At 35.9% G+C, this 71,746-nt stretch overlaps 6 protein-coding genes across 6 annotated transcripts in view; 4 read left to right on the forward strand and 2 right to left on the reverse strand.

The window, feature by feature from the left end:
* Window positions 1-286, forward strand: part of LOC113727951 (cytochrome P450 704C1) — a 3,278-nt gene extending 2,992 nt beyond the window's left edge. The window contains exon 5 of the mRNA XM_027252376.2: window positions 1-286. This exon is cut by the window's left edge and continues 128 nt beyond it. Coding sequence (XP_027108177.2) covers window positions 1-70 — 70 coding nt within the window. The 3' untranslated portion in view covers window positions 71-286.
* A 2,745-nt stretch (window positions 287-3,031) lies between these two features.
* On the forward strand, window positions 3,032-6,878 carry LOC140035438 (cytochrome P450 704C1-like). The gene is made up of 6 exons (XM_072076446.1): window positions 3,032-3,474; window positions 4,206-4,421; window positions 4,494-4,784; window positions 4,913-5,233; window positions 5,896-6,099; window positions 6,399-6,878. The coding sequence occupies exons 1-6, from the start codon at window positions 3,160-3,162 to the stop codon at window positions 6,585-6,587; spliced, it is 1,536 nt and encodes a 511-aa protein (XP_071932547.1). The 5' UTR covers window positions 3,032-3,159; the 3' UTR covers window positions 6,588-6,878.
* Window positions 6,879-7,228: 350 nt separating this feature from the next.
* LOC113727954 (uncharacterized) lies at window positions 7,229-10,740 on the reverse strand. Its single transcript, XM_027252380.2, has 5 exons — window positions 10,491-10,740; window positions 10,333-10,400; window positions 9,115-9,344; window positions 7,786-7,915; window positions 7,229-7,698 (listed from the first exon to the last, which is right to left on the reverse strand). The coding sequence occupies exons 1-5, from the start codon at window positions 10,630-10,632 to the stop codon at window positions 7,561-7,563; spliced, it is 708 nt and encodes a 235-aa protein (XP_027108181.2). The 5' UTR covers window positions 10,633-10,740; the 3' UTR covers window positions 7,229-7,560.
* An 8,157-nt stretch (window positions 10,741-18,897) lies between these two features.
* LOC113733071 (BEACH domain-containing protein C2) lies at window positions 18,898-52,460 on the reverse strand. The gene is made up of 32 exons (XM_072076448.1): window positions 52,322-52,460; window positions 49,634-51,720; window positions 48,257-49,044; window positions 45,242-45,907; window positions 44,433-44,567; window positions 43,550-43,654; window positions 43,198-43,311; window positions 39,022-39,098; window positions 36,570-36,651; window positions 34,595-34,912; window positions 33,565-34,178; window positions 31,956-32,040; window positions 31,610-31,804; window positions 29,788-30,333; window positions 29,528-29,671; window positions 28,969-29,448; window positions 28,134-28,279; window positions 27,464-27,533; window positions 27,287-27,370; window positions 26,952-27,008; window positions 26,762-26,830; window positions 26,575-26,661; window positions 26,380-26,496; window positions 25,783-25,932; window positions 25,583-25,667; window positions 25,364-25,484; window positions 25,130-25,226; window positions 24,922-25,035; window positions 22,601-22,970; window positions 21,137-21,909; window positions 20,726-20,848; window positions 18,898-19,387 (listed from the first exon to the last, which is right to left on the reverse strand). Exons 2-32 carry the CDS (start codon window positions 51,657-51,659, stop codon window positions 19,313-19,315), a joined length of 8,913 nt encoding a protein of 2,970 aa, XP_071932549.1. The 5' UTR covers window positions 51,660-51,720; window positions 52,322-52,460; the 3' UTR covers window positions 18,898-19,312.
* A 5,188-nt stretch (window positions 52,461-57,648) lies between these two features.
* LOC140035439 (cytochrome P450 76T24-like) lies at window positions 57,649-59,852 on the forward strand. Its single transcript, XM_072076449.1, has 2 exons — window positions 57,649-58,611; window positions 59,182-59,852. The coding sequence occupies exons 1-2, from the start codon at window positions 57,715-57,717 to the stop codon at window positions 59,785-59,787; spliced, it is 1,503 nt and encodes a 500-aa protein (XP_071932550.1). The 5' UTR covers window positions 57,649-57,714; the 3' UTR covers window positions 59,788-59,852.
* Window positions 59,853-64,195: 4,343 nt separating this feature from the next.
* Window positions 64,196-67,683, forward strand: LOC113727958 (cytochrome P450 76T24-like). The gene is made up of 2 exons (XM_027252386.2): window positions 64,196-65,400; window positions 66,898-67,683. The coding sequence occupies exons 1-2, from the start codon at window positions 64,507-64,509 to the stop codon at window positions 67,501-67,503; spliced, it is 1,500 nt and encodes a 499-aa protein (XP_027108187.1). The 5' UTR covers window positions 64,196-64,506; the 3' UTR covers window positions 67,504-67,683.
* Window positions 67,684-71,746: the final 4,063 nt, after the last annotated feature.

A 71,746-nucleotide genomic window follows, 5' to 3' on the forward strand; every position in this document is an offset into this window, starting at 1 on the left:
GTTTACACTCCACATCAAAGGAGGCCTTCATATTCAAGCTATTACAAGAACTGGTCTGAGGAAAACATAATTGCAGGCACCTTATAGGCAAATGCTATGATTAAGTTGTACAGTTTGACAGTATTAATCATAGCGTACGTGAGGCAATGAAGCACTTATGTAACTTCCTACAATATATAAGACTTGATTGTGTGGTCTTAGACAAAAGTTGATTGTTATTTCAGCAATCTCAAGTTGAATAACGGAACACAAGTTATACCAAAGAGCTCAAGGCAAGTTCTATTGAGTCATTGAGTGCTTTTGTTGTGCATGGCCCTGAATCTGAAACGGCATGAATTGTTAAGAGTTGAAATCTTAATTAGCCATAGAAGTTAGCGAAAAATGCTGTAGGAACCAGGGGCAATGTGTATAATGCAGTTGGATGATGGCGTGCAATGGATTGCTTCGTATGAAAAGCACTTTCATCGTGCAACTATCTTCTGGCCTTTATTCTTGATATTGTCTTCTGTATTGACTACTTATCCTCAACACATATGCTACCTATTGGTATTAAGCCCGCCCTAGTCGAACGGTTCAATCGGTCTTTATTCTTGATATTGGCTTCAATATTGACTTCTTATCCTCAACACGTATGCTACCTATTGGTAATAAATACGGCCTAGTCCAATGATTCAATCGATCGAGTAAATTTCAATCAGTAGACTTGTTGACTTATCAGCAGATGGTTCGAACATGAGATCTTACGTATAGGAATAAAATACAATCACCACTAGACAAATAGTCCATTTGTTGATTGTTTAGTCATTATATTATATATTAAACTTTATTCTTATTTTATTTTTTCAAAACAAAATTTATTTGGAATCTTTTAATAAAATTTTATTATTCCTCAAAGTCTATAAGTTATGAACTGAATCTAAAAAATAACATATTATACAAATCATTTTAAAGGCAAATATTGTTCTCAATAACCTTTTGTATTTAAAATTTGTAAATAAACTAGATAATTACATTTTGATAAAATTTTATACTTGAAGTTTGGCGGATTTCTAATTAAATTTAGGGTTTATTGATTCTTATAAGAATTAATTGTTCTATAATAAATTAGACTAACTAAACATTTACTATGGATATCCTTATATTATATAAGAATGAGTTTTATTCAAAGGGTGTTTGAATTTCAACCGCATGGATAGGGGTTTTTTGGAAATATAAAATGTTGTGTAATTTTTTTAAAACTTTTGGTACAATTGAGGGCAACATGTGTTTGAATATATTTACTGAAATGCCCTCATTTTGGTACGTTTAAAGTTTTGATTTATGGAGATATTTGGATATTTCTAGAATATGAAATTATATTGCAATAGTTTTTGCATCGAGTACAACTCATATAAACTCATATGTCGGTGTAATTATTGAAATAGTGCTATAAACACATTTAATTGAAGTGTGAATTTTGTTGTGCAATTAACACAAATACATGTTGCTATAACCAACAGTTAGAGGATATTTTTTTTGTTTGAAATAATTTATGTCTACTCTTAAGCGATTTTCAACTGACATCTGTAAGGGTCTTTTGAAAATGGTAAAATTGTAAAAACATTGATAAAGTAAGGTGTACAAGTGTGTGCTGCAATTATAATGCACTATTATTAGTTCTATCATATTTGATGACTATTTTTTTTTTTCAGAATGTACTATTATTTGTTCAATAAAAAATTCTCTTTAATCACATATACCAAACACTCACACGATATGCGGGCACTTCTTGTAGTTTGTTATAGTTTCAAGTATATCAAAACTTATGAGACATAATATTTAAGTATATTTAATGACCTATCAGTTGCACATTAATCCATTGATTCACTTTCTTCGTTAAGTTACTCCCCGGACCGGGCTTAATAAGGACGCGGGACTGGAGCGGTTGTTTCCGGAAGGTGTAACACCATTTGTACATGGTGTAACATCATCTGTACAAGGTGTAACAATAGAACAACAGCGAATAACATTAGAACAACATTTTTGTGGGTCCCACACGGCGTGAAAATCGAGTTACAAGACGTGATCTGAGCCGCACAAATTTTTGAGGCCTCATCCAGGCCGTGAACTGCTTGGGACGGTTGTCAGGCCCCTCGTCCGCTTAATAATGGGTTTAATATGGCGCTGCCCTACAGAAACCCCCGTCGGAATAGAACAAAAGATCGGGTAAAAAAAAAAAAAAGAACAAAAGAAGCTAAAGAAAATTAATTCGGGGCCTTCGGGCAGCTCCTATTCTTTCCATTTTCATTTTTTATTTTTCTTACAAAATCTCATTTTCTCATGGCTCTTTCTTTTTAATTTTCAACTCTCTCTCTCTTTCTCTATCCTCTTTTTTTTTGTCACTCCCTTTTTAATCAAACCTCTTTATTTTTAATTTATTGATGTTTTCTTCCATCTTTTAATTTGGTTTTTGTCCATTAAATTGAAAAAAGTTAAAAAAGAATTATTTTTTAACCCAAATTATTTAATGCTACAACCACTCACTTTTATCTCATTTTTTGTTTCTTATCAAGTTTACATTTCTATTTTCGATTTTCTTGACTTCCTTCGAACTCTAAACTTTCTTTTTTAAATTGCAATCTCTAAAACGTAAATTAAAATTTAAGTTCACAATATCTAAATTCTCATAGACGTGAATTTTGTATAATTTCAAAATATTGTGATATTTTTGGATTGGATTTAGACATAATTGAAATCGAGATGGAATTTATTTGTTTTAACTTATAATTTAAAAAATTTATTTTTAAAAAATCCAAGTTATTAAAAAATAGTAAACCTTTCATCATATAAAGTATTAAATTAATCCATTACATGTCTTATTTTATACATATATATATTTATATAAATAATTTTTTAAAAAATTCATTGAATCGACGTTGAACCGGTCCGACCGATTGAATCTCGACCCTTTCACTTCACCGGTTCAATTAACGGTCCGATTTTTTAAAACATTGGTTTAAAATGATTTTTGATACATTTCACCTCCCACCAAGCTCGGTCTTACAATTTGCAAGGTGTGCAAGTGTGTTACTCTTTGGCACCAAAACCCGCAAAACCAATAGCCGTACATTTTGCAGAACAGACGTTGCAGCTTCGCCATTAGTCAGTAACTCAACATCTATGGATTCTCGCTGTTGTTGTCCTGCTTCTGTGGCTGTCGCTTTTCTGTTTCTTGCGACTATTGCTTTTGCTGTTCGTATAATCACTAGCAAAATTCCAGAAAAGCTTGAGAAGAAGAAGAGGAGGCACCATCCAATTGGTGGCACCATGCTCAACCAGCTGATTAATTTCAATAGGTTGCACCATTATATGACTGAGTTGGCTACAAAGTACAAGACTTACAGATTGATCAGCCCTTTTCGTAATGAAGTTTATACTTCTGATCCAGCTAATGTTGAGTATATCCTCAAAACAAACTTCGAAAATTATGGCAAGGTATGTAGCGATAATTCTTGAAACATTCTGCTTAAGCATTCAATTTTACATGTTTTTCTTGATTAGTTTCGGTGCAGTATTCTTGATTAAATAAAAATTGAATATTTATAAGTTATGTGAGGTTTAGGGTTTTGAGATAACATTGGCACAGATTCTTCGAAAATGGATTGTCAAATAAGGGCATGACTAGGTAGAATAGCTAGTTTCAGCATTTTCCTTCTCCTCTAAATATGTCCTTGCCCAAGAATGAATTCCGAGTTCCCTGTGGACATGAACATCCAAACCTTGGCAAGAATTTATTAGGCCTCTGGCCTAACCGTGAATAGAGAAGGAGGAAGAAAATTTGAGGAAGCAACTGGCGCTAATATTCCGTAACATGTATGCTCCTTTTTACCTTATATTCTGCCTTTAAAGGTGGCATCTTTGAGACCAGAATAGGATCTATTTTGGTTTTCCTTTCTCTCAAAGAATATGATTATCTGTACCAATGGTGGACCTGAACTACGTCACTTAAAGGCTGGTTATCTTATGTACCTTCTGCTGGGGCCATAGGTAGACCCTTGTGCTTCTTATGCTTCTCACTTGTAGTGCGTTTTGCATCCCTTCATATTGGATGCAGATTGTATTTTCTGTTACTAAAAAAAAATTTAAGTCTCATTATATTCTTTCCAACCTTACTTGTATGATAATATTGAAGGGAACTAAAATTTGAAGTGTTTCAAAAAATACAGGGACTGTACAATTATACCATATTGAAGGACCTATTAGGAGATGGCATATTTACAGTTGATGGTGACAAATGGCGGGAACAAAGAAAGATATCAAGCTTTGAATTCTCCACAAGGGTATTGAGGGATTTTAGCAGTGTCATCTTCAGAAGAAATGTGGCAAAGCTAGCAAACATAATCCGTGAAGCTACAAATTCTAATCAAACATTTGACATTCAAGTAAGTGCACCACAAAACTAAACCAGATAAATTTATTTGACTGTACCTTACAACTTGTATTGATTTATGCAGGATCTCTTCATGAAAGCAACATTAGATTCTATATTCAGAGTTGCATTTGGGGTTGAGCTGGACAGCATGTGTGGTTCCAATGAAGAAGGCAAAAAGTTTAGCAATGCATTTGATGATGCAAGTGCTATGAGTCTTAGACGATATGTTGATATCTTTTGGAAGATCAAAAAAGCGCTTAATATTGGAACAGAGGCCAAGTTGAAGGAAAAAATCAGAGTGGTTGATGATTTTGTGTATAAGTTGATTCGTAGTAAGACTGAGCAAATGCACGAATCATCGGATGATTGTTCTGTAAGTATATGGTTCAATGCCTCTGGGGTGTGTTTGTGTGTGGTTTTCCCCCCCCCCCCCCCCCCCCCCCCCCCTTTTTGTTGGGGTAAAGTTTCCACTTTGTAATGTTATTCTATTTCTTGTGACAGTGGAAAAAGGAGGACATTTTGTCAAGATTCTTGCAAGTCAGTGAAACAGATTCAAAGTACTTGAGAGATATAATACTAAATTTCATAATAGCAGGCAAAGACACGACAGCAGCCACTCTCTCCTGGTTTATTTATATGCTTTGCAGGCACCCAGATATACAGGAGAAGGTTGCACAAGAAATAAAAGAAGAAACTAATGGTCGTAAGACGACAGATATTGCAGAATACACTTCCGAATTGAGTGAAGAAGCCCTAGAAAAGATGCACTATCTTCATGGAGCATTGACTGAGACTTTAAGATTGTATCCTGCAGTTCCAGTGGTAATCAATACTTTTCCATATGAAACAGAAGCCACTCTATACTTGCTGACATGTTTATATTTGATGAGTTGTTGACTTCCACACCTACGTATTGCTTTCTCAACCTGAGAAAAAAAAAAGACCAAAAGATAACTTTATCTTCTACATTTTCCTGGTCATTCTGGTGCCATCTGATTTGGAAGTAGGTTCTCCAGTAAATAATTTTTCAATTTATTGAAATTTCTCTTACAACATGTCCTCCAAGTATTACACTGTCCTTTCCTTTATGTTCTATAGGAAACATGTTCCGGTGATTCATTTGACTGGGACTGGATCTCTTTAAAGTTCATCCCTTATTCTAAGATATAGGCATGCCTTGATATTCTACAATTTGGCTTTTTCTGGATTAAATGATATGTAACATCTGGTTTCTGTACGTAAAACCTCACTCAGCAAGAACAAAGTGGTTCCTAAGTTTTATGACCTCTAGTTCAAGGACCAAGTCCTTGTGGTGTTAAAGTGGTTTCCTATAACATGCTGGTTTCTTTTTCATTAGATATCTCGCATCATCCTAGCTCTTAATATTGTTACTATTCCCCCATATTCTTTTGTTACAGATGGCAATTCAGTCCATAGTTTGAAAGATTTACCAAGTTAGGAACTTTCATCTGTTTTCATGATAGGATGCAAAAATATGCTCGTCAGATGACATACTGCCGGATGGTTTCTCTGTGAAGAAAGGAGACATGGTGGCTTTCCAACCATATGCAATGGGGAGAATGAAATTCATATGGGGTGATGATGCTAAAGAATTTAGACCAGAGAGATGGCTTGACGTGAATGGTTGCTTCCGCCCAGAGAGCCCATTTAAATTTACAGCCTTCCAGGTTAGCCTTGCAGCATGGAACAAATTCTCCTACTGTACATAATGTTTTAAAAGCAGTTATATTTAGGACATTAAGTTCATTTTTGTTTTCTCACAGCCACTGCTTGCAAACATGTATGCTAAAGTTCATTCATGGATTACACGTCTTCTGTAACATATTCCATTTTGTAGACATCAAATTGGAGCTTCCAGAACATTCAGATGTGAAAACCATTGGCTAGTCATTTTGAACATGAAGTAACAAGTAACAAGCTTATAGTTTACATAGAAAAACTGAAGCAGTTATCTGATCATGAACAGGCGGGCCCACGAATTTGTCTGGGAAAGGAATTTGCTTATAGGCAAATGAAGATCTTTGCTGCTGTTCTATTGCGATTCTTCGTCTTTAAACTGGGTGATGAGAGGAAGGCTGTGAACTATAGGACAATGATTAACCTTCACATTGATGGGGGACTACATGTTCGTGCCTTCCACAGATTAGGCTGCTAGGACAGATACTTCAGATCGTTAATATTGGAATCGACAAACTCCACTGATATGGCTTCTAGGACCACTATGTGTGTGTGTGTGTGTGTATGTGTGTCAGATTGTCAATCTTCCGATTGACAAAAACTCCACGTTTGTGCATCAGAACTATGAAAGCTTGCAAAAGATCTGTTCCCTTTAGATCGCAGGCTTTGCACTACCTGGATGAAAGGAAAAGCTTGAAAGTGGAAATAATTTCAAGTAGTTTGCAAAATAGGGACAAACGTTTTATTGCTATAAGATCCGTTTATACTCCATGACTTGCAAGAAACATAACACATCTGCTACATCGCAACAGATGGAAATATTGGGGATGGGTGTGAAGTATGGTTCGTTCTGGATTTCATGTAGCAGTTAATTCATTCCTGTGCCAATTGTGAACATTGCTGTATCCCGGATGTTAGTAGTTCATCATTCTGTAATCTGCTCCTTGAAAAACTAATGTTCCTGAAGACCTCAAAGACTCACAGGTTTAAAGCCTGAAATTTTGAACTTACCAAGAAAGCCTAACAAAATCTTGTGGTCTCTGTTGCTTTGCCATATTCACTAGATTACAAGAAAAGGACGGTTCTTCTTAAGCTTAGAACTAATAAATCAAAACAAGGTTACTTAACTCACTCGTATTTATCCTATAAAAGGTTCAAGACAAAATTCAGTAGAAGTGAAGCATTTTCCTAGCAAAAGAACGCACAGCAAAGAAACAAGCTCACAACTTGTGTGGTATGGCCACTGTACTTGACATGAACGGTTAGGGACCAGACAATGCGTCCCACAAAAAGCCAAACTCGGAAATGTCTACTGAAAGGGTACCATCCATCTAATCTGGTAAAGGTGGCCCTAACATGTAAAACATATTTCATCCTTTCACGGGAGGTACAGATAGTTCATACGTGTTTGCTTGCACAGAGAATAAGAGAACTAATAGGTATGCATTGAACTATGAAACTTCTGACAAAATTGCAGTAGCTGGAAGCTGAACCCCGGGCCTTGATGTCCATCCTTTGCGTCTCCTGTAGGCCTCAACTGCCCGTATACGCAGTCTTTCTTGTGATGCATCCTGAGTGGTCTTGAATACCTGAACTTACACACATTAGGACTAAATATACCTCGTTGGTGTTACTATGATGTATTAGACTAAGCTAATGTCCTTGGCTCACAGTACCTTAGGAACTGCAACAAGCTTTGGGGGACCTTTGACAACCTCTCCAAATTTTACTTCATCCTGAGCTGGGAAGCCCACATTCTCCTCTTCCCTGATCTTCTTGCGTTTCTTTTTTCTTTCTTCCAAGCGCCTGAAGAAATCAAGACCTTGATTAACTTAGAAGGTAAAAGTTAGGCTTTCATACATATATATACTCTTCTGTATCATAATATAATACTAATGGATCCTTGGGCTAGGAAAATGTGTCAAAAGTAGCAAATATTGCCAAAATCCTAAAGAAAATGTGGCACCAAATTCGATTCAACCATCCTCCCCCACCAGACCCCTTCTCTCTTTAAATCTAGCCTCCAAACTGTTCTATAACACCACCATCCTCACCTGCCATATGTAATCCAACTGCAGGCAAGTTTGTGTTAATGGAAATTTGTTTGTGATTCTCTCTTCTTCTTCTTCTTGTATTTCCTTTTTTTCGCTCCTAAAGAAAATGTAGCACCAAATTCGATTCAATCATCCTCCCCCACCAGAACCTCTCTCTTTTTAAATCTAGCGATCTAGCGCCCCAACCATTCCACAACACCACCATCCTCACCCACCATATGCAATCCAACTACAGGTAAGTTAGTGTTTGTGGTAATTTGTTTATGATTCTCTCTTCTTCTTCTTCTTCTATTTTTTTTTGGTAACAAATGTTTCTCCACGTGCCTGTGCCTGTGCCTGTGCCTGTGTCTTTTATTCAAACTGTGTGCATGTGTTAGGACTTTAAAGGAGGAAGGAGTAAACATATAATCCAATTCCTTTTCTACCTTTGTTTAAGGATTATATCACATTAACTATAATATCGGGGGAAGTACGGACCAATTAACAGCCTGCCTTGTATCTTTGTAATTGTTAGGCAAAAGCGGTGACACTGTTTGTTGGAAAAGGGTTATTGTCATTGATTTCTCAACAAAATGGTTTTTTCTTCATAAATTCTGGAATTCCAGAAGCCAATTTGTGCTATCAACAAACCTGAGTGATTGTAAACTAACTGTAAAAACTAATATAACTGAACCCTCTACCCAAACTAGACAGTAATGGCAATAAAGCATGCCAAACCAAACCGGTTACCATCTACTCATTACCAGGAAAGTCATATAACCATAAATTATTCGATTCTTTTAAGTGATAAAAAACCACTAAAAGAAAAGAAACGTAGATAATAAAAAGATCCTTCACATGCGGATATCTTTCATATATCATGGAGAAAAGAAAAAGAATAAGATGAACTGCATTAGATTTTGTTGGCACCAAGTACAGACAGTGGTGGAGAAAGAATATACAGATACTTACTGTTTCTTGCGCTCCTTCCTTTTGGATCCAGTAACACCCAAGTCCCCTGATGCTTCAAATCGAAGGTCATTGACTTGCTTCCTTTTCCTCCTTTTCTTTTTCTTTTCATTCACATGACTCTGAACAGCCTCATCGTCAACATTGGGATGTTTTACCATTGAAATCCCATCTTTTTTATCTTTTCTGATCCCAGTAATTTTAGATCCAACTTTATCCTCTGAATCAAGTCTCTGTTAAAATCCACCCATAAAAGTAGAACTCATAATTTAAATTAAGAAACATAAAAAAATCTCCTAGTCATCCGGCACGCATGGAAAATTAATATCTCAAGGCGGTAAACATCAGAGTTTCCACAAAGTAACAAGAATATGTGAATCTTTGGGCGGAGGACACCAGATACAAAAGCCAAATTTACTCATCATTTTACATCTTGAAACATGGAAATGGAGAAAACACACATCCAAAGGTGAAGGTTTACCACTCAAATCATGGAAGTACAACACTGAGAAAAAAATTCTCTTCACACAATTTTGCAAGAGTCACACGTAAATATATATCCTGCTATTCTCCCACTTGATTATCTAAAGTTTGAACAAATATAAAAATCTAAACAAATTCAGCTCATATGCCATCACACTTTTAGGTGCTTTCACAAAGCATCCATTCCTCTTGTTTAGCAGTTACTCAGTTAAAGAAACGGTAGTGCTTGCCCAATGACATACGACAAACAAATTAAACCCTGCTTTGGTAGTGGTTCTTAGCCCGGCTAGTTTGCTCAAAGACACAATGCATAAATGCAATTTGACTCAAAGTGGAAAAGATCACAGAGATTCAAATTATCCTGAGAAACCAGTTATCAGAATACAAAACATTAGTTTTTTCTATTCCTTTTCATTGAGTAAACCTGCACCTGACTAACACAGACATATCCACACACACATATACACAGTTTCACATAACTGAGGATACCTTGACAATCCAAACAAGTTACACGAATTATCATCAAAATCAAAATCAAGTGGCAGCTGATTTCGGGGCCAAAACAAAACTTAAATACCCCACGCAAGGAACTCGTCTTCTCAATTTGAGAAATAATACATCCTACTCCCATATACACAGGCAAAGGGCAAAAAGGAAAAGAGAAAAAAAAAAAGAGAAGAAACTACCATAGATTCCATATTATCATGATAAACCACCTCAAATTCAAAAGATACATACCAGCTCTGTATCTCTGCTATTAACTCCTTTATTCTTCTGTGCACCACTAATTGCTGCCTTTCTACTTTCTAGAAAACAAAGAAAAATATTAAAAGAACAAAATTCTACAATACAAATTTCAGCACACAAGCAAACATTGAAGATAGAAGAATAGTTACCAGCAAAAGACATGATTTTGCGTAGTTTGGCGGGAAGAGCGTCGAGGGAGGAGCGATCAGGTGCGGGTGGAAGTCCAGTTTGGCCGGCTCCATGAGCTGCTCTGTAATTCTTTTCTCTTCTTCTCCTCCCCTTTCCACCCATCTCTGAATAAAGCAAATGCCTAAAACCCTAGAGGTCCCTTCGTCTTCTTCACTGGTCACTAACAAATTTTTTCAATATTTTTCATCGATTTGATACATCGCTTCTCAATGGTTATTTCTTTTTAAGTCCGACGGCTTTACTCTGCTCTTTTTTTTAATTAGTTTTTCATAGAAAAATATGACGTAGGATCTATGAAACAAAAAATAATTAAAAAATATATTTACGAAAAATATAAAGAATTTTCCTTATAAAAAAACTAATCTAAAATTTTTTTTTCTTGAAGTCCTAAACATGTGACATTTTTTTAACAAATGAAATCCGTTTGAATTAGCTGTTTTTTATGGCATTTTTTGAAAAATTTTGTTGTAGCAGAATTTTTATAGTATAATTTGGAATATTTTTAAAAAATATTTTGGGATATTTAAGAGTAGAAGAGTTTTTAGAATACATTTTGAAATATTTTTTAAATATAAAACAATTTAAATTACTTTTGAGAGTACCTTTTAGAATATTTTTTTAAAACTTTAATAATATTTGAAAAATTAGTTTCTAAAAAAGTTAGCAATCTAAACAGAGCCAGAGTTTGTTTGGGTAGCATATTATTTGGGGTAATTTTTTCAAACAAAATATTATAACAATTTTTTGGTGCGATGTATGTAAAATAAATATGTGATTGAAAACTGTATTTATGTTATAAGAAAATAAATTTGAGCAAATAATCCACTATTCAAACCTTTTTTTCGTTAAAAAAAGAATACATTGAAGATAAATATTATATATAATGACAGTGCATATAGTAGTGGACATGAACTTTGAATATGTCTAATATATTTAAAAAATTAATGCTCAAATTAAAATTAAAATTAAAATGGCACACATTCATTATACAAATTTAATTTTTTTTTAATAGGGGAGTTGTGTGATCTAAAAAATGGTGAGAGAAATGGAGATTAAAACCTTGAAAGAACACTGTTCAATTAATTAATTAATACTGCGGAGTTGTAGAAAAGTTCTGCAATATTTCAAATACCCATTTCCAAATGGCTGATGATGCAAATTCCAACACGATCCTTTAATTCTTTTTCCTCACCCCCAAAACAATGGGTAAGAAATAAGTGCAATATATTTTAAGTTACTTTTCATATTCTTTTTTAGATTCTGTCAAAGTCGTATTTGTATTATCTTGTTTGGATTGTGATTTTTTATAGAAAAATTTTTACATTTTTCGTAAACACATTTTTCATTTATCCTTTTATCTCATATACATTAAATTGTTACAGTACATTTTTTATATAAAAACTTCTTAAGAAAGCAATCCAAACGAAAATTCTGTGATCTCATTTTAACTAAAAGTTTAGTTTAAGTTCATAGTATTTCATTGACCTTTTTTCTTTTCTTTTTTTTTGTTTTTCTTTCTATAAGTCTAGTTTCGGATGTTTTTGTCCCTAAATGATAAAACAAGGATAAGAAAAGCAAAAAAAACACCAAGTAAACCACCTTGTAAAGTTAAGCACACTGCACACATAAACATAGGCCTTAATCCCTGTTTTGATTGGCCATTATTTGCAAAAAATAAAATAAAATAAAATTATTTGCTTGTTTCACAAGTATCATTTTCGATCCTATTTTTTATTTTACATGCACTACATAACCAAAAAAGAATAAAAATTACGGTAATCATTTAAAAAATTCAAAATAATCTCGTATCCAAATACAAGCTAATTATTAGAGCTCCTTTCTCTATCTTGGAGAGTGTACATTGATTTCTCTCTTTCATAAGAGTTCTAAAAATTCAAACACAAAATTCAAAAACACAAAAGGCCCAAGCTCTAAACTTCAGTGAAGATATATTCAATGCTCTGAGGAGATTAAATCAAGGAAGGTAATGGGAATTAAAAGCTATTGTGGTAGTTTATTGATCATTCAGTAAAAGGACGAAGCTCTGTACTTAGTCATATGCTGATGACAGGTAAATTTGAAGCTAAAATTCTGCACCTCTGTTTGTTTCTTTAGTATGATAGTTAGGTAGCTGTAGTGTTCTGTTTCCTTTAGTGTTGTACATTGTGCTCTGTCTCTTGTTGTTTCTTTGTTTTTAGCAGCATAGTGTCAGTTTCTTCCTGATTTTCTACTCTAATACTCTTATAGTTAGCTAGTCACCATTTAGAGGAAGTGTGGTATACTGTGTTAAACTTTTGTAGACACTATGGAGAATGAACTAGTAGGAAGAATACAAAAATTTGTTCTTTCGAGCAGAGAGTTGGGGAAGGACAGATTTGGATTTGGATTTAGGAGACACTGGCTCGGGAATAAAGGATAGTCAAGCCAGTTTAGTGGGAAGAATAATGAGGAAAAAAATAGTTAACTATGTGGGTGTCAAAATTTTTGTTACTATAGCCTGGGACTACTCTAGGGAGATAAAGATAGTGGAACTAGGGCCTAATTTGTTCCAGTTCAGTATGCCAAAGGAAGAAGACATAGTTAGAATCTTAAATGGAGGACTATGGATCATAGATAGTCAAATTCTGGTGTTGAAAGAATGGGAAGAGGGAACAGAAGAAGACAATTCAGCATTTAACATAGCTCCACTATGGGTACAAGTTTGGAACCTGCCAATTCACTGGGTATCTAGAAAGGTTGGAACAAAATTTGGGACTGTGTTCAATAAGGTAAAAGAGGTTATCATCTCATAAAGTGGAGGAAAAAAAGGAAGGCACATTAAGCTGTTGATAATGGAAGACATATCACAACCCTTAATGAGGGGATCGATAGTGAAACTCAATGGTGTGATGAAATGGATTAGGTTCAAGTATGAATGGTGTCCAGATTTTTGCTATAAGTTAATGTGATGTTGTTGGATACAGTGAAAGAAACTGCAAAACAGTAATGACAGTTGAGAGAGGGCAACAAGAGAATCAGTATGGCTCTTGGATAAGAGTTAGAGGAGGGAGAGTGTCACCTCAAAAGTCCTATACAACAAGCATGTATAACAAAGTCAAGGTACTTTAGGGTTTCAAGGATGGAAAATTAGTGCCTTAAGGGTCCTCGGAGGAAGAGAGAGGTAGATAATGAAAACTCTGATAGATGATGCTAGTGCAATAGAGAAAAAGGCAATTATTGTAACAAATGTTAAAGAGAGGATTGGAAAGGAGTGGGAGAAAGGATAGTTGAAGCAGTTATTGGTGGGGAATGAAAAGGCTCCTATAGATAACCCCACTCAGAGAACTAGTCAGAATGATGTTAGTAGTGATCAATACTCTAGAAGGAGTCTCATATAGGAAGGAATGTATGAATTGAAAATTAGAAACAATGTTACAGAAAGAGAAGACAATGAAGGAAAGTAGGAAAATAAGCAAAATCATGGGAGGCAAAGTGGTCAGAATAGGAATAGGAAGGGAATGGGAAGGGTCAAAAGGAAGAGGAAGGTAAAAAACAGAATGAGGAGAGGGACCAAATAATGATCGATGAGGGAGCCTCTGGAAGAATAAGGATGGCTGCAATGAGAAAAGAAAGGAGAATGAGCAAACAGATTAAATCACCAGCAAAAAAAAAAAAAAAAACAGTCATTGAAGGAATTGAATGGGAAGTACAACAAACAGAAAGTGCAAGAGAAAAGAAAATTCAACTTAAGGGATAAAGATATGATGGAGGTAGAAGTAGAGGATTAAGATCAGAAAAGAATAAAGTTAATGACAATAAGACAGAAGAGGTCAACAGGGAAGAAGGGGTGAAGGCCAGTCCAATCTGGTCTTCAACACCAATATAAGAACACTAGTGTGGAATTGTCAAGGTGGAGGAAGTCACTTGACAATTTCCCAACTGAAGGAGGTTAACAACCCTCTCTCCCCCAACATAATCTTTTTGAGTGAAACAAAAAAAAAGACTGCTTTCACAAAAAAGGTGAAAAGAAGAATGAAGTTTGATGAGTGCTTTGTTGTGGATGCTGTTGGGAAATTAGGTAGTATGGTATTAATATGGAACAATGATGTCAAAATATTGAAGATAAATCAGTCAGCTCTAACCATTGAAGCACATGTGGTCGATACAGAAACACAACTGGATTAGTGGTTTATAGGAATCTATGCAAGTTGTCAAGGCCAAATTTAAAGGAACCAATTGAGAGCCACTAATAAGAGAAAAGTATTATGGGGAAGTAGATGATTATAACAGGTGATTTTAATGACATTACATCTAATGAAGAGAAATATGGAGGTAAGGCAAGAGAGGATTGGAGCTTTGGGAATTTTAGAAGTTTCATTGATGAGAATAAACTCATAGACATAGGATTTGAAGATAATCCCTCGATCTGGTGTAATAACTGGAAAAATAAGGGACACGTGAGGCAAAGATTAGATAGAACTCTATGTAGTTTAAACTAGTTCCAGTCCTTTGACAGAGTTAAATGTTACCATGTGAAAAACAATGGTTCAAATCACAGCATGCTGATGATTGACAATAGCCCTCAGAATAGGAGATCTTTCTTTGACAAGAGATGGATGCAACATGAAGATATATACCAAGTCATTAGAAATGCATAAGACGTTATGGTGGATGGATCAAAGATATTCAGGATAACCAAGAAAATTACAAACTACACAATAGCTTTCTTAAAATGGAACAACAATTTCCAAAATAACTCAAGGAAGAAGATCAATGTAATCAAGCATCAAATAGAGAACCTGGAAAAAACAAATACGGTAGACAAGAAAAAATAAATAAAGGAACTGAAATCCCAACTGAAGAAAGCTTTTTAGAAGAAGAATTGTACCAAAGCTAAAAAATAAGATGCAATTGGCTTAAGGAGGGGCATAAAAATACACAATACTTTCATGCTTACGTCAAAGGGAAAAGGAAAAGGAACATAATTCAGAATCTGCAAAGAGAGGACGGTTCTTGGACAAAAGAGGAAGAGGAGGTAGGAAGTGAGGTAGCAAACTATTATGACCAACTCTTTGACAATCCTAGAGCAGAATGTCTAGATGAAGTTTTGGATGGTATACCACACACCATTTCCAACCAAATGAATGAGTGTCAACTAGGAGAGTAGATGAAGAGGAAATCAGGATAACAGTTTTTTCTATGAATCCTAACAAATCTCCAGGTACAGATGGGATAAGTCCTTTATATTTTCAAAAATTTTGGTACCTCACTGTAATCCCAAGGAGGATATAATCCCAGCTATCCAAACTTTCTTCCATACTGGACTGATACTCAAATCTTTGAACCACACTGTAATCTCCCTAATCCCCAAAGGGGACAATCCCGCCAATTTGAAGCTCTATAGACCAATAAGTCTCTGTAGAGCCCTATACAAAATTATCTTTAAAATTCTCTCCAACAGACTCAAAAAAGTCCTGAATGAATGTATCAGTAGAAACCAAGCTGTTTTTGTCTTTGGTAGACAGATTTTAGACAATGTTATTATCTCCCATGAATTTTTTGAACTATTTAAAGAATAAAAGACAAGGGGAACATGAGTTTTTTGCTTTGAAATTAGATATGTCAAAAGCATATAACAGAGTGGAGTAGAAGTTCTGGGAAGAGATTATGAGAAGAATGACATTTTGTGAAATGTGGATCAAATGGATAATGAGTTGTGTTTCAAGAGTTAGTTACTCTTTCTATATCAATGGAGATCTCAAAGGCTAAGTAACACCTAAGAGAGGAATCAGACAAGGATATCCTTTATTTTCCTATTTGTTTTTACTGTGTTCTGAAGGCTTCACTAACCTATTGAGAAAAGCATAAAAGGAAAAGAGAATAACCGGGATGAGGATATGTAGACAAGGGCGATCAATGACTTATCTATTTTTTGCAGACAACACCCTAATATTTAGCAAAGTAGACAAAAAGGAAGCAGAAAAGCTGAAGCAGATTTTGAAAGTGTGTGAAAAAAACTAAGAGCAAGTGATTATCATGGAAAAACCCTCAGTGTTCTTTAGCAGAAATGCACCACAAGAAGCACAGGAAAGAATAAGTTCACAACTTGGAAATGTTTAAATAGTGACTCAAGGGAAATATCTGAAATTACCAATAGTCATTACAAGGACAAAACAGCAAGTCTTTGGCATCATAAAAGACAACTATGAGAAAAGGATGAAACAGTGAAAGAATAAACTTCTCAGCATTACTGGGAAAGAAGTTCTACTTAAAGTAGTGGCCATGGCACTGCCTACTTATACAATATCCTGCTTCAAGTTACTAATAGGGCTATGTAAAGAACTAAGTATCATGATGTCCAATTTCTAGTGGGGAGAGGAGAATGGGAGGAAAAAGATCCACTGGTGTTCTTAGAAGATAATGACACAACAAAAGGAAAGAGAGGGGGACTAGGATTTAGGGACCTGCAAAGTTTCAATAGAGCAATACTGGAAAAACAAGTTTAGAGGATGGCCACAAACCCTAATTCTCTACTATCTAAGGTACTAAAGGCCAAATACTAGCCCTATGAGTCAATCTTCATATGCAAAATCAAGCAGAACTCTTCTTAGATCTGGAAGAGTTTGATGGAAGTTACGGACACAGTAGAAAATGGAACCTTTAGAAAAATTAAAAATGGCAAGAGGACAAAAATATGGGAGGACAAGTGGATACCAAGTAATACTCAAGGAGCACCAACATCAGCTAAGCCACAGGATTGCACTATCAATAATGTGGAACAGCTGATCCAAGGTTACAGATGGAAAATGCCCCTTGTATTTAAGCTTTTCAACGATGAGGAAGCCGAGGGAATCCTGAGGATATCCATTAGTTTGGCTGACAAAGAAGTTAGTCTCTTCTAAATACACAATGGGAATGGAGAATACACAGTAACCTCAATTTACAATAAACTTAATAGAAATGATCATATGCAGCAAAGAGAAGGCCAGAAGGAAGGGTCAAGTCTGAGGGATGATAAACAATGGAAAGTCTTGTTGAAGATCAACATTAAACACAAGATAAAGTTGTTCTTGTGGAAATGTTTGAACATAGCATTACTAGTGAATGAGGTCATATTCAATAGAATCAAAATAGGATCACCCGTATGCAGATGCTGTGGAGAGGACATAGAAACTATTGAACACCTATTTTTTCAGTGCAGGACTACTAAAGAGATATGGCATTTAGCTCCATTGAATTGAGACGGGCTTGAAGATCAAAGAGGAGACTTTAAGAAATGGGAGAGTTCTCTAACAAAAGCCAGGTGTAGAGTCGAAGGCATGAAACATGTAACCATAACAGCTAATATTCTATGACAGACTTGAAAAGTTAGGAATGACAGGACTTTTGACCACATAAAAAAACAACCATTTAAAATTGTCCAAAAGGCACATTATGAATGGTTCGAATATAAGGAAGCTAAGGATCAAGAGAAAATGATGAGCATGCTGGAAACACTAAGAGCAGAAGAAAAGTAGCAAGATAGGAAGGGAGGGTTTGGTCTCATTCATCTAAGTATAGCAGCAAAACAGAAGACAGGAAGCCGGGAGACGGGAATTGGAATAGTGGCAGAAGGTGATAACACACAGGTGCTAGCTCAATGGGCCCTCAAGGAAGCTAGGGCAGGTAACAACCTCACGAATCAAGCAGTGGCCATTAAGCTAGCATTATGCAAGGCAAGAGAGCAGAAATGGGAGAAGATCAAGGTGAAGGTTAGACATAAGCAATTGCTGAAGATGATACAGACCAGCAACTCCAAAGACATGGCATTATACTCTTATTTAGATGACATCGGAAATTTATGCTCCATGTTTGCAGAATGCTCATTTATTTTGTCCATTAATCAAATTGAGGATAGAGCTGGATATGTTTTGATGAGGAGTAGTTTCATCCTCAGTGCCAAGGCGCACTTGTATAGCTGACTTGGACATTTGCTTAACAATTGTAGAGTTTACCTAATATTAATAATATTACTTATCGTTTCTAGGGAAAAAAAAATACAAGCTAATATTATCAAGTGATCAAAAGGCATAGCCGCATTATGAGAGTTAATTTTGGGCAGCCATCCCAATGAAGCATTATGCAAGTGTTTATGCAAGAGGAGCTTCAAAGTTTGACGCAGCTTGGACCAGAACAAGCAATACAAGCAGTGAAATGGCAAATCTTAGCAAATTTGCTGCAGCTTTAACTTTATTTCAATATGCGTAGGCAAAAAGTAGCTCGAGTCAATTACATAATCAAATCGTTTACTGGAATCTACAGTGATCAAATCGTTTACTGGAATCTACAGCTAAAGTAACTTTCTACGGATTTCAGCGATTAGATCTGGTCCCTATTGAGCAGTCAAGATAAACTCAACAATAACTTTCATATACTTGAATACCAAAGAGGAAACGAAAAAAAAGGTAGATCAAAAAATAAATGTAATATACACATCTCAAGGGCTGCCTTCTCGTGCCTCAATTTAACAGAACTTCCAACTCAAAAAAATCTCCTCAACAGCCCTGTGGTACATCTAGTATCATGTCACACCCTGTTGTAGCTGTACTTATCCCACCTCTTAAACGTATATGATACACTCACAAAGACCACTGATGAATGCACAATGCTGGATCAGTTTCTGTCAGATGCATGGCCAAGTTAAGCCGTTGAACGGGACATTGTACAACGTAAAGCAAACTTTTCCCTGGTGTCCGGATAAATCCAGCAGTGCATAAAATCCATCTCATTCAAAATTTAATCAATGTACAAGATCTCAAAACTTTCATTTTATAAGAGGGCTGAGCCCATCACCTTCCCAACCCAGCTTGAGCATATGATCCACAACCTTCAAGCTTAACTGCATGGCGGGGAGAAAAAAAAAAGTTTAAACTAAGTAATCAAATGCACAACTGTATCTACAATGCCAAAACTACATCAGTTTCAACATCTAGCTGATAGTGTTATTTAAGTACTCAGGCACAGCCACGGAGGACAGTTGTCTGATGTTTACTTGTACAAAGAAAATGTAGAAAGATTTCTATACTATGACTAAAAGATCTTTTTTCCTCTCAGTGTTTGATGAATATGACTTCATGATCATCTCTAGTTTGTGTTTTTGTTTATGTATGTTCCAGTCATCTCTAATGTGTGTGTGTGAGTGTTCTGCTTTTGTTGGCATAACCTCTAGTGTGTGTTATTCAACTGTAAATTAGAAACCATAATTATACTTTCATGTTCAATAAAGGATGAATAAACCACATGATTAAAACTAACAACAAAATCGAAGGATTTGGTAGATCAACCCGCAAATACCAGAGGGTTGACTACAAACAGGTAGACCTGAGTTACTTATTAGAGGGTTGTGACCTGCACGCCCAATTGGGCTACAAAGTCTTTTAACTTTTCCAGTCAAAACTTGCGAGAAATCCAAACACGAGAACTATTATGACTTATTACAGTCAAGTACATTTTTCCCTGTGAGAATCAGTATTCATGACATTAAAGTTGAACCAAAAGAAATTCCATTGGGCATTTGATCAATGACCAGCAGGTTCCAATGGAAAACACAATCAGGTAGCAAAGAGAACAAAAAGATAAGTTTTGCTTGATGACAGCTTTCAAACTCATCATCTCACAAGGAGCAGAGCCTAGTTGAGAATTCACTGAATGCATTCATAAGCTCAATGAAAGTTAGCTATCAGTGAGACAATTATAATGGAAAGTACTAAAATCACGAAATGGAAAATACTAGCTAGTCTCATAGGACATGACCCAAACAAGTAAGCTGTTGACTGAGTTTGAAATCTTCTTTTCTCCATCAGCATAGGGATTTGCTACCGAGAAAGAACATTTCAGCCTTCCTAAACTGAGTGCCGAAGTTTAAGGTGGCATGTAATTAACAAATCTAATGAATTGAAAAGTAGGAATGCGTAAATTCCTTTCTTTTACCAACCCAGAAAAAAACAACCACATAAGATTCCAGGTCCGATAATTTTGTGCACAGAAAGTTTAAAAGCAAAATTTCATACTTCACATGGTTAGCAAGAGTAGATATGGTGTTTCTGCACAGATCAGAAAGGTAGGTTCAACAATCCAATTTGCTCAAATGAAATAATGCATGAACAAAATTCAGTCTAAAAACGAAGAGAAAGAATAACTAGCACAAAGAGAATATGAAGAATTCTTGTATGCTTACAGCGGGGTCAGTGAAAATTATCAACTGTTTATCAGCTGTGGACACAATAAGATATGTGTTTTCCTTGTTCAAAGCCATAGCCATAATGTCTTGCCCTTCTCCCAGTTTCATGTTGTGGAATACCTGCAAACAATATGAAAATGCTATGCTAGTACCAATAATGCAAGTTCTGAGTCTAGGAAAAGGTGCTTTTAACGTAAAGCATTGTAACATGGCATGTCCCCTAAAAAGTAGACGAAGATGTGCTATTGTCTGAGTACAGATTATGATTTGCTTCATAAATTTCAGTATATGCTTGCACTTGCAATCCACGACTCGAGGAAAATAAATGAATGGATGATACATCTACATTTTCTCACATGAAACTAAAAGATGGAGCAGTAATCGTGTTCATAATAGATATACTCTTACCTTTAACGAATGTAGATCGAAGAAGCAAATTGAAGGTAGTGGAATACTCAATCTGTTTTCTTCATTTGATCCAATATCAAAACTTTCACTTCCGGCTCTACTCTTCAAATTTGTGCTGCTGTCATAAACTCCATCACTATCCAGTGAAGGATTTAGACCAACCAAAGCAAAATGCCCATCGACAGAAACCTCCATGCAACTAATGCTCGAGGCAGAAGGAAGTTGCGATCTGGCAATAAAAGTTCCATTAAGAGAAAAGGTGCTTAGTGCATTAAGTTGTTTACTCCAAGCCAAAATTATCCCATCAGAAGAAAGACAGATTGCATGAGCCTCCACACCACGAAGCCTTCGGATCAAACGTCCTTTTTTAATCGAGTGAAGCAGCATATCCGACGATTTGGAGCATGAAGCAACAATTCCAAGATCAGAACTGACAGCACAGCACAATATTTCCCCAAGGTGGCCTCGCAGAACATGTATAGGACCCTCAATACGATGCCTCCTTTTTTCAGCTAAGGTGTTTGTAGTACTGCTGCTAGTGGAAGTTGGTGTGCTTGACGGAGTGGATGGCTCAACTGTGCCACCTGAGCGAGAAGTGGATGCACGATGCAGTCTCCAAAGGAGAACTGTTGCATCTCGAGATCCTGTCACCAGATAGCTGCTATCAGGAGACAAAGCCACGCAAGTTACAGGAGCACAATGTCCTCGAGCTATTTCCAAGGTTTTTGCTCCATCCACTGATATCAGCCTGACACTGTTATCCACATGGCCACCTAAACAAATTTCCAAAAAAATTGGAAGTTATCAAGTAAGCTACATAAAACAGAATAAAATCAATCGCTAGAAGCCAAGAAGAGTGGTTGAAACTGTATCCTGGAAGATCTATAAGTTGTGTAGAGAAAGAAGGGCCCTTGAAAGTTCTCCAAACTGCCCAATTAGAACCACTGTCCAAGCACGCTAAATAACACTAGTCCAGCTTTTCTTGTAGATCATGGTCAGACAGCATTAATAAAGCCCATAGCATGTGATCCAAGAAAAAATGCACCGGAATATCAGTACTATGGTGATGACTATTACAAGAAATGAGATATTATTTAAATCCAATAAGTAACACAACAAGCTCGTGACTGCATTTTGTAGATTCTGCATAAATCAAGAATTTCTGTGTCCCTTTCTCCCTCGGCACGATTACAATGCATTGAGAACTTCTATGAAATTCATTAAGGAAGTTCTGCTTAAATATTTTATTTTAGATTTAGTACTCCCTGAAAAGCCAAGTAAACATTTACAGTTTAAAAACTGAAAATCAGATCTGAAGAAAATGGTGAATAGAACTATTACTATATGACTACAGGATATATCATATTTGATGATATTTTATGTAATTGCCAACAGCACATTATCTTTTATACTAAAAAAGAAATTACTTCCCAAAATCACAATAATATACATCAATGTGCTTACCAGTGACAATCTCTTTGTCGCATGTGATGGCAACTATAGCTGAGCTACTAATACCAGAAGTTGAATAAGCCAGTGACTGGGGAAAATGCCAATCCTCAGGCCCAGAGCCAGTTGGCCCTTTAAACATGCGCATAAATGTTCCTCCAGCAGAACTAGCATTAGGCTTCCCATGTTGAAAAAGAAAAGGTGTCCCCTGACCATCAGGGGTATTTGGCTGCCATTTATGCTCCGCTATATGGGCAGCAGGGGCATGTAGATCAACAGTGATAACAGAATCTGAAGATGCTAACATGGCAGCAGCAGGAATATTGCAGCGTTCTGGATGAGGAACTGCATAAGGTTTAACTTCTTTGGGATTCCGGAAGATTGTCTGCTAGGAGGGAATCAACTGAATCATTAGCAAATCAAAACTTCCAAAAAGGGCATGGTGGTAAACACAGAGCAGCAGCCTAGTTATGGAAAAAGTGGTGACCTGTGACAAATACAAGATCACAAGGCATAATTCTCTAGGCCTCTTGAAAACTATTTTAGAACATCAATTCTTTAAAAGCTTTGGATAAAGTTTTAAATTAGACCACATAACACCCAATACTAAATAAGTAAGCCACTAGTCGAACAAAAAGGATGACAGCTACTCTTAAAGATTGGCAGCTGTGCAGGTCCTCTGGTCGTTTATTTTTTTTTTTTCCAATTTAGAGTAAAATAAATTGACATTTCCTAAACTCAGTTTGGTTCAGAAACTTCCCATACAGCTTTTGAAACTGCTTTGCTCTCCTCTCAAGTTTCATACCACTCTACTTTAACATCACAGAGTCAATGCACCACTATCCTTTTGTTCACTGAGATGAATACCTTTCCTGATGTTAAAATTTTCCTTATAAAAACAAAAGAGAGGGTCACAATAGATCATAGATCATCAATGATGTGACTTTTACATGCATAAATTATAAAAAACTTTCAGAAGTTCGGGAATTTGTTCTTGGTTATGTGCAAATCATTTCCACACATAATATCGGAAATCTTTTAGTTTTAAATAGCTCAAGGTCCACCTGATTATCAGAAAACTCTGTGGAGTAATTCACATTTACTCCTTATTTTATCGTATCTCAGTTTCTAGCAATTCCTAATACTTGAATGCACGCTCTTCATAGGAATGCATTGGTAGCTTCACATGCAATGAGCAAAAGATGCTTAAATTCTTTTAGCAACAGAGATGTTTAGACAGTATCATTGAACCTGTAGCTCTCACAACCAGATTAGCAATCAATGCATTTACCTAGAAGATATAGAGTTATTTCAAATCTTCAATACAAAAAGAACACTAAAGTCGTGGCTGTTGCAGGCAAAACAAATCCTCTGGGGTTTTTGGAGAACATAGATTGCTCTTAGCATTTCGCAACTAGTCTTGTACACCTATCAGGTATATTCAAATTTCAACTCTTTAATCTTATCAAATCCACAGGAAAACCAGCAGTTCACTCAATCTCCTTAATTGAAATCAAAATGAGATTATTAAGGGCTTGTTTGATAACTCTACTTAAATGCTGAAAATTAATTCATTCAGAACTTATTGAAATCAATCTCCCTAATTGAAATCAAAATGAGATTATTATGGGCATGTTTGATAAGTCTACTTAAATGCTGAAAATTAGTTCATTCAGAACTTATTGAATTCAGCATGTCTGATAACAGAAATGCCTTACCACTTAATGTATCAAGCACTGCTTAATTTCTTTACAAATTTTAAGTGAAAAATTTTCACTGAATTTTCTGAATTGACTACACATACTATAGCTCTCATACATATAACACATTTTCATACATGCTCTCACACAAAATACCCATTCTCATTCTGTTCACACATGCATGCAAATATACACTCTCCCATACAAATATGCACGCTTAATCACCAACTCTAAACTGTTTCATTATTTTCTCTCTCTCAAACACACACATTTTTCTTTCTCTCTAAATACACAAACAAAGGTAATTTTTAAAAGATAAAAACATAATATTTTTGCGACATTTCAATTCAGCACTACAATTCAGTTAGTTATTAAACAGAAATAACTTAATCAATTCAGCAACTTAATACTCTCAGCACTTAATTTTCAGACTTCAGAACTCAGATTTCAGACTCCAGTCTTATCAAACAGTAGTCTTCCATTATATAAAGATGGGAACCATCTAATAAAGTGGTTTATCAAGAATCTTGCAGCTGAATTGGAATAATCTTAATAATTAAAGTTTGTGCTGCCTAGATAGAAATAAGGGGAAAGAAAAAACTTTATTTTTGTTTGCAATGTGGTCCCTTAGATTACCTGTAAGTGAAGAACATCAGCTAGTGGAAACCTCTTCATGTGAGGGATAGTTAGAAGTTGTGATGGAGTTTGCCCAAAGTATGCAATCTGATCTTGTGTAGCACGTTGTTGTACCTGTTGAAGAAATATGGCAACATTAGGAACTTGCTTCACAGAATGAACCACCAAAACTTAAAATAATAAGTTAATGATGTCAGCATTGACTTACAGGGTCCAATATCTTGTCAATGTCCACAGTTCCCTCATAGGTGATGTAGAAGAATACATTGTTAGCCTGTATAGCTTCTTTTCCCCGTTGCTTATACCTGAATGGTGAAAAGTTTGTCCGAAGACCACATTGAGTATTATAATCCAGACATTGTTGCTTCCATTGATTGCAAGACAGTACATTTAAGGAGAAACAGAATAGGAAGATGAGCTTTCACAAATAAAGTAAACTTGCCCAAATATGAGATCAATCCATTCATGCAAGTGCGCTGAAACATGCTCACTCTCAAGAGCCATTCGGTGCTTTTGAATGAAGTCAACTGGATTTTTAGCCCAAGGAGGAAGCCTGACTGAGTCTGACAAAGAAAAGTAGTGAGAAAGGGATGGGGAAGTATATTGTTAATCATTCTGTCAGTCGTCCTACCATTACATCATAATGGAAAAGAAAATTTACCAAGCTTTTCTCCTAACTGTGTTGTGCCAAAGTCAATGGAGTTCTCATTAGTCAACACTTCAGGGAGGTAAAACAGCTCAGGAACCTGAAAGATGATATCCCGGTAATGTCTCAACTAAGCAAAACCAAACATGTGCCAGACAAGGACACATCATGGCCAAAGAAAAGCAAATAAATTACTCCACCCATAGATTCTTTACCAATTCCTTGACGTCACTCATGTCCTCGAGAACTCCGTTCCATGTTGCAACAATATCAGAAAACATTCTGTCTGCATGATCAAATTTCCCACCTTGTAGTTGAATAGAGAGGGTAGTGAAAGGCTCAAGTCGAACAAGATAATACAATACCTGTTAAAAGAGCCTCAAAAAACATATTAGACAACAACCATCATAAGCTCCAAAATCTGAGTGCCCATGTCAGTGAAAATGTAGAAATTTTGAAAAATATATAACAGTACAAAAAGGCAGAGACCATTTAGAAGTCAAAAGCTTAGTGGATAAAGAAAGCATAGGTATGAAAATTGCAGGTGGATCAAGCAATTCTTATGCAAGCATGCCACTTTTGAAGTCAGAGTCAGAAAGTGTGTTAAGCGTATCATGTTTGGCATTATATATGTGAAATTATGAAAAACAAACTGTAAAATTATTTAAGCAATCTGACTGGAGCCTAGGTCTGGCTCAAGGAATAATATATTTTTCATTAGTTTATTTTGCCAATTAAAAATGGCTTATTTAATCCACAATCAGCAGTTATAACCAAGTTACAACCGAATAACGAATAACAAGGAAGCCTACCGTCCCAGCACTTGAATAATGTGAACCATAGTGAAATTTTGGTATCACCGGATCATCAAAACTGGAGTACCTCTCTTGGAACTTCATTAAACGATCAGCATTTAATGCACCAATGGGCTGCAAGGATAGAAAATTATCAAATTTTGGTGGAAAGGCAACACTTTAAGTTGGAGCAAAAGTTGGAAAGCACTTCACCTTAGAAAGGTCACGATAAGAAGAAGGATTCGAGAGATCCAATGTGCTTGAACTGTAATCTGAAAGAATCCAAGGGAAAACTGGATACTGCACGATGGAGCATAACTTAGTAATTGAAATGAGATGACTTCTTTAGACAAACGTCAGAAAGCAAAATTTTCACCAATGGAAGAAGGAAGGATTTTACCTGTGTGATATCATTATAGCTGCGCCCAGCCAATGTGTTAAGCTGCATGAGATATTCAAAATTGCTGATCTGCAAAGGATACACCAATTAGCAGGTTCTCTGACAATTTAACAGGAAAAAAGAAAAAGAGACACGGTTTGTAGAGCCTAGTCAGATGAAGTGTTATTCAAGGGTCATTCTTCTGACAGACCTCCCACCTAGCCCAGCGTTCCATAAGTTGGGTTCTCTGCAGAAGTTGTTCAGGTCTCTGCAAAAGAAGAGGATTGTCTTAGTCCCTACCGTAAACAAGAATCAGGTGTTCTTTTATCGGCTAGTGCATGTGTCAACCGGCATGTATAGACATGTTTAAGAGTGCTCAAGCCCACATAACACAATCATGCCATAGCACAGGAAGAGCATATGTTGCATTGCCCAATGGGCAGGTTAGCGGCTGCAGAATCATCAGTACAACCAGGAATTTTTAGCTTGTCATCATACAAGAGGTGAGAAATAAATAAATAGATAAATACTGCAAGACAAGATAACCTGAGTTGCCAGGTAAATATTGTTCAAATGAGGCGGACGAGCTTGAACAATAGCTCGATAGGCATTTCGTCTTCCATCTGTGCTCTGAAACAAATGAACCAATTTAGAGACCAATTAGCTGGAAACAGTCTGTAAGGGGTTCAAGTATTGAAGCAAACATGTTCTCAAAAGTAGTACCCCAAAGTCAAAGAAGAAGTTTGAACGATCAACCATAAATATCTCCAATGCACTTCTTCTCAAGAGATATCTGAATAGGAGTAAGATCACAAGTGAGATCTCTACATTGTAAATGGTGCTTATATCCACTTTCTAAACAAATTTTGCAAGAGAGAAATAAAAGAAATAAGGAAATCGAAAACATGATAAAAAGAGTGTCACCATCAAATTGTGAGAGAGAGAGAGAGAGAACAAGGAAGAAGATGATAATGAACCACTTATTTGATAAGAACAATGGGGAAAGAAAAATGCATCAAAGTGTAACTACTTTAACAAGATAAAGCTACGTGTGTGTGTGTGTGTGAGAGAGAGAGAGAGAGAACAGGAGGAGGAAATGAATACAAGATAGCAAAATACTAATTAGAGATGAAAGAAAATAGCTATGTGAACAGTGTCATCGAGGAATGGCATCCCAACAAATTATGATATGCACCACACATATCAGAAAAGACATAAAAGAGAAAGAAAAAGAGCACAACACGTTAAAATCATTTTAGATGCTCTACTAGAAATCTGCGACTAATATATTGCGATATTGACAGGGCTAGAGGAAAGCAATAGAGGCAAATGGCCATGGTCCAGCTGCAGCATATATAGGGTAAAACATGAAATAAAATTATAGACATCTTACCTTCTACTATATATTTGATGAAGAGAAGATATTAACCAGCTTCGATCCTTTTCTTCAATTTTTGTTTCATTTCTGCAGTCCAACCCATCCCCAGAAGTATTACTCTCACTGCTATCAACAATAAAATTGATTCTTCTTGTTGTTATCTGAAAAAGAGCATGAATTCATCAATTAGCACAATTAATATGAGATAATCCTCATATGCATGCATCCAAACCCTGAAATCCAACCTCAAAGTGCTCCATCCTAGAGTAATGTGCATAGGTTGACTATACCATGCATTACAATTCTTTACCTTCTCTAAGCATCGTAATTGCCTATGTAATAGGCCTAAAATAACATACCCACAAATGGTATGTCTTATGAATTTGAGAAATATCGATGGAATTTTTTACATCAAGGTTGGACAGATCAGAATAAAGATAAAATATATTGTATTTCTTGGTCTGTCATACAAGTGTAACATAGATATGGCAGATCAAATGGAGAAAAGGAATCCATTAACAGTAGTATCATTTAGGAAAAATCACTTCCCTTGTCTTGTCCTACATTGCTCAAAAATTCTGCTTAGTACATTGTCCTAAATACCAAAAGTGAAGTGAAATGGGATGACCATATAGGAACCTTTTAAGATTCCAAGAGATATATTTCTAGGCATCAAAACATTACTATCTTTAGCTCTACATGTGCAAATCTAAATATATATTCTCTAATTACCTCAACCATATACACCAAGCTCACATACACATTGTAGCAAACTATGATGTGAGTAGAAACAACATACATTCCTAGTTGCCATATGCTGCTATTAAAGATAAAGATATGTTGAACTTACTTGAAAAGTCCCTCTTAGTATTTTTAGTGGCCGAACCATTGATGAAGGAAGTTCAAGGACAATTCTTTCATCATGTTCACTTGGAACATAACCTGGGGCAACTACAGCTGGATTTTGTGCCAAATCTTGGTTGTTTGTAACAGGGGCATCTCTTGACTCCATAGATGTCCTCAGGGGCTGGTCTGCAGTTTCAGTTATCCTTGACTGAATGTCACCATTCAGGTTTGTGTCTGTTGACTGACCCCCAGGATTGGCACTGTCCTCTTGGTCATCATCTGCATTCAATACCTCAATTGAGATAGCCTCTGCAGCCAACATAGAGGCCTTAGATGGAGTTACAACACTATCTTTATCTTGCTTCAGCTCTGACGGTTCTTCATAATTTGCAGCAGCACCAAAATGATCCGATCCATGGTAATTTCTTCTCAAGTATCTCCTCATCCTTGAAGAACTTTCCGTAAAATCCAGCTTCCAGAAGATCTGAAAGTCAATAGTATTAGTTACATATCTGAGGTAAAAATTGAATCAGATGAATGAAACTTTAAGTCCAGTCACATACACGTTGCGGATTGCACAAACGATTACCAAAAGGCCCAAAGAGGCATTCCATCTCTATCAAATAGTGAATCAATTTCCGCCATTCCCGAATTCCAGTGCATAGACGATGGCGAGAAATTACCTCAACTTGCATGCGTCTATCAACCTGAAAAACACAAGAAGAAATAGTAAACACATATACATTTCTTTCGTTAAAGAAAGCCGACAAAAAAAAAGAAAAAAAGAAAAAGGAAGCAGCAGGTAAAGGTACACAATTTAAACCTCCAATCTTTGCATGTTTCTAGCTAATGCTAAACTTCCAACAAGGACAGCAATAAATTTATATGATAGGGCATTAAAATCTTTGCCATAAACTGCTTTTGTATCAACTGACTGCAAGCATTCCATCCAGGCAGTCCCCATGGCATCAGAAACATTCCATCGCTTTACACGCCCCATATCACTCTTATTCCGACGCTGTGCAGAGGTAGCCATTGCCACAGCACTGAGACCTCTTCCAGAACCAATTTTTGCATTGCGTTCAAGATCTCTTGCAGCAGCCAATGCAGCGGCCTTTGCTGCAGCCTTGTCCTTTGGTGCGGCAGGCGATTTACTAGGTGCCTCCAGAGGCTTCTGAAAGCTCGAAAAAGTATGAAGCCTAGTTGTTTTACGCTCGAGCAATGACGAATCACGCCTGAGATGACTAGTTGTTGCAGATACAGTTGTTTCCCCACCAGCAGCTCCAGCAGCAATCATCGCCAAACCCATAGCAGCAGGTGGTGATGCAAAAGCAGCAGCCCAGCTAGGAGAGATCATGGCAAGAGCAGCCTAGATAATATGAAGGTGTTACGATTGTTGGAATCACAGATAAGTAAATAATCATATAACAAATTACTAGGAAAGATAAAGTCTATGACAAAGAAGAATTGCATATTACATGATTATGCATTAGCAAAGAATTTAAGATATCTCCTTTTATGTCGGGAAAGAGAAGACTAAATTCAAAGATACTAACTACTAATATGTTCAAAGCAACTACCAGAATTCTTGATTAAATGAGATAGATAGAAAGATAGATAGATAGATAGACAGAAAGAGAGAGAGCACATCTTTTGCTGAACAAAACAGAAGCAGCTGTCATTGGCAACAATTATTGGGGTGAAAATTATTCAACATTGTTGAAAATATACTGAACTACATTGTCTTCCTACTTTTCTGGGCCAAGGAGAGGAGGAAGGGAAGACTGAAGTGACAAATTTGTGGTTGTTAGGAGGAAGGCTTTGCCAACCAACAAGATGTCCCTTTGTGGTAACAAACTACAAAAAGCATGTCTTTCAGAAAAGGAAGCAGATGGATGAAACTTGGTTCAGAAACCGAAAAATGATTCAAAAAAGCTTTTCTTCCAACTTGCTATGTGTCCATTGAAATATGACTGACTTCCCAGTAACTCTTCTATGTGTTGTAAATAACCATGATAAGTGACAAAAGTGCAAAACAACCAACTCCCTCCAGCCATCGCCTCTTATTTATTTAGTTATTTATTTTATATAATTTTCTGCTGGGAAGATAACTTCTACACAATATTTATGAAAAGGATCAATTACTCCTGATATGGACACATTCTCCTTCGCTGTACATTTTGCAAAGCTGATTATGGAACATGATTGTAAAGAAAAATCAGAACCAGCTAAAGCTACTATTGGGTAGATTCAGATTATAGCTTTTGTGGCTATAAAAATCTAACACCCAAATGCAAAAGTCAAAGAAAATATTTAAAAAAAACTATTTTTCCATAATCAGAATCTAAAATCAAGTTAAATAATCACATGAGAACAGCAGGAATAATAACTTGCAGCCTATAAAACTCCAAAGTAGGAAATGTTATAGCATTTCAACAAATATAGCAGCCACCATAATGTAAAATGGATTAGAAATTGTTACTACCAGAAGCCTACTGAATTGATTTCAACTGTAAAAGAAGAGGAAGCGCTCTTCAAGGGCAGAGGGTAAAAAATGTTATGATGCAATTAGGTCTAGACCCAAATTACGTCAAAATAGAATTTTCCAATTGAAATTAGGATATAGCAGAGGTTAGTTCAGCTACCTCGATAGGCAAAGCATCTGCAGCCAATGCACGGTCTTCTAGAACAAGAGGATTCAAACCATCAGCAGTAGCAAGTTCATAAATTCCGGCCAAAAGGGGTCGCCACCTCCTTAAAAGAGCAACAAATGGTGGCAATATTGTCTCCAGATACTGCTTACGCAGAGGAATTCTATCCCTGCTGACAGCATGCCACACCTGCAATAGACATGCAATTTTCACCAAAAAACAACAAAGTGAACCAAATGCTTGTGTTCTCATAAAGAAGCAATGACAGTTGAACCCACGCACCCCAAGATGACATCAAGTCAATTCAAACAAAAGCAGCTAACTATATTGCAGGGCTGACCTCAGAATACAGAATACATGCTGCAACCAACACTCTCTGCCTCTTGGACTCAGAAACTGGCATGTTGAGGACAGGTGAGAGCACACTGTACATATTGAGTGACAATCAGTTTGACACCATAGATTTGGTGAAAAGAAAAAATTGGCAAGTCACAGGCAAGAAAGCTGAACAAAATGTCCTGCTAATAACTAAATCATCAAATTCATGTCATTAAATAAACAGTAATTAAATAAATAATTAAAACAAATCAAAAAGCCTAATTAAGCAATTGAACACAATGCTGCACAAGTTTCCCAGTACAGTGTTCAGATTTAAAGCTTCCAACTAAGCAACCACTCCCATACTTCTGTCACAATCAAGTTTAAAGGACAATTTATAAAAAGTCTATGAGTTGAAGGTGTTACGCATCTTATTACGTCCTTTATCACAGCCAAGTTAGTGAAAATATACAGTCACCAGATTCTGTAACCGAAATTGGAGGCAATAGTGCAACACCAAAATTTGGCTAGCAGGAGACCTTTTACTTATGTTTCCTCAAATATCAAAGAATACAAATGCTTCAAGAAGCCTTTTATTTCCCCAGTGTACACATTTTGGGACTAATGGTCTACATTCTGAAGGAAGGATAAGAAAGGAATAAAAAGATTAAGAGATGCAAGTCACTCATATGATTCCTCACACAGACTCCCCCACTCCCCCCTCCCCCCCCCCCCAAAAAAAAAAAACAACAGCAGCAGCAACAAGAAGAAAAGGTCTACATTGCCATAGTGATTTGAGATATGAAAGACATGGAGCCAGTGGGAGTTGGAAAGTGGAAAAAGACGGTTCGAAGGTTATACTCTAAAGCCAATCCCATTCCATACTGTGGCACCAGCAGGAAGATTATAGAGCACAGAGAAGTTGAAAGATTCCTGCTTTCTACAAGGGTTACTAAATTCATTGGTCAAAATTTGATGCAAACAAAAGACAGCCCCATTTGCAATTTGTATACTTCTAAAAACTGAACTAAACAAGAAAAACAAAATTCAATTCCGACAAGTCATAGAATGCTGAGACAAAACGTACAGGTGGATTCACTCGTAGACAAGAAAAAAAAGAAATGATGCTGAAAACTTGCAGAATATGATCTTCCACCTTTTCCCCTTAATCTATTAATTACTTTTCAAGCTACCTCATGATCTCCAGTAATACTCATCATTTAGTTACATTAGACTGATGGTGGTGGATTGTACGGTCCAGACTGTAGATGGAATTATGTGTAAAAGGAAGTGCTTTTAGCTTCAGCAACAAGTGTGCATATTGATTTACATATCTAATAATGCAACTTTCAGCCTACAGATTAAAAAGCCTGACACTGAAATTTGCAAGTTAAAGGTTTCAAGGCTACTGTGACTGGTACATGAAGGGCAGGTGAAAATAAGCCAGAAGTAGCAGAAAGCCATTGATCACCAAGAAATAGGAAAAGCAAACATTTTAGAAAGACTGTAGCTACAAATTTTCACAAAGTAAAGGAAACATGATTAACAAATAATAAGTACATACCAACATCAACTAGAAACAAGAACGGAAAGAACTGGTAGAATAAAAACAGGACCAGCATAGCAAATACCTCCACAACAATGAGGATCGCGGTTTTCTTGATGACATTCGAGCATTGACGTCAAAAGATGCAATATTACTTGTTTGTCGACGTGAAACTTCTGATGAGCCATCCTCCACATCTACGAGCATGCTGTCCTTACCATCATCATCTTCCCTCAACGAAACAAGCACCATTCGAAGCATGCACAAGAAGGGTTGATCACTGTCTAGTAACTGGTAAAGCAGAGCCATGCCCCCCATTCCAGTACCAGAACCTCCTCCAATACCTAGGCCTCCACCAAGTCCAGACTCATCTAATAACAAAGCTTGAAGCATGAAAACAGACTTTTTTATCAGAGGCAGTTCAATCCAATTGCCATTTGCATCTTTCTCCAGCGCTGATTTCCAAGCTTCCCTGCCACTGCCACCACCACCAAAGGCTGATGCATTGGAAGGTTGGCCAACGCCATACCACAATCTACTCCTGTACTTCCATCCTTCAGTTAAATCCATGACACAGCTTCCATAGGACACAAAAGCACAGGCAACTGATTCATAAGGTTCAGCAGCTGCAGCAGCAGTAAGTCGTTCCATAACAGCTGCAGAAAGTTGTCCGTTGGCATCAGCCATAGAAGCAAGAACCTAAGTTGAAAGGAAGAAAAAATGCATTTAACTTTTGAAAAGAAAAAAAAATGTTCGGCAAATCACTGGAACAAATGCTAAACTAGAAATTTGAGTCTCAAGCTATAAAGGCCACTCAATAATGGATAATTTTCTGTGTAAACCTGTAGTGCAGCATATAATGTCTGACCCATAAAAGATTAGCAAGACAATCACTAGAGGACAGCAATATTCATAACGGCATATGAAATAAACTCATCCTATCATTTGTGCTCACGAGGAACAAGTCTCAGAATTTAAAACAGAAAACCACTATGTTGCAGCTTTAAAGTTTGACAGCAGGCAAAAGCACCCCAAAAAAAAAAAAAAAAAACCACATAGTTTCTCTAAACACATAGTAAGCATTAAGCATGAATAGCCACATAGCTCATACATACATCTAAAGGCAGTCCTGCAGAATCACCAGATGATGATTTACGTTCAGCCAGAGTTTCTAGAGGTTCTCCAACTATAGTTGAAGAGTGACCCACAGGCAAAACAGTTGAGAGAGGAGAAGGAGAGACAGCAGGGAAGCGTGAAGTCGTATAGATTTTGCTTTGCAAACGCAAATGATCTTCAACAAGCATTAAGATCACAATAGCATTCTCCACCAAAGCCACTGAAACTTGCGCAGCATTTTCAGCTTCCAACTTTGCTAACTTGGGTGCTAGCCCCTCAGCTGCCACACCAGCAGAAGCCGCAGCAATAACTTGAGTCTGCTACAAATGAAAAGCTTAGAACATGCTCAAGTACCTCAACTTCACTACTAAGTCTCTGAAGTTAAGAAAGCAAGTTGGCAGCAAGACAATACTAAAAAGACATGCCAGCAAAATTTACACTATCTGCTATGCCTAATAGGCTAAACAATGAAATAGGATAAGACAAAAAAAAGATAGAAAAATGGCATAAAGGTAACAAAGGTGAAAATATCATGATCTAACATATTTGAAACAGAAAAAGACAAAGGAAAAATGAAGAGAAATGAACAAATATCACACAATCATTGTGTGCCACACCTGCCTCCTACCCCACAGGAGAGAGAGAGACTTTCAAATCATGACACTAATAAGAAAAATGAAAAGTTTCAATAAATTACATCTCAAATGGTAATTAAAATTAAAAACTGTCCATTTGCAACTATATTCACCAATCATTTTCTTCATCTCCAATTAATGTATGTGTTAAAATTATCTCTAATTATTATATTCTTATGTGTGATAATTAAAGCTAACTATATTTTATATGCATATTGGTTTAGAAAAAAAAATCACAATTAATAAGAAGGCAAAAGGTTGTAATCAGTTACAGAGAAAACAAAAGGTTAAATTGATGATTAAATTCACTATATTATGTCATATTGACTAAGAAAACTACCAAAAAAATTGTCGATAATTATAACAAATATAACAGAAAAGGTTTATTACTACTGAAATTGATAAAAATTTGTTGTATCCAAATCATAGTGTTTTAGTATGTATTTTGCTCAGGTTTTGTTGTATACACTCGTTTGACAGAACATAGAAAATTTCCTCTTCTTATTGTCACAATCCAAGTAAAATATGCAACAACTTAGTTTAGATATGATAATCTTCCATCTTTAGAGTTCCATAAACTTTTAATTGCTTTGTGTATAATAAATGTTTTCTACAACTAGCAATTGCTTAATTTTGTTTATTATATGGTTTCTTAGTCAATATTATACCAACAACTTAATTTAAATATGATAATCTTCCATCTTCAGAGTTTTTATAACTGAAGAATGCACAATTAACTATTAATTGCTTTGTACAATTACCAATTGCTTAATTTTGTTCATTATATAGTTCCTTAGTTTATATTATGCCAATAATCAAAGTTTTGCACAAAAATTTAATATATTAAAGGTTTGATATTTTAGAAAAAATATATTCACGAGCAAGGCACGTGAGTCATTACTAGCGAATCAAAGTTCAGTAATGTTGGTGAATGGATGAGTAAATAGAAGCCTAACTATAGATCTACATGAGTAAACATGTCCCGCATGCATTACCTGCTTCCTAGGATAACCAATTGTTCTACTGATGGATGAGAATAAATATGCCATAGCTTACAGTAATATTTAACGCAGAGAAGCTCACTGGATCAACACATTGCTTACTCTGAATTAGAACTTATGCATGTACAATCATTAGTTGGGCTTCTATTTTCATGCAAAAAATAATAAGGAAAGTTACTTTAACTTGAAAAAAATCAACTTAAAAGGGCCTAATAAAAAAATCAATCCCTTGATAAATGAACCACAGGATAATATCCAACAACAAAATAAAACAAGGCAGTATGAGGAGAAAGTTTGACATTTAAGTGGAGGAACTGGAGTTCAACATATGAGGTTACCTGAACCTGAAGTTCTCTGGCAGCAAAGTCTAGTAAGTCACTCAACAGCCTTCTTTTGAACATAGGCAATGATTCCTCACGTCTGTGGCAGGAAAAATAGCATTGAAATTGATGTTTTAGTAACAATGCAAGTATTCATGTTGCTCTTAAACTAAAAGAAAGCTGTTATAATTTCAGGTATAATTTCAGGTAAAGAAAATTATAGTGAATGAAGTTAGATGCTGTCTCACACTGTAAGCATGACTGTATCAACAGAAAGCAACCTCACTAGTCACATTAAAGTTCATAGTCACCTAAATAGCTTATATAATCAGTAGTCAACAGCTTACATAAGCATAAATGTTAGGCTTCAATGTCCATGGAAGATTATTACCTACTATAGATGCCAATCTCACAGTGTTTAGTTTCACATGTTAAAACCCCACAAACTGTTAATTCACATGTATAAAATCAGACCGAAAATAAAAATCCGATAAGAAAAAGAAAATAGGGTTTTACTCAGTCCATTATATCCCAATATATCCCAATAACCCCTCTATAATGGCAAAAGTTGACTACATAACAAGAAACCTAATTTGCTATCATATGTGTAAAAGAAGCAATTACAATCAGAGAAGCACCAAAAGATTAACAATAATGAAGCATATGATGTGGCTAATTGAAGTAAAATTACACCATACCAGGAAAGAAGGTACTAAAGTATTCGGTATATTACAGAAGAAAAGGTACAACCAATTAAGTCCAACAAATATCATCTAAAATAATGAATTTGCACCAAATTAAGCGTACAAGTGTTGACATACAACAGATTATTTCAAAAAGTCCTTTCTTTATGCTTCAACTTAGTTAAGATATACAAAACCTCACCAATTAGTCCTTCATTCCTATTTAATCCTTCTGGAAAATTATAAGTCCTATCAAACATTTTAGGACCATTAAGCCCTAGTTGATAAGCACATCTAAATGATTCTGAAGTAGTTGTTCCTTAACTCCTTTTTTCCATTTTAACCTTTGAAATTCAAAGCTTCAAATGATAAAATGTGGCAATCCCATTTTTAGTTTCTTTCGATATCTATCATATATGAAAAGTAAGGAAGTTCTTATCTCGAAAATGTGCATGCTAGTACAAGCAATATTTCTGATAAAGCAGCAGAAATGATACAAGCAATATTTCATGGGACATGTAGTGATCTTTCTCCTGAGAAGGTGAACATCTCAAAAGCACCCCAATTCTCTGCCTCATCCCTTTTACAAATTTACCTGTCCATTTGGCTACTAATTAATGTCTTACTGTTCCCACTTTTCCTGGCCTAAATCAAACACCAAATTCCTATTAGCCCTAAAACCAGGAGTGCTTCTAAGCAACTCATAAACCCTTCTCCACTTTTAGTTCAATGCTTGTGTTTTCTAGCCAATTTCATAAGCAAACCCACACCTAGTTTTCCATAGCTAGTTCACTCATTTGGTATAAACATGGTCTAGAAAACAGTATACCAACATCCACAAATAGCTTCATATAAGAAATCCCTAAAACTAACAAAGTCAAACTATACATCTCTCAGTTGTTCAGAAGAAACAGGCAACCTTAGGTCCCCCACAAAGGCAATTTAAACCACTCACAATTTTTTTCTTTGTTTGTTTATGAAGGGCAGATGCCAGCATAGAATGAGTACTCTGAAGCAGCCTATAATCTGCCAAACAACATCCATCCAAACTTCAACACAACTGGGGTAGACTCGCTAAATCCAAAAGAAGTATGTAGAACAAAAACCAGTTCAATAACCTAAAAGGGTACTCTACACCTTTAAAACCCCTTCTGTGTCCTTTCCCACCCTAAAGAATTCTTCAAAAGTATCATTCAAAGCCGAAGTTTCTTTCCTCTTCTTAAATAACCTGACTTGATCATAGCATCACAAGGTAAAAGCACAAAACTTTTTGGAGTTTCAGGATTCTAATTACTCAGGACAGAGTGCCATAGCACTTAAATGCAACATGATGTTCACATGATGCAACACCAACCCCAAGAAGCTATGAATTGCATTAACATGGGATAACCACAGCCCTCAAAGGTGTTTACAGTCGTTATTAGTTCAACAATAATATCACCCACACATGATTGAAGGCTTCAAATTACCAAGTACATATAAACAAGAAGGACATGCACTTGGAGACATGCAAGCAACAGAATGACTAATTTCATTAGCTCATACAACCAAAAGGAAGCCACAGTTTACTATTAGAGGACACAAGAATATAGGAACGCCACTAAGATTACTAATGTTCTTTCCAAGACAAACTTAACATGGAAACTAGGTCCAATCTCAATATTGTGAATTCCTACTGTATCTTAGACCTTCTGAAAATCAGTGACCATTGGAGGCAGTTAAGACAAACAACATAAGTTGATATTTTCTAACAATTTCAGAAAGGTAGAACTGATATGTAGTGGCACCTGATTCTTTGGTCTCCTGTGCTAGAACCACCCACCATCGAGAGCCACTCTGCACAATGAATTGTAGCTTCAATATCCTGTCAAAGCGAAGTATTCAACGAATAACATGAATGAAGCGGAAGGAGACAGAAGTTTAGAAGGTTATACAGAACAGAAAGGTTCGTCAGATACCAGAGGGAAAAAAATCAAACATACAAAAACAAAGGTGAAGCTCACAGAATTATGTCAGGTAGCAATCAAGTGGAGAGGCACTTTGATAGGCTACTACACCTTAAGCAACAAAATACTACATTTTGTTCTCTTTTCTTCCATAAACGAAGTACTATATTGGCAAGCAATATAAGATCCAATGCCAAAATTAATGAGGCCCTAGTCTCCTTTATTGACTCTAATTAATGGGTCTATAAATAGACAACATTTACATAGGCCCTGTTTGACAACTCAATTCAACGCTTAATGGGTTCAAACCTTAATATGTTCAGACATGTTTGATAACCAAAAATAGAAGGTCTTAGGTTCCATATGAATTAGGTATTTTTTGGGTGTTTTTCAAAAATTTTTCTATGGCTGTATATGTGAAAAACTTTTACTGTAGATAGTTAGATGTTTTTAGAGGTAGGTTCCACATGAATTAGGTATTTTTTGGGGTGTTTTTCAAAAATTTTTCTATGGCGGTATATGTGAAAAACTTTTACTGTAGATAGTTAGATGTTTTTAGAGGTGTTTTTGATGATGTATTTTGGGATATTTTAGAATTTAAAATTGTTTTAGGGCATTTTTTGAAAATTGAAAATAATACCACCCATCACCACCACCACCCACCCCCTCCCTCCTCTCTCCCCCCTCTCCCACTTTCTCCCCCTCCTTCCTCCTCCCCTCCCCTCCCTTCCCCCGCCTCCCCCATCCCATCTGATCGCAGCCTCTGTTTGGCACCCCCTGTTTGGAGCATTTCAAAAAGATTTTTCTCTTTTAAACCGCCTTCTATAGTAACTTGCTAAAAACACCCCAAAACACCTAAAATAGATACTGAACAAAAACACCCCACCATCACCTCCACCCTTCCACCGCCACACCCCCTCACTCATCCTGTCCTAGGAGGGGTAAGGGATCAAGGTGGTGGTTAGGAGGTGGTGGGGAGGATTGAAGGGGAGAAGGAGAGGGGTGGCAGGTGAGAGAGGGACAAGGAGAGGGAAAAAGGTGTTTTGGACAAACACCAATATATCATAAAACATCTACAATAAGCTCCAGTAAGTTTTAGACAAACACACCAAAAACCACACCATCTAAACAGACCCAAAAATCACTAACAAATGTTTATTTATTAGGTAAGTTAAAGAGGAGATGGCAAACTTTGCCATTGCCTTGATATACTTTATATAGGATACTGATAGAAAAATGATTCAATTGACGGCCTGCAATCATCTAAATATCGCATAATGTTTCAAGTACACTTGCTAACCTTAAAAGGGAAGAAAATCCGTGCATAGTAAACAAGAGCCTCTAGTTATATGGATCGAAAGATTTCAAAACATGCAGGAGCATGACATGGTTGTCTTCATGAATCAAAATGCTTTGTGAAGCCAAATGCAGCTAAAATTAATTACAAATTTCTAAAAACTTTGATGGAGTTTCTCATTTAATTAGTTAAAAAGATGACTGCCAGTTTGTCCTTAATCTCGTTTTTCATTTGCCCACTCCATATTTGATGGACCAGTATTTAGCTTCTGCTCTTCAGCTCTCCCTCTCCCCCATTTAAATATCATAGTTTAATTGGATAAGGTGTCAAGAGATTTTTGAAAAAAAAATGTGGAGTCTTCCATATTTGTATATTAGAATCTAAGGAGGTAGTAAAGCACACATATGACGACTAAATATCATGGACGTACAAGGTATTTGAAGAAAACAAAAAAATTAACTTAAAGTAGGCAATATTTTGGTATGCACTAAAAAGACAAGACACTCAATTTAGGACAAAGGAACTATAATATTTCTTTGGACTTGACTTGAAATAGCAGCAGTCCATGTTCAAGGAAAAGTTTGGGGTGGGGAGGGGGAGCAGCAAATGTTTGACAAATATTTTATTTCGAAATCTTGTTCCTTTAGATAGTACAAGAAGCACCAGTATCCAATTAAATCATATATATACATTGGCAGTGCTAATCAATTAACTGAAAAATGTCATTCTTTCACGTTAGGAAACAGATATGAGAGGGACGATGGGGAGCATGCCCCAATTGAAAACAGGACTTATTTGGTACATGATGGGTCACGTTAATCAACTTACATAACAATCCATGACACATTCATTGAACTAAATTTACATGACAAAACAAAAATTAAGCCATCGAACAACATTAGCATGCCTAAAGGTTTTAATGCTCATATTCATCCTCAACACAATCCCATTAAATGTGTATTAGTTGTCTCTACCTCCACCTATTTGACATGTTGAAAAAGGCCTAAATAATGATTCTGTAGATATTTTCCATATTCTCCTGATTTCAACTTGAATTGAGTATTTTAAGTGGACCATTATCTAAAAAAACATTTTCTTCAACTACTTCATAAGATAAAAAGAATAAAAGCTAACAACCCCTTTTTTTGCCAAAAACAATAGCTAGTTTAGATCCAAAGCATTTCAACATCCGAATTCTAATTAAAAAAAATCAAATAATGGTTATAATAGTTGATGTTCTTAAAAATATGTTTCAATTGAAGCCCAAAAATCTCAAGAATATTTCTATCGTCCACATCTCAGTTTCAGAAGCTTATGATCTTATTATGTTACAAACTGGAATAAACAAAACCATTGCAATTTTAGAATTAACTTGAAGAACAACAAACAAATAATAAAATGTGTTTTAGTCCAAAGATGTGGTAGTGCTGGTTGAACCAAAATCTGAATTCCAAAGAATAACAGAACTGTACATATAAAGAAACAGATCAACACTACAATGGTAGAGTATACATCAGCACATAGCCATTCCACTAACCAGAGAAGTTTAACTACCCAGGATTACAACTAAAATGTGTTTCAACATTCAATCGTTCTCCAATGATAACCTCTGAAGAAACCAGAAGCATCATATTTCTCTCACATAGTTCAAACCCTTTAGGGAATCTCTCTCACTTTAGAACTACCAATCTAGCTTAGCCAAATAAAAACCATAGGATATCCTGAACCTATTTCAAAGAGGTCAACTAATCATCCAGTCTGCAAAAGTTAAACCAATTTCTCAACTCATGTTGTGTCAGACATTATACCCCTCCTTTAAAGCTTTCACCAAAGATCATTAGGCACCATATTCAACATATATGATAAAAAAAAAGTTTCTACTTTAGATATAAGTTTCTCTACTCCACTGATTACTTTATATGACAAATGATGATATAAATATTAAGAAAAAAAATGCTTAGAATCGAACAGCAAATTAGTACAGCCAAGAGAATGCTTAGAATCAAATAGCCTCATAAATATCCAAAGTTAAATATTTGTGACTAAAAGAGGATCTTAAATCTCCAAAATAGGAGAAGTCAGTGATTATAGACCAATTGATGAAATAACGATTTAAGAGAAATGACAATGAATGGTCTTTGCGGCCCATCAGTCATGAACTTTTGTACCCATATTAGATTTTTTTTTTCTTTTGCCTTCATCTTCTTCTATATTAAGCCCATATGTTGGATATCTCACCCCAATACGTGAGTTTAAAAACTTTTATGCATATGTAGACATAGATGTTGCACATACACGCGTAGAAATAGGCATAAAAAGTCTTATTCTAATTCGCTAATTTTGGAGCTAAACAAAACATTTTGCATGGCCAAGCTGATGGTAAATTGAAATCCAATATTTCAGGTTCAAGTCAAGCAAAATTTATTTGAGCCTTATTAAGCTCCAGCACAAGCAATTTGTATAAATCAAATAGTTACCATTCCCTAGCCTATCTTAAAGAGAACTCATCCGACCACATTGATAGAATCATCTCATCTCTTTGGTACAACCAATGATTCCCCTCGTCTACTAATCTGCCTAGATCTGGATGTTCCTTTACCTTCCAAATTTTCATTGTAAATGGACATGGTAACATCACAAATATATATAACCACACATATGCAGATACAAACTCACACATGCACAACAGATATAAACAAGAGATTTGAAACAGAATTAACCTGCCATCCATCCTTCTGGCGCATTGAATACTCTAATATGATTATCAGGAAGTTGTGTATAAGGTCTTCCACATCTTTCAGGCTTGATGAAGTTTCAGTTGTAACAACACTTGTCTACATAAGAAAGGTAGCCCCCAGGAAAAGAAGATAAGAAATGGACATGTCAGATATACACAAAGATTAGAAGAAAAGGAGCTTCAAGAAAAGCAGCCTCTGCACCACTTCACGAGGGAAAGAAGAAGCAAAAAATACTTCCCAAATTCGTTTACTAAGACGTCATCAGAAACATTAAAGATTCAGTAAATTAAAAAGAAAAAACAAATAAGCTGAAACTATTAGCACTTATTGCTACCTCATAATTAGATATAAGAATTTCCAAAATCCACTCAGGCCATTCCTCCATGGCCGTCAAGCTCCTCCTATTCTCCGGATGACTGCAAGCCAAGATTAGGAGATCCTAAAATTGAGTAGAGAACAAGCAGGATGAGAAACTGAAGGACCAGGGAAAACCATGTCTAAACACATGGTTAAGGGAAAATTGACTGAAATTTACAGACCTACTCTATTGTAATACTTCAGTCTGTTATGATATAAAATCTGCACTTCCTCATAATCTTTCCATCCTATCCACTACAGTGGAAATTCATATATCTTACAAGCATCTACAGGAGCAAGAAAACATTATTTTGCACCTATGATTCCTTCCAACACATTTTAGCCCTTATATCCATGTGAACAATCCATTTTAAGACTAAAAGAACAAAAAGCAAGGACACATGCATGCTTACGTTCTCACAGGCCTTCCATAATTGCTAGTGGTCAACAATAAAATAGAAACAACAAAAGCCATAACATGCTAAAGATGATCGATATGAATAATGTGCTTTAGAAGTCATTTGAATGGGAAGATGTAAGAAATAAAATTATGATAATTCGGTCATATCACATACTACCAGAAACTATGGGATTGAATTGAAGATGGAAATAGATATGTGGAGCATTACCCGCATCTGAGATGATGTTAATATTCAAGTACAGAATATCCAACAATCATGAAATAAAAAATAGTACGAATTCAGCAAACTTTATCAAGCTTGATTTTCATTTCAAGCCATACAAATTTTCACCGCATGCAAAATTATCTTAATAACGTCAATTCATTGGATCAAACTCTATGAAACTGAAAGAAAGATAAGATTGATTAGTTAGAGAAAATGCAAAATCCAACTTAATACCTGAAGTGCTCGACTTTGAAATGTCTTGGATGCATATGGAAGTGACCGTAGAAGAACTAACAAAAGCTGTAAATGCTCAAAGCGATGACCAGAGTCATAAAAGTTCAGTCCATCATCTGTTGAAGGAGCATTTAACTGCAACATAAGGATCACATCTTAGATCCTTCTAAAACATTCTCCTCAAGCACTTTTCCAGTGTCAAAGTTAATCAGTACTAACAGAAACAACAACAATAATGATTGCAAATAGTAGTAACTACAACTAACAATTCCAGTCGTATTAATAACGAAAACAACAACGCAACTATATTAATCTCTTCTGGCAGTAATACATCACCTCAACTCCTATCAACACAAGTTCTTCTGCCTATAAAAAGATGAAAGAAAACCTCTACATTTTGTTCTAAAAAAACTAATGCAAATCATTACAAACTCGGTACAAGTAATGTCGAGGAAAGCAACAATCATCAATATTGCTACAGTCAAATGCACAACCATGCTCACCAAGACCCAAGAGCAATTGCATTTCTCTAAAAACTAAAATTGCCATTCTAGTTGCAGTGCAGAAATCATTTCACCTAAATGCAAAATGATTATTTAAGACAAATAAGCTTAGAACTCATATAAGACAACTAGAAAAAGCGAATATTAGAACATTTCTTCTACATGGCTTCAGTAGAAAGGACGATGCTGAAACATTTGGTACCCTACGAATATGTTTTTGGCATATATGTTTAGCCGCGAAAATCTTGGGAAAGAGAAAAAATGAGGTAAAAAATTCAAAACCAGGAGTCATAGAGCAAGTCATACCGAGGCCCCTAATAATGCTGTGTATACTCTGCTAGTCATAAGCCTGTTTGGTGCTGCTTGGAAAGCTCTTTGTAAAGCAAAAAGTAGAAGTGAAACCTTGTCATCAAACATGGTCCCCCCTCCCTCAAGCAAACCAAGAAGATTATTACTCATATCTGGAGGAGCGTGTGTACCAAATTTCAGATGTCCTGATATAACTAAAGCACCTAAGATGTTAATAATGCCAACAACAATGCTATCACTTTTGTCTGCATTGTATACATTCTTTCTTGCATTTTCGGCACTTATTGAAGAAGTGATGCCACCTAAATTCCTGAGGAAAAGATACTCAGATACAGATGACATCCTTTCAATGGTAGAAGACTCAAGTTTCCCTTTTTCAGGTGAAGCTAATTCATTTTCCTCCATATGTCCTGTATTACCAATGTGGCTACTTTCCAAAAGTCCATCTTGATTGTTTAAATCTGATTTCCCTGTTGAAAGAGATTTTTCATTCTCAGTCGATAATTCTGGTTCATCCAGGTCTCCAGCTTTTGCTTCACGCTGCAATAGGACTAGAAGGGTTTCTATACCACCATATGCCATAAATGCCTCAGAAAAGGTCTGAGCCCTGGATGCGTTGGGCTGTACAACCAACCTATAGATGAGATGCAATACCCTGGAAACCTGTAGGCATGAAAAATGAGATACAAGCAAACCCAGTGATCTAGCAGAAAATGCTGGGACTAACAAGATTCACAGTTATGAAGTTTGAATCATTAGCTAGAATCAAAATTGTGGATGCTAACATATCTGAGCTTCAGGATGAAATCCTCAATCTCAAACTTAAAAGGCCAAACTGATATGAAAATCAAGTAGTTTGGAAGTGAGAGAAAACTCTGACAGCAGAAATATTTTAAGCACTTCAAATAATTACACCACAGATCAAATAACATGTCCAGTATGCTTAAAAACGTGCTCCTAACAACAAATAGAGAAGTGCAACCAGCATGCTCCAGCCATAGCATAACAAGCAAATACAACTGATTATCCAGATTCATCAGGACACCTTATCTTTTCTACTAGATCAAGTTAAAAGATATATGAGCTTCTCTGACAATACTTGAGAATAGTAAACATAGTGAATAAATTCAAGTTTACAGGTGTTGATGACTTGAACACTGCTAATCTGACGGAATTGATAGAGTAGAAGCAGTCAAAATTTGCTTGCATAAGATTCCACTGAGTTTATGTAGGAATGTCAACTGAAACAGTCAGGACCAGTAGCAAGATGCCTTCATCTCAATTTACACCATTTCCGAGAGTCAAATAGAAAAGAGAAGGAAAGGTACGATCTTCATAGGTATTCGAACTAATCAACAGAGTGGCATCACAAGAGAAGGGCAAAATAAGCACACAACTCCCAAATATTACTCCCCAATCATACCTTTTCCACTACTAACCTTTGATAGACAAACATATGCTAAGACCCAAGGTTTTTCAACTAGATAAAACAAAATACATATATGATCATTGGAATATAGGTATACATGTAGTCAAGGGAAACAGAAAAAATAACATTGAAATATTATTCCCCAATCTCTAAAGTTCAGAGTCATAGTTTTCCACAGCTAATCTTTAATAGGTTGGTATATTCTAACATATCAGATTCTCCAGTTCAAAAGATTAAATATCTATACTATACTTAAAGTTGGAGCCTTGGGTTTGGTGTAAACAAATTTTTGTCACTTTTTAGACTTCCATTTTTACCCTCACAAAGCTTAATTTTGCATGCTAACCAAAACCAGTTTTCAATCTGACTACTAAAGCACATGTTGCCAATATAACCATCCACAAACAGTGTAACCAATAAGATATTTATAATCTCAGTGAAAAATATCTTAAAAATCAAAATTTGTAATAGTTCATATAAAATTAATGTAATGTAAAATTTATCTCTAAATTGACACACATTGGGTGTGCCCTTAGCACTGGTATACATGAAACATCAACACATGTACACGTGTGCGAGCGTGCAAGCACAAGTAGGTATATATGTAAAATCATCTGAACCAAGACATCAGTACACCATATCTCTAAAACGGAGGAGTGCAAGTTGGACATGTCATGAGGAATAACTTAAAAAACAGACAGGAAATTGAAAAGGAAAAAAAAAAGTGAAGGAATATATTCTGGGATGGATTACCTTGAGCTCTACAGCAATAATAACGAAATTTTTCAATACATCTTTTTTAAAAGATAATGCTGGGAGGGGAAGGGGGGAAATTCAGCCCCATAATTGAGTTAGTTAATACCCAAGGCATCTTAGAGTGCAGCAAGAGCAATATTAAATGAGATGGCACACCTTTTTTTTTTTTGAGATCGCACACTTGATTACACAGAAAATTATCAATCGTATTACAGGTGCAAAATTGTTGTTAACACATCTGTTAGGAAACAAAAGAAGATATTTGGGCAGGTTCTATACATTCTCTAAAACATAATGTCATACTGCATACTATACAATCAGCAGTTTCAGAAAGTTTCAAAGGCATTTTCCCAAGAATTCTATAAGAAAAGGAAACAGACAAGCTAATAAAATCACATTTACAGAATATACCGCAGAACTTGGAATTCAAGATACAATTTTAATGTGGATAATGGACAAAGATAACAAGCCCCAGACTAACATGAAATTTCAGTGTCAAATGATAAAATGGCATTACAAGTTGACAAAGAAGCTCATACTTCACAAGTAACAAGCAAATATAAGCAGGATGGCATAACATAATCTTTAAAAACAAAGATATGAAGCATGCCCATATAAGAGACACACATAATTATGTTCAAACTCCATGATAAAAAATAACAACCACGAAGCTTAGGAAGAACACATAAAAAGCATAATGTATATACTAATAGCAGAAATGAAGAGATATATAACTAAATAAATGCTCATGTGTTTGTTTGTGTGTCTATATAAGCCACAACAGATCAACCTAAAGAAACATTATCCACAATTAGAATTGCATGTACCTGATTCAATTGTGGACAGTCAACCATGAATCCGAGTAAACAACGCACATCATCCACAGCCACTGAAGGAGGAGCTGCCAGAACCAATAGTTCAATAACCACTAAGAGCTCATCAACCAATGCATTAACTTCACCAACAGGGCGAGCTGCATCATCTATAGAAAAGGTATCAACAGAGTCACTTTCACGAGTAGTCCAATAACAACGCCTGCAGCCATCAAGAAGCATCTGAATAGCATTAGCATCTCGCATAATGGATGACTCAGTAAAAACCATATCAGCAAGTGAAGATAGAAGCTTCTTTTGTAACCCATAGCTGCACAAGCTCCAGATCTTTAGATCCAGTAGCAGGGTACTAAAAAGCTGCACTTTGAGGGCATGGTTTTGTTTCTGAGATTGGCATAAGGATACAACTGCTGCAACAAGTTCCTCATTCCCTACTCCATCATTTCTTGCAGCATCAAGTGAGGACAGAGTTTGAAGGAGATAATTCAACACTCTCGACAAAACCTCAGGCCCTCTTCTACGACACAACTCTTCAACATTTCCAGGGTATTGAATGGCCAGAGAAATAATTCTGAATATGGGAGCAGCAAGAGAAGTTGTGGCCAACGACAAAGAAAGGTCACCTTGTTGTGGTTCTAAGCTATTGTCATGCACATTGCTTACTGTTAATGGAAGTAAAGACATGGGACCTCCATAAGACAAGGCCCAAAAAGCCTCTGTGGCCCGCATTCTATTTGCTACATGCACTTGCCCAAGAACTTCAGCAGGCCTTCGATGCATGCCTGAGACATTCAGGAACACTTCAACTAGGCAAAAGCAGTTGCACCATATTTTCAAGCTAGAAGAAGAAAGTGAATTGCAAAAATATCCACAACAACATTAAAAAAAAAAAAAAAGATTTGAGGGCGAGATAGCAGATTTTATAAGAAAAGATAGATACATAAAATTATAAAACAACAAGAGCAACTCACAATGCATATATACAGGAAAAAGAAAAATAACGAAAAATAACAATCAAGAAAACTGATAAAATCAGAAGTTTGTCTACAGAAATTGAAGAATAGGAACTCAGAGGCATATGTGCCTGGTGTGTTTGTGTGAACATGTTTCATACAGAAATTTACTTCTTTGCAGGGAACTAGAAATCAAAAAAATTATAGGGATCTTGTTAACATTTCCATCCTCCAAAAGATAGAAAAGCATCCTAAAAGTTAGAAATCATATGCACCATCCTGCAACAGAAGATGTCATTGCATTTAACAGTACATCATTAGATAAGTAGATGAATTGCTTCTTGAAAGGATAAATAAGAGAAAGCATAAAATAAGTCCATTTTAATTTAGCTATAGACTGCATGACAAAATCTCAAACCTGCTACAGCAGAGGGGGAAGCATCTGGACAATAGCGCCCATTCAGTAAATTAGGGTGATAGAGGAGATGAAGGGACCCAGCAATTTCAGCATCCAGATTTGCATTTTCTTCTGCCATCTTTTGTACATGGTCATTTGCAGCTAACCATGGTAAACCAGCTCCATTACCAAAACAAGGTAGCACATCCCCTCCCCTAGAAGCCAAACGAATCATTTTCTCAGGCCCAATAGGTTCCTTAAAGATATATACAGGGCCCATTTCAGCAAACAAAGGACATTGACGACGACGCCGTTGTAAACCAGCCATTGTTGGAGGTGGATTAGTTCCAATGCAGCAAAATGCAAGTGGCTTGGAAATCCGTGGAAAATCAAAAGGACGATTTTCGTACAAGGATCCATCAATATATAACCTTAATTCGCTCTCTGCTTTCCCAAGTAGCCCCTGCTTGCAAGTATGTTCAAGGCCAATAAAGTACCAACATTGTGGCTTAAATGCATGAGTGAAATGCAGAGAAGCCTTCCTGCCTTTCCCACTTCCACATTCTACTACCAAAAACTGGGCATGAAAATATGCTTCCATCCCCTGATTATCAGCAGATAAGAAGCTGAAAAGTCTTGGCATGTGTGCTGTGCCTTCACCAGCTAAAGCACTGGCAGCAGCAGCTGCTGACATAGCTGATGATTTTCCTGATGTAGCAGCCGCAGCTGCAGCAATAGCTGCTGCGGCAGTTGCAGTATTTAGTGTGTCTGCAAAAGACTCGATGTAGATCCAGGTCGCAAATGCATATCCATTTATGAATGGCCAACGGCTCTCTCCAGGACCAAGCAAGCCAGAGCTTTCACCATCAAATTCAAATGTGCATGCTGGACCCCTTGATTCTTTTCCGCCCATTGCCTTCTCCAAAGAAAGAGTCAATCGAGCAGCCCATTTAGTGTGAAGTGTCTCTGTGATTACTTGAAACCACTTATACAAATCACTGGCACTGAGAGAATGCCCAGCTAAATACTGAATGCAATGACACAGAGGGGTTCCATCCCAACTCATTTGCTCACTCGAACCATCATCCTGAAGAAATATCTTAGCAGCTGACCGCAGCAAGACCCCTAATAAACCAGCCATGGAGCACATAGCTCTGTTCCTAGTGCAGGCACGCAAGATAGCAAGCAATCCTCTTACCATCCTAGTCCTAGGGGACATAAGACCTGCTATATCACCAACACAAGGTAGCCAAGGAATAAGTTCACCTGCCACAATGGCAGCCCGAGAGTTCAGCATCACACTAGGAGGATTGTTATCCTCATCCTCAAAAGATTCAACACCTCCCATTGTCGCAAGAAGGGAATCAACAACCAAGAACGCAACGGTATCAGCCTCTTCGCCATATCCAAAACTCTCAACACCACTCACAATATTCTTTAGCTTGTCCAAGCTTTCAGGCTTTCCCATAATGGCAGAATCCACTAAATGCAATAGCTCTGGAGACACATTTGGCATAACCTGTTTCGGCCTAGGCTTTTGTGGTGAGTCAACAGGAGAGAAAGCACCGTCGCCATATGAATACATGGCAGAATCCACACTAACTGAAGAAGGGGACAATTGAACATCATGAACTGATTCACTCTCTGGCCCAGGGCTAGAAAAATGGCGATCATGGTGCACATCTGCGTCTGGCGGAGAATTGAACCCTGACGGAACTGTCCCAAAAGAATATTCAAACAGGTCCTCACTTCCACCTGATGAATGCCTCAATCTAGCAGAACTTTCCAATTGTTTTGTCTCTTCTCCACCTTTATCTTGGTCTTTTAAAGAAACCTGCTCAAAATGGTCATCATCTGCAATTGAAGCTGCAGAATCTGGCCTTTGCAAACCTACACTATTTTCTATATCATCTGTACTAACACTTGTAGTGTCAACAATTTCTGTATGAGACGTCCCTACCCTTTCATCTAAATTATCACCTTCTCCAATAATTTCTGATTCCCTACCAGGAGTTTGTTCATGCTCATTAACCTCTTCCCCTTCCATTCTGCTATTAATTCAACCTAACCTAATGAAGTCTTCATCTGAAGCATTACTGAGTATTTACCTAAACAAATTGGGTAGCAAGAAAATAAGGCACATTACTGAAAAATAGAAAGACCCACATCTAGAACAAGTCCATATGAGCAAGAAACGGTTCAGCATATACTTGCACTTTCTCTCAGCCCAGAAAAACCCACAAATTTCACTCAACCACCCGAATTTCAATAACGAAAATACCCATGAAGTAAATCAGAAAGGAGCTAAATAGATACTCCATGAGCATAGATCATTAAAAAGTCCCAAAAGAACAGTAGAACAAAAGTCTCCACCACTGTTGACCATCCTAAGAGCCAAATGTCAATCAAACCCAATGCTTAAAAGCTATAAATAATAAAACCCAGAAAAACAATTTAGTAATCCTTTCTTGTATTTTATAGAAAAGCAAAGAATCCCAGTTAACTTAGATCCAGTTAATGCAATAAATTGTCGTCAAATTATAAATTTAACTATCCACATTCAGGATCAAAACATTGCATTTATGTTCTTATATTGAAAAAAAGGGGGCCCTGAAAGTGATCAAATCAAAGTGAAAACCAGCAGTAAATACATCTATAATGCAGAATTAAATGAAACGGAGGGTGTAAATGCTAGATATGGTTGGTTACCTTATGAGATTGGAAATGAGTCGTAGCCCTCATTGATTTTGATTCAGGTAGAAATTTAATGAACGGACGAAAGAAAAAAAATGGTAAATCCAACAAAGAAAATGGAAGAATCTGGGAGGAAGAGAGATCGGAAGAGAAGGCGAGTAGAGCGCGAGGGAGAAGGCCGAGCCAGCCAAGTAATGAGACTGTATCAAGTACTCGTTACTAAAATATGGCCTTGCAGAGTAGAAATAGGCTTAGCTTTGTTTTTTCTTTTTCTTTTTCCACTTATTGGTTCTTTGGATCTGGGCTAAGACAGCTTTGCATTTGTCAAAACACGGAAAAGCCCATTTATGTCCAAAAGTGCATGGGAAGTTTAATAGTTTTTTTTTTTTTTTTTTGGAGGGATAGAGTTATTACTAGGGTTTTGTACAACTAAAAATCTAGGTTAGATTTCTATAAAGTCAAAGGAGAGGCAAAAGGCCATAATACATCTATTAGCAGTTGATTTCACAAGCAGATTTAGAATTCTATAAGCCCTAGGTTAGATTTCTATAAGGACTTTTTTTTTTTTTTACACAAGCAAATTTAGATTTATATTAGCACTAGGGTTTTTTCTAGGTTAGATTTCTATAAGGACATTTTTTTTTTTTTACACAAGCAAATTTAGATGAACACAACATCATTATTGTTCAAATTTTAGTTCACTTTTTATCCACCTGCCATATTATCGTACCTGATTGTGTAAAAAAAAAATCTGTACACTAACAGTGTATATAATATTAATCTTATAATTAAATATACAATAAAAGTGGTTCCACTAGTTGCAACTTAGAAAGATTTGAGTATTATGTTAATTGGAAGCTTCAATCCAATATTGGTGCATGTAGAAGCCTAAATTAATCTTTTCTTTTTCAATTAAACAGTGACTCCAAAGTTTACAAGAAAAAAAAATGAAAAGGGAAGATTGCTTGAGAATTGAAAATAGGGACATTATGATTATTTGGCTAATCTTCGTGGTGATTATCTGACTGATGTTTTTAGAAACAACTTCTTTTGCCTTTCGAATATGATTTATCTACACTTGGACCCATGAAAAGAGGTGGCTATAGCTTGAAATTAATCAATTCATTGTAAGGAACTGTTCTTTGAGAGGCAAATCAAGCCTTAATTAAAAAAGTAGGATGCTTAAGAATGACAGAGTTAACAATTTTCTTAATTTGTTAAACAGTATATATAATTTCAAATTGCTAAAATGTATTTTGTCCTTCTTTAATTTCAAATTTGGGCTAATTGCCAAGATGATATTTAAACAAATTACAACATATTTAGGCAGTCCTTAAAACTATTTATTTGTTTTGTGGCAATTGATTTTGGAATGCGCATTATTTTATTGGACTTATAAATTTTCTGCATGCAACGGCCAATGAGTGATAACACCTAAAACTTTTTCTCCAACTTGCTTGTATTTGAAGTAAACCAAGTGAAACAGGATTCAAAATTATTAGTTGTCGCTTGGGGAAAGGGAAACTTCTAAAGAAAGTAAAGCTAGCATGGCCAATATGCAAGATGATTTTGCAGCCATGATTAGCAATGCATATCTATGGACCATTTGGCCTTTAGGTATTGAATGAAAAAGGGATCTTCTCTGACCCTTTAAAAAAAAAAAAAGAGAAAAAGTTTCTCTGTTCCTGCCCCGTATCATTTCCTATTCTAAACTCTATTAAATCGTCATATATCATTCATAAACATCTTATTTTAATTCTTTTTCTAATCCCTTTAAATTCTAAAACTACTAACAGAGTAGAATATAAAAGACCAGGAACTAAAAAAATTAACTAGGAAATAACAAAAAATTCGTTAACAACCGTTTTTAGTTAAATTTTATCTTTTTGACAATTAGCGCAAATTATTTAAGAATGATATTTAAAAAAATAAAAAGGAGAAAAAAGGATATTTAAGAAAGAGAAATGCATTTAAATCTATCTTGGTCCTTCCGTGGGATGGGCTGAGTAAAAAAATTTGTCGGTGCTATGAGAAAAAAAAACCTTGAAGGACAAAAAAAAAAAAATTTACCCATTGACTTTCGATCGGTTTAGGGACTGCATTACCTACTTGTTCAGTCCATGTTTTTATAGATTTCTTATATTCTGTGACACAGAGTACAATATCAGTAATATCTAAAGAAAATTTATTCTTGGTTAACAGTTTTCTTTTTTAAGTTAAAAAGATAGGTGAATTGAATCAATTGACCGTGCGAAGAATTGAAATCACTCTAAAATAAATTAATTGGCCCCTTTTTTCTCTAATAATCATCTCATTGTAACTCCAAAATTAACCCCAACAAAAAAAAAAAAAAAACTCTTTCCTAATGATAACAACAACGAAGGTGATGCGTATGGGCTCGGGTTGGTGCTGTTGAAATTTGAGAAAGTTGAAAAAAAAAATGCAATTAGGATTAGTCATCAGCATTGACTAATATTAGTGATGAATTTGGGTTGGGGTTGGTGCGGTTGAAATTTGAGCCACTTAAAAAAAGGAGGGTAGACTTAGGCATCAGCATTGGCTGGTTCAGTTCAACCCAGCCCGGTTCACCTGTACTTGGAAAAATTGTTAAAGACCTTTTCACAGTTTGCCGAATGAATTTTTTCATTTTTTACCTTTAAAATATTAATTTTATATTTCCTATAAATTCAAGTTAGTAATATTTGGTTCCAATTTAAGTTTTTGACTATTTTTTGACCTAAAAATCACTACGTGATCCACACACAATCATTTTTTATGTACAAAAAAGTCAGATCTCATCTTTTTAATAGCAAAAATGGATATGGAATGAATTTAATCCCACCTTTTTTTTAAGAAAAAATGATTATAATTTGGGTCAGATCTTATTTTTTTTAGGGGCAAAAATTAATATGAATTGGATCGTTTGTTTAATTACAGATGGGATCTAAACTTTTTACTCTTAAAAAAATGATCACATATGTGTCACGTGATAAATGCATGATAAAAAAGTGGTAAAAAACTTATATTGAAATCAAATTTTATCGACTTAATTTTATAAAGAATGTAAAATTATTATTTTAAAAGTGAAGAACAAAAAAAAATTAATTAGTGAAATATGAAGAATGTTTTGAATGATTTTTTCCAAACAATTTACAATTCTTATTTTTTTATTGACAACAAAAATTAAAGGGCCGGCATTTGTCTCATCCACCATGCGCTTACCAAAGCAAAGGCGGCCAATACTTATCTTTGCTTTGTTGTTCTTGTTCCGCGCTTCATGGTTTTGCTTTTTTTTTCTTTTTGGTTTTTCTCTGCATTAACTGGGTCAAATCAAACTTAAACGTCCGTACTCTTCCCTTGTTTTTGCTGCTAGATTTTAGAGATATGAATAGAGCTCATCAAGGTTCAGGTTTGAATCGGATCTACATTGAAATCGAATTAGTGATTTGTTGAATCAAAATTGAAATCAGATTTTGAAAATCGAACTTGGAACCATAACCATGAATAAAGGTTCATGTTTAGGAATCGACACTTTAAGAATGGTTCAAATCATAGAAAAATATATTTATTAACTAAATTTGTTTGGTCAATTTTGAGTTCAATATTAATAGTCAGCATCCAATACCAGTGGTCTAAATTCTAGTTCAACAACCCATTATCCCATTCTATTAGTAGGTCTTGATCCTATAGCTAATATGAATTCAAGGCCAATTCGTTTTGATCAATAATGAGGTAGTTTTTCATAAATTTTTTTTCTACCTTTATCGTCATTATTTTTAGGATCAATTCTATAATAATAAATATTTAAGCATAACTAAAAGAACCAGAATTGTAACTAAAAGAAATCAAAATCGTAATCGGAATAAAATTATAATCGAAATTGGACAAGAATCGGAGGTTCAAGAGTTGTAAACATGTAATTATCTCTACGAACTTATTCAAATTCAACCCTTCAAAAAAATTAAAATTGTTGATTTTCAAATCGAAAATAGCGATTTTAGAACCGTGATCATGTCTAGATATGATGGGCAATTGTCAGTTTCCATGCCCAAATGTTAAACATCAAAAACCATTAAGAAAGTCATTGTCCGTCGTAAGGGGGAATTTCTTTTTTTTTTTTTGGTTGATGGGCCAACAAATGGGTGATGTTCTGGAGGATTTTGATCCTCTGCCTGTAGAATGGTCCATGGCGCTGAAGGAAATAAAATATGGCACTACCTCTTTTTTGGCTTACTAACAAGGAAACAGAAATGTCACTGTCAAAATAAGAGAAAACGCAAAGAAAAGGGAAGAAGAAGACACCAAGTCCAGACGTCTGAAATCCGTGACGCCCAATTCCCAAGAAAACGTCTCGTGCATGCAAGTGGTCGTCGATTACGATTATTTATTTTTTTATTGAGACGTGTACAAATTATTTTTTTCTTTTTGTAATATAATATGATTAAATTATTGAACATTTAGAAATGATTATGTGTGTCGCACATGCATTCTGGACTTTGAGGGTTTTGACTAAATCATTGTCACTCTATTTATATATTATCTTAATTTATCTTAATATAAGAGGAGTCGAGGAGGCTTAGCCAGATTTACAAGGGATTGAATTATTATTGAATCAAATAAATGTATAAATCTTTTTTAAAAATTATATATTATAATAATTAATAAAAGATAAAATTTGAACGCTCAATCCGTCAGGAGTCTTGAAGAGAGTTTTGACGGTGGAGGCACGAAATCTTGTAATGTTGTATGGAGTATGAACGTGCAATGCGAAATCTTGTAATGTTTTGACGGAACACTTGACGCAATATTATAGGTGGCATTGAATTGACATAGAAAAATATGTCACCGAGATTCCAAGTGCTGTGTTTCGACTCTCAAGCCCGTAAATCTTGGGTGTGGACAAATTTTTAATTGGCAAAGAACTAGAATCTACACATAAAGATTCCTTGGCAGCAAATGAATGGCCAACTATTTTGCATTTATTCTACTCCATTTCCAAATTTCTGCATCCGTACTTCTTTTGCATTTCCAATCCTTGCTGTCCTTTCATGCTACATACTATTCAAATTATCTACTTACTTGCCAGTCAGGTCTGCCTGCCTTATTTGAAAGTAATGGTAACTTTTATGCAACTTGACTTTTGTTTGATGCCAGTTCAAGAATAGCATAGGCTTGGGAACCCAAAAAGTAAGGTGAAAAGGCAATCAATTTGTGGTGCTGGATGCCTAATGTCAAGCCCATTGGCGGGCGGGTTCCCCACAAATGGTACTGGTCTTCCGTCCTGATCCTACTGCTAACATCATCTCTTACGCGTCGGTTTAAATCTGTATAAATATGTCACCCTGATGGAAGTAGAGTCCCAGAAAGAGTAGAAATTTTAGAAGCGAAGGAAAAAGAAAGGCAGGCTAATGGATACTATAACTATAGTCTCTTCTCTTGTATTCTATCTTGTCATCTGGGCATTCATCCATGTGATCACTTCAAATTTGAGGTCCCGGAAATCAGCGGCCAGACTTCCTCCGGGGCCTTATTCATTTCCAATCATCGGTAATCTCCATCAGCTTGGCGAAAAGCCTCACCAATCATTTGCAAAACTGTCCAAAACTTATGGACCTCTGATGTTTCTTAAGCTAGGGAGCAAAGCAACCATACTTGTGTCATCTGCAGATGTTGCAAGAGAAGTGCTACAAAGATATGACCAGTTGTTTTCAAGCCGAGCAGCCCCCACTGCTGCCCAAGCACTTGATCACCATAAGATCTCTATGGTCTGGCTGCCAGTTTTGAGCCAGTGGCGGAACATTCGCAAGATGTGTAAAGAGAATATTTTTGCAACACCAAGACTCGACGCTAGCCAAGGCCTTCGTCAAGAAAAGCTGCGAGAATTATGCGAATATTTGCATAAATCTAGTGTTAGCAGGAAAGCTGTGAATGTTGGTGATGCAGCCTTCACAACATCTCTTAACTTGATGTCGAGAACTCTATTTTCTAAAGATTTTGCCAACTATGATTCTAATTCGTCTCAAGAACTCAGGGAGGTGGCATGGGGGGTGATGAAAAATGTTGGCGCTTCTAATCTTTCAGATTACTTTCCAGTCCTACAAAGGATTGATCCCCAAGGCATCATGCGGGACACCAAGTTCTATTTCCAGCGGCTGTTTGATATTTTTGATGACATCATTGATGAACGGCTGCAAGTAAGAGGTACATCGGAGGCTAAGCAAAAAGATTTGTTGGAAGCACTCTTGGATCACAGCATAAAGAATGAGTCCGAGTTCAATCGCAATGATCTTAAGCATTTGCTTCTGGTAAGTGTTAGTTAATTTGTCTGCCTAGTTTGATCACTTATAATAAACTAGTTGCTTAATTACTCATTCAAACCTTTTGTCCATGCATCTCAATTTCTTGTCATTTCATTGACCCCTGGAGATGATTCTCTGCATTAGTTTTTCGTAAATAGGAACTTTGCACCACTTGTACTCCTAATCCTAAGAATACAAATGGAAGTCTCACATTGATGACCATGAAAATTGACCAACCCATGAAGTGCTGAAAATGATATTTTCTCTAGCTGTAGAATGGCTGCTATAAGTGGCTTCTAGGCTGTCAGATTGGCAAAGTGCAGGACAGGAAAATGGAGGTTGGACTTGGAATAGAAATGACTGTCTATTGAAAATTTTTAACTTTCTACGATAAATTTAACTATTGTCACGTCGTACATATATATACACACACAGAAACATACATACATACACGTATGTATATGTACATGTATACATAGATGCATACATGTATATATGTATGGGTGTATGCATGTATTCATGGGCAAGAAAATTCTTGGCTCAACGTTGATGATCTAACTCTCTGGTTTCTACTAGGATTTATTTGTGGCAGGAATAGACACTACTTCAGCTACTGTGGAGTGGGCAATGACAGAGTTATTACGCAGTCCTGATAAGATTGCAAAAGCTAGAGCAGAGCTCAAGGAAGTCATTGGAGAGAAGGAAGGAGTCCAAGAATCAGATATCTCTCGACTCCCTTACCTGCAAGCAGTGATCAAAGAAACCTTTCGACTTCACCCGCCAGCGCCATTACTTGTTCCTCACAAAGCTGATGAAGATGTAGAAATCAATGGTTTCATAGTGCCAAAAGACATACAAGTACTTGTCAACGTGTGGGCTTCGGGTAGGGATCCGACAATGTGGTCAGATCCTGAGAATTTTGAACCAGAGCGATTTTTAGGCAGTGACATTGATGTGAGAGGCCAGCATTTCGAGCTCATTCCCTTTGGCGCTGGGAGGAGAATATGTCCAGGATTGCCTCTAGCTTATCGGATGGTACACTTGATGCTAGCTTCTCTCATTCACAACATTGACTGGAAACTGGAAGATGGAATGAAACCAGAAGATTTAGACATGGAAGAAAAATTTGGGTTGACAATTCAGAAGGCCTTGCCTCTAAAGGCTATTCCTGTTAAGCTGTGACTTCGGTCTGCTGATTTTTAGGTCCAATCATTCCCTGTGAGCAGAGAAAGCATCATTCCTTGTTATTTTTTATCGCAATTGACATATGTTGACTTGCTCTGGCATATCAAATTTGCAAGAATGTTGGCACAAAAAATCACGCAGTGAAAATAACCAACAACTCATCAAGAAATTCTGAATTACTATAACCAACAACTCATCAAGATATAACAATTAAAGATTAAAGTTGCTTAAAGAATTACACTATTTCCTAATTTCTAAACCAATACGACAACTTAATAAAACAAATTCTGAATTACTATAAGCTTTATTTAAATTTTGTCAACATAGAATACGAATGTTTCATTTCCTTAAAGAAGGAAGTGGACTGAAATCAGGATCCACTTTTTTTTTTTTTTTTTTTTTTTTTGTATGCGTGAAGAAATTAAAATCCAAAACATTTTAATGCATGAGACACGAAGTAGTAGTAGATATGCCTACGAGGTCAAACCATTGCCTATGAAGCTAGCCTGTAAAAAAATTTTAGATTGGTGGCAGATTTTTGGTATACAAAGCGTTCCCAGATTTCTCTTATCAGTTCTGAGATATCCATTTGAAATAATACTAGACTTATTATTGGAACTGAGGTGTTGTTAAGACTTTTTCCCCCAAAATCTTTTCCTGAGAATATATATATTTTTTTGAAACTGGAAAAATGCAAGAAAACCGGGTTTCAGTTAATTTTTTTCATTATCAATTCAAAGGAAAATTTCCCAAAACAAAAAGAAAAGAAAAGAAAAGAAAAGAAATAGATAGAAAGACAATGGCTAGATATATAACGTAGAGTAAATTCACTGCATTACCAGATGCCTGAATGTGATTAATTAGATTGTCTGCTTCTTCTTACCTTTTTTTTTTTTATTTATTTATTTTTAACTTTGAGAAGTTTAGAGGGCCTGCTTCTGATCATTGGTTGTTTACATTTTCTTCTTCCTAATTTCATAATATGCTGTGTGCTACTAAAGTATACAAATCGTTAACCTTAACCAAATAATTATTCTTGAATAAGATGTATAGTGCAATTCACCTCATGCAGCCGTTACTCTTGCCCTTCTTGATTTATGATTTGAATCCAAATCGATTATGCACCACAGCCTACGCCAAGTCAGTCCAAGCAGTTTCCTGCAACGCCAAAACTCCAAATACAGAGTCCACAGCCGCAACTAGCAGCCACGCGAACACGGTGAATTTCGTTTGTGTGTATCAATTTAGTGAAAATACACCAAATTTTGTAAAAATCACAGATGGCAACGAGTAAGACACCTATCTAAACTACTCATACCCAATCCATTACCTGTTGGACTTATAAATTTGTTTACCAAACGTACATGCTGAACTCGGGATCGGGTCAAATTCGGGTACTGACGAGTTATTTGTTACCGGTCGAGCCACTGAAGTCTGAAATTTAATCAAACAAACAGATAAGTTTTTGCTTAAGACAGTCTCAATCAAGAGTCTCACGAGTGTTATGTCATACAATTATATAATTCTTATTCATGGATTTCAATTTCTAAGAAGGCCTCTAATATTATTAATATTATTGATTTCAATTTCAATTTCTAAGAGTCTCACAAGTGTGGGAGTTTGAGCTTTCGTGCAGCTGCAGCCAAATAACAACTTACAATTGATGAAATTAAAAAGCTTCAAATTGATGCTGTAGTGGAAGCATAGATGTTGGATTTGTTTCGCGAACGAAATTTATAGAAGAATAAAGGGTCAAATCTGGTTCAAACCTTAGAACACAAATCAAAGATGATAACAAGAGAAAGCAGATGATAACAAGGGAAAGCTCTCAACAGTTGGTGCAATGAAAGTTTCATTGATATTTTGTATAAAAAAGGAATTAATTATAAAAGTCCTAACTACAGCTATTTATAAGTCACAATGAGTCGTACTCTAAAAAAGGAAATAAAATATACGTAAACCCTAAACAAACAATGTTTGGCTCTACGTCAAGCTCAATGATTATCATCTATTTTAAGTCCTGTTTGATAATCCAATTCAGTACTTAAAATTAATGAATTCAGATCTTAATATATTCAAACCGTTTGATAACCAAAAATTGAACATCTGAATTAATTAAGTGGTACTAAATTTCCTAGGTAAAATTTGTTCCCAAAATTAAATTATAAGTTATTCACTTATCACTGAATATGATATATACTCAAATGTATTAGATTTAATACTTAACAATTTGATAACTTGATGGATTCAAATTTCAGATTTCAGATTTCAAACTTCAGTTTTATCAAACACACCCTTAGTGGTGGTCATACAAACTAAACAAGAACCAGAACATGACGGGCCTTATGACCGGTTCTATATTGGGTGCCCGACTCGGCTTGATTCAACTTCATTCACGACCTTTCCTCTTCATCACATAATTACAACCCTTATTCATAAAATTAATAAGAAAACTAACAAAAATACTACTAAAACTGCTACTTAAAATACTACCATTATCTAATTATTCAACCTAATCAACTTTCTTAGCTGCCCTATTGATACAAAATAATGGATTGAAGAACCAAGGCTCCTCGAACCGTATCACAAGTTGATTTAAGTAAATTGTCATTCAATAGACTATTTTATGTGTATTTGCGTGGGGTTTGGGTGTTTGGTATCTCTTACCCACGGCTTTTAGATTTTATCTTATATATTACCATCCCTAATAAGAATTGTACCAAGCTGACAAGACAAAATTAGACATGCCCGTAACCAAGCGGGGTGATTTGCCAGGTGGTTGTTTAAATGGCTATTGTCAATAGTTTTTGTTGGTAATCTAGACATTATTGACTTAATACTATGCATGATATCACACAGATGACATGGTGTTTATCAAAAAGGAAATCATCATTGGCAAGGTTAATTTAATTTCAACAAAGGGATGATTTTAGGAACCTCCTTTAAGGTTTTACAAAATATCATTTAGCACCTCTAAATTCTTGAAAGTCTTATCTACTTTCCTTGGAATGACAATTTATGTAACAATGAGTGTGTATGAATAGGTGGCTATTGAGAAAAAAAAAAAAAAAAAGGAATAACATTGTGGCACTTGTGGTGATTTGATATTTTGATGTATATGAGATTTAAAAAAAAAAAGTATATGAGGTAAAAAGAATTAGAAAGATAAAAAGTGATTAAAAATGTGTTTTTTTTACCCTCACATCCACTTCACATTCTTTCCATCTCCAATTGAAAAATATATTTGTGTTGCAATAAACTCAAATTCTTTTACAAATAAATTCGTATCCAAACAAACCCAATATGAGCCCTTTTTGGTAAAATAAGATTAAAAAAAATGCATCCGAGGAGAAATTATATTATCTATTCATTACTACCCTTATGCCATGCCATTCATGAATTTTATAACTGAAAAAAAAAACTAATAATTGTTGGAAAGCTAAGTGTTGACAATTAACAAGATTGCACCAATAAGGCAACTCGAAGATCATTATTGCAATAGTCACTTCTGCAGCTGCAACAACAACATAAAAATACTAGAATATGAAGCCAAAAACTTAGCAACAAGTGGGGAAAAGGAAGGTCGCGCACCAAAGAAAAAGATTGGTAGCACAATATGGCAAATCATGCACGAACAGCGTTCAACATATGGAATTGATATTGTCAATGGACCCACAAGATGGCAATTATAATTTTTAAAACTGATAGGAATCTAAATATTTTGTATTTTTTTTAGCAGTTCAATATAAATTTTTTTTCAAATCCATCTTTAACCTGAAATATGCACCCAAAATAGTGCCATTTGCATTTTTGATATTTTCTTCACAAGTATTTTAGATTAAATAATTTTTTGGCTTTTTCCTAAACACATATCCAAATTCCAAGGGTAAAATCATCATTTCCTAGCCTTTGATTGGGATATGTGGTCGCACCACACTGCTGAGGGAGGTAAATAGGATTTCTAATACTTTAAGGGTGCTAAGTGATATTATAAGAAAACCTCAAGCTGAAATTGTCCCTCCAACAAAAGGGGTCCTGCCTACCAAAAACAAAAGGACATCCTGTTATACTAATTACAACACCAAAAAGTATAAACAGAGCAGATTCACGGTCAGTGCAGTTAGGTTTAGTTATTGTATACATTTAAATTCTTGGTGTACAACCGATATATAATAATACAATGTGATTGTACATCAACTAATGTGCTGACAAATGCAATAGAATCACAATTTCACTGACCAGTCCCAATCAGCCATAGAGTCTTTCAACTAGACTGAAAATAACCAAAATATTTGTAGCAATAATTGCCATAAACTACCGGGATCTTGTGGTGAATTTGGAGGACTTGGGCACCACATATCTTTCAAGGCATTTAGTTGTAGATAAGTTTGAGTTGCCTGGAGTACGGTGGAAGCGAAATGCACTTGGCAAGTGAATTGAGTGGTTAGAGAAGAAATAAAAGCTACAGTGGTGCTTAGTACAGCAAGATGGTCTCTTTGTGATAGGTTCTATGTTGTCCATACAAACTATTCTTAGTAGTTTGGCCAGCATACCATTCTATGCAGTACAAGTCTTTCTTCGTATTCTTTAGCTGTGCATGTATGATATATATAGTTCAACTCAAGCGCTCAATTTAGAAGTTTTTTTTATTAGTTTCGCTCTCTGATAGATTGAGTGCCAGAAAAACATAAACAGAAGAATTCACAATCAGAAAACATGGCGCTTTTTGATGCTATACTTTGGCTTGCACTATTTTTTGTCATCTGGGCAAGCACTTATTTCCTTGTATCAGAATTAAGGTCCCGGAGAATAGCCAGGCTTCCTCCGGGCCCTTATCCAATTCCAATCTTTGGTAACATCCTAAACGTTGGTCAGAAACCTCATGAATCATTTGCCAGACTCTCCAAAATTTATGGTCCTCTAATGTATCTTAAGCTGGGGAGCAAGAGAACGGTAGTTGTGTCATCTCCAACGATTGCCAGCGAAGTACTACAAAAATATGACCAACTTTTCTCCGGCCGTGGAGTGGCAAATGCAGTCCAGGCGCTTGATCACCATAAAGCCTCGATAGTCTTTCTGCCAGCTTCGAGCCAGTGGCGTAATCTCCGTAAGATATGCAAAGAGCAACTGTTTTCGTTGCAAAAACTTGATGCTAGTCAAGGCGTTCGTCGGGAGAAGCTGCAAGAATTATGCGACTATTTGCAGAGGTGTAGCGTTAGCAGGAAAATTGTTAATGTTAGTGATGCAGCCTTCACAACATCTCTGAACTTAATATCAAGATCTCTATTTTCAGTCGATTTTGCTAACTATGATTCTAATTCATCTCAAGAACTCAAGGGGATTGTGTGGGGTATAATGAAAAATGCCGGGGCCCCTAATCTTGCGGATTACTTTCCTGTCCTACAAATGATCGATCCCCAAGGCATCAGGCGTGGCATGACGTTCTATATGCAAAGGCTATTTGCCATTTTTGATGACGTTATTGATGAACGGCTGCAAGTTAGAGGGACATCAGAGACTAAGAAAAATGATCTGTTGGAAGGTCTCTTGGATCATAGTATAAAGAACGAGTCTGAGTTCTGCCGCAATGACCTGAAACATTTGCTTCTGGTGAGTGTCAAAAATTTTGCTAATAGAATAAATTACTCATCTTTATTTATTTATTTATTTTTTATTTGTAAGTAGGTAAATTACTATTTACTCCTTGTGGTTTTGCATATACGCCACATAATCTTTTTGTGGTCTATAATATTTACTCAATCCTCTGTGATTTTATATAAAGTAGAAAATTGACAGAAAGCATATCCATAACGGCATTAGTTAAAATTCTAGTTATGTCCTTTATGTAAATATATATTAAACATAACAAGCCTCCAACCACTTTACATAAAGCAATAAGAATGTTAACTGGATATTATTGAATCCTAAGATTTGTCTATATTTAATAAATTTCTTCGAAATTCCATTGCTCCTGGGAGTGATCCTGTACATCAATTACAATCAATATGTGTATTTTCGCCCCGTTGGCACCCCTAAGAAGATGGATGGCAACCTCAATGACAGTCATAAAAATTGACCTTTCTTTAACATGGAGAAATGATGTCCTCTAGCCGTAGTAACAGCCAAACATGGTTTGTAATTGGAGGGCACTCAGGTTAGCAAATTGTAGGGCAGGAAATGAGAGTTTCTTTGCATGATATATAACCTTATTCTTCTTTAAAATTATTTTCAAACTAATTCACTTTCAAATTTATTCCCTTGTTAATCTACTTCTTGTTCTTGTCGTGTGGTTGTATCTTATATTTTGTATTTTTAGAGGTACAACCCACATCAATGAATTTTCAATATTTCAAATTTTTTGCTACTTACATACAATCTCAAAGGTAAATAAAAGTATTTTTCTGTCTATTATTGTGTTAATTAGTATTTTTTTCACATTAGATTGGCTGATATAGTGGGTTAATTTTGGTACTAATAATAACCTAGTTATATTCTCTCTCTCTCTCTCTCTCTCTCTCTGACAAGGGTTGTATTCTCTTCGATGGGTCAAAAAATGCAAGAGAATTTTTTTTTTAAATTTTCTTTTCCCTCTCCTAGTTCACATAAACTATGATGATGATGTATCTTGAAATGCTTACTCATTGTTAGACAATTTAAATTTTTGCAAACTTCTTAAAATGTACAAAGTTGGAGACCACCATGTATAAAATTTCAGGTAACAAGAAAAAACAAATAGGAACTTGTGATATAACAATCAAGAACAATTCAAGGGAGGAATAACAGCGGCAAAAAATACAAAATATTCTTCTGCAAAATCATTGCAATTTAGGGGTGTTCAATAATTTTAAAGCACTAATTGAGATCCACTTTCCTTTTCCAATTTGCTGATAGAATGTCCTCAGGGCACCAAATAAAGAAAAACTATATAATATATGTGAAAAAAAAGATTTACAAGTGATTCTTTTCCAGGAAATGGAGGGTGGAATAAAAATATTTTTCTATATATATATATATATATATATATATATGTTGAAACTTTCCACTTTTTCCATCACTTAAGCGGAAAATTTGTTGGCCTGACATCAATGTAGCTCTGGTTTCCATTAGGATTTATTTCTTGCAGGGACAGAAACAGCATCAGTCACTGTGGAGTGGGCAATGGCAGAGTTATTACGCAGTCCTGACAAGATTGCAAACATTAGAGCAGAGCTCAAGGAAGTCATTGGAAAGAAGGAAGGAGTCCAAGAATCAGATATCTCGAGACTCCCTTACTTGCAAGCAGTGATCAAAGAAACCTTTCGACTTCACCCTCCAGCGCCATTACTTATTCCTCACAAAGCTGATGAAGATGTAGAAATCAATGGCTTCATAGTGCCAAAAAACACAGAGGTGCTTGTCAATGTGTGGGCTTCGGGTAGAGATCCGACAATGTGGTCAAATCCTGAGAATTTTGAGCCTGAACGATTTTTAGGCAGTGACATTGATGTGAGAGGCCAGCATTTCGAGCTCATTCCCCTTGGCGCTGGGAGGAGAATATGTCCAGGATTGCCTCTAGGTTATCGGATGGTACACTTGATGCTAGCTTCTTTCATTTACAACATTGACTGGAAACTGGAAGATGGAATGAAACCAGAAGATTTAGACATGGAAGAAAAATTTGGGTTGACAGTTCAGAAGGCTTGGCCTCTAAAGGCTATTCCTGTTAAGCTGTGACTCCAATATATAGCAATTTGAAGGCTTAATCATTTCAGATGAGTAGAGAAAGCACTCCTTGTGAATTTTGATGCAATTGAGATGTTTGACTTCGTTTTGCATAAATTATGTTGTACGTTACGATTTACTATAAATTATGAACTCTTACATAATCAGTGACAAATTTTACACATAGTGCAATTCATCTCATGTATTATATATATTTTTTTCCTTCTTGAATTTGTAACCTCAATCAAATCCAATAAGTAGTTTCCTGCAATTCTCTCCAAATTAAGAGTCAACTGCCGCTTGTAGCTGCAACTGCAGCCTGCAGATGGTGACTTAAATGGATTTCTTCATAATTTTTGTCAACAATCCACAGGCTATTAACATGCATAAATATTAAATAGCTTTTCTCATATATATAGACCAATCTTGATGTGTAAATTTTAGCTGGTAGCGTATATCTTTTGTCATGGGGACACCCTTGATACTACCTAACTGGTCAAAGTCAAATTATAATGCCAGGGGATATAGGTAACAATTGTTTTTTTTTTAATCCAATTGTCATTTGTTTATGATGGTTCAGCGAAGCTTGCGTTTGTCCAAATATTAGAAAAGGGCATCCTCATTGGCAGGGTGAATTCATACATACTAGGATCCCACCTATGACGATATAAAGCAGGAAGTGATATCTGATCGATGAAATTTACAGCACATGAAGTGTTTTCCCAGTCAGATTTGAGTTCCAAGAAAGAAAAAAGGAAAGCAGAAGAATGGCCAAGGAAAATATATGGAGCAAATTGATGCTACATTCTTGCTTGCACTCTTTTTTGTCATGTGGGCAAGCAGTTATCTCCTTGTGTCAAATTTAAGGTTCTGTATTTTACGTGTTTGGAGGGAAAAAAACCAAAAAAAAAGAAGAAAAAAAAGAAATGAAAGACAATTATTTCCCGGAGAAGGGTGGAAATAAAAAAAAAAAATAAGAACGAAAATTGGTTCACATTGCAAAGAAGGGGGAAAAAAGTAAAAAGAAATTTCTTTTGATTCGAAAATGGCAAAAAAAAAAAAAAAATGAAAGTAGAGGGTAGTGCAACATTTTGTGTGGCGCTTCTGTATTCACAGATGCATCTTGCAGGCCTCAGGTTCCCATGCTGTGAATGACTCTGCAAGCTGGTCTTATCAGAACCTTTTGTTGGCGAACATTAATGTTATTAATAACTACATTGAGTAGCAAAATTTACGTAGAACGAGAACTCCAGCAGATAAGCGTATTCTGAAACCACAAATTGCTGGGAAGATATGCACAATGCAGTACCAGGCAGAGAAGAATAAAGGCACGTGCCAGCATGAATGCTCCAATGCTTTTTTTTTTTTTTCCTAATTGTAGTGCCATTTTTGGTTATACGGTATTCTTGCATTTCCATCCTCACGTCCAATTCGAGCCGCCGAAACTTCGATAAACTTCCTCCAGGGCCTTGCCCACATCCAATCATTGGTAACCTCTTCCAGATAAATGGAATCATCCATGAATCACTAGCAAACTCTCCGGAACTTATGGACCCTGGATGTCTCTAAAGCTGGGAAAGAAGCCAGTAATTGTTGTATCGTCGCCAGAAGTTGCCAGAGAGTTGCTTCAAAAACAGGCTAATTCCTTAGATTATAGGTAAAAAAAAAAAAACAATCCGCCAAATGTATCTCTGACATGGGATGTTTCTCAATTTATATGTGCTGTGCTGACTCAGCATGGCCGCAAAATAAATTTGATTTTTTTTTTTGAAAAAGTCAGCACCGTCAAAAAAGGGCCCATGCCTGTCCGCGGCCGTGCCCAGTCAGCACAGCGGTAGACAGGCAGTTCAAAAAAAAAAAAGGCGTCAGGCGCCTGACACTTGCTTTCAGCGCGTGACAAAGGGCGACAAGGCCATGTGAAAATCGTACGCAAATTATTGAAACTCTGCGAGCTTATTGGCTGATGAGCACCGCCGCCGTGTCCCATCAGCACGGTTGCAGTGATATTTTTCCCAAAAAAAATGCTAGCCAATCATCTGAACGGCTAGATTTGATTCAATTCGCTATAAAATGGTTTGGCATAGAGCTTCCATCACTCACTCTCATTTCTTACTCTCTCTCCGAACCACACTTTCATTTCTCAGTCTCAAATTTGCTCTAAGAGAGCAGGTGCTCTTTCTTTTTGCAATCGGAATCTCTTTAGCAGCAGTTGCTCTTCAAGCAGTTTCTTTCTCGGGTTAGGGAGATTTGTTGGTGACTTGAAAATCTCTTTGCTCTCTCAAGCAATTTCTCAGGTTAGGCAGATTTGCTGGCGACTGGAAAATCTATTGGCCGAAACTTTCTTTTACAGATTGGTAGTAGTAGAAAATTTTTCGGCTATTTTTTAGAGGTTGCAAAAATTATTGCGTGAGGCACACTGGCCCGCTTAAGTACTAATTTTCTAGACAGAATCACTTATATATGCAATTAATTGCACAATAACTCACTACAAATATACCTACAAATATAGCTACTAAATAGACAATAAAATAGAACACCAGAATTTAACGAGATTCGGCTAATTTGTCTATGTTCTCGGACACCAATGACAACTTAATATTTCACTAGAAGAAATATTACAAAGAGAGAGAAGGAAGCAAGTTATAATTCTCTTGCTTGGTATGTTTTATCCTATCAAAGGATCCTTCTATTTATAGTTTACAAATGAGAGAATTTCTAACAAAACTAACGATGTGGGATGTAGAGTTTGTGCACAATTGTCAACAATTGTAACTTTGCACAATTGACAATTGTGGCTATTGAGCCAATAAATCAACAAATCTCCACCTTAGCGAAATCTCTACATCTTCAATGCTTCACTCTTCTCCCAACATTCGGTGGCGTCTTCAAATGCACTGTCAAGTGCCAATCTTCAAATTGTGCACAGCATTTATCAAATTCAAACAATGTTGGAATTTGATAGTTGTCACAACCTTCGTAAGCGTATCAGCAGGATTCTCCTTGATCTGAATCTTTTGAAGTAGTATCGTATTATTTTTCAAAATCTTCCTCACAAAATAATACCGTACGTCGATATGTTTCGTCCTTGCATGATAAACTTGATTTTTTGCTAAATGAATAGCACTCTGATTATCACAATGAACTTTGATAGACTTTTGTCTGATTTTCAATTCATCAAACAACCCACGAAGCCAAATTGTTTCCTTAACAGCCTCCGTAACTGCCATATACTCCGCCTCTGTAGTAGACAAAGCAACTGTTGACTGCAAGGTAGACCTTTAACTGACTGGTGTTTTAGCAAGTGTAAACACATACCCAGTCGTTGATCAACGTGTATCTTGATCACCTGCGTAGTCGGAATCACAATATCCAACTGCGCCTTGACCAATCTTTTCATCCTGCTCAAATACTAATTCAACATCTACGATATTCAAAATGTACCGTAAAATTCATTTCACAGCCTGCTAATGCTCCTTACCAGGATCATGCATGTACCTGCTCACAACTCCAATTGTTTGTGAAATGTCGGGCCTTGTACACACCATAGCATACATTAAGCTACCCATCGCATTTGCATACGGTACCTTTACCATATATTTTCGTTCTGCATCATTCTTTAGAGATAAAGATGCACTGATTTTGAAATGAGGAGCAAGTAGAGTACTAACAGGTTTGGTCTTTTCATTCATGCCAAATCTCTTTAATACCTTACTAAGATACCATTTTTGAGTAAAATAAAATCTCCCCAATCTTCTATCTCTGCTTATCTCCATACCGAGAATCTTCTTGGCTCGCCGAGATTCTTCATTTCAAACTCCCGACTCAAATGAGATTTCAATTTTTCAATTTCACCTTAATCCTTGGAAGCTATCAATATATCATTAACATAAAGAAGAAAATATATGTAGGATCCATCTCATAGTTTGCGCAAATATACACAGTCATCATATTTGCTTCTTGTGTACTTCCGTCCCATCATAAAATTGTCAAATCACTTGTACCACTGCCTTGGAGACTGCATTAATCCATATAACGATTTGTCAAGCTTGCACACCATCTTTTCTTTACCAACAACTTTGAATCCTTCTGGCTGAGTCATATAGATTTCTTCTTCTAAGTCACCATGTAAAAACGCAGTTTTTACATCCAATTGGACAAGTTCTAGATCCAATTGTGCTTCCAAAGTTAATAAAATTCTAATGGTGGAATGTTTCACGACTGGAGAAAACACTTTGTTGTAATCAATTCCTTTCTT

The sequence above is a fragment of the Coffea arabica genome, chromosome 2c, assembly GCF_036785885.1.
Source record: "Coffea arabica cultivar ET-39 chromosome 2c, Coffea Arabica ET-39 HiFi, whole genome shotgun sequence".
Classification (NCBI taxonomy): domain Eukaryota; kingdom Viridiplantae; phylum Streptophyta; class Magnoliopsida; order Gentianales; family Rubiaceae; genus Coffea; species Coffea arabica.

What these genes read in the sequence shown, in the direction of transcription:
- LOC140035438 (XM_072076446.1), top strand. Translation starts at nt 3,160, where the DNA reads ATGGATTCTCGCTGTTGTTGTCCTGCTTCTGTGGCTGTCGCTTTTCTG. An exon ending in AATCATCGGATGATTGTTCT is followed by an intron (nt 4,785 to 4,912) that starts GTAAGTATATGG and finishes TTCTTGTGACAG; the next exon opens with TGGAAAAAGGAGGACATTTT. An exon ending in TGTATCCTGCAGTTCCAGTG is followed by an intron (nt 5,234 to 5,895) that starts GTAATCAATACT and finishes TTTTCATGATAG; the next exon opens with GATGCAAAAATATGCTCGTC.
- LOC113727954 (XM_027252380.2), bottom strand. Translation starts at nt 10,632, where the DNA reads ATGGGTGGAAAGGGGAGGAGAAGAAGAGAAAAGAATTACAGAGCAGCT. An exon ending in ATAGCAGAGATACAGAGCTG is followed by an intron (nt 9,345 to 10,332) that starts GTATGTATCTTT and finishes GGATTTTAACAG; the next exon opens with AGACTTGATTCAGAGGATAA. An exon ending in AGGAAGGAGCGCAAGAAACA is followed by an intron (nt 7,916 to 9,114) that starts GTAAGTATCTGT and finishes TGATTTCTTCAG; the next exon opens with GCGCTTGGAAGAAAGAAAAA.
- LOC113733071 (XM_072076448.1), bottom strand. Translation starts at nt 51,659, where the DNA reads ATGGAAGGGGAAGAGGTTAATGAGCATGAACAAACTCCTGGTAGGGAA. An exon ending in GTTTGTGCAATCCGCAACGT is followed by an intron (nt 29,449 to 29,527) that starts GTATGTGACTGG and finishes ATTGACTTTCAG; the next exon opens with ATCTTCTGGAAGCTGGATTT. An exon ending in ATTATTCAAGTGCTGGGACG is followed by an intron (nt 25,933 to 26,379) that starts GTAGGCTTCCTT and finishes CTCTTTTAACAG; the next exon opens with GTATTGTATTATCTTGTTCG.
- LOC140035439 (XM_072076449.1), top strand. Translation starts at nt 57,715, where the DNA reads ATGGATACTATAACTATAGTCTCTTCTCTTGTATTCTATCTTGTCATC. An exon ending in ATCTTAAGCATTTGCTTCTG is followed by an intron (nt 58,612 to 59,181) that starts GTAAGTGTTAGT and finishes GGTTTCTACTAG; the next exon opens with GATTTATTTGTGGCAGGAAT.
- LOC113727958 (XM_027252386.2), top strand. Translation starts at nt 64,507, where the DNA reads ATGGCGCTTTTTGATGCTATACTTTGGCTTGCACTATTTTTTGTCATC. An exon ending in ACCTGAAACATTTGCTTCTG is followed by an intron (nt 65,401 to 66,897) that starts GTGAGTGTCAAA and finishes GGTTTCCATTAG; the next exon opens with GATTTATTTCTTGCAGGGAC.